The sequence below is a fragment of the Henckelia pumila genome, chromosome 4 (assembly GCF_033568475.1).
Source record: "Henckelia pumila isolate YLH828 chromosome 4, ASM3356847v2, whole genome shotgun sequence".
Taxonomy (NCBI): Eukaryota; Viridiplantae; Streptophyta; class Magnoliopsida; order Lamiales; family Gesneriaceae; genus Henckelia; species Henckelia pumila.
Window position 1 is genome coordinate 42,275,087 of NC_133123.1, and position 72,089 is coordinate 42,347,175.

General features: G+C 36.9%; 2 protein-coding genes across 4 annotated transcripts; both read right to left on the reverse strand.

Annotated features, from left to right (window-relative positions):
* Positions 1-5,866: 5,866 nt before the first annotated feature.
* On the reverse strand, positions 5,867-13,664 carry LOC140865138 (dolichyl-diphosphooligosaccharide--protein glycosyltransferase subunit 1B). 2 transcript variants are annotated; one of them, XM_073269661.1, is made up of 9 exons: positions 13,522-13,664; positions 13,300-13,344; positions 12,018-12,649; positions 11,529-11,676; positions 10,942-11,121; positions 10,756-10,824; positions 10,059-10,148; positions 6,444-6,604; positions 5,867-6,130 (listed from the first exon to the last, which is right to left on the reverse strand). In XM_073269661.1, exons 1-8 carry the CDS (start codon positions 13,624-13,626, stop codon positions 6,482-6,484), a joined length of 1,392 nt encoding a protein of 463 aa, XP_073125762.1. In that variant the 5' UTR covers positions 13,627-13,664; the 3' UTR covers positions 5,867-6,130; positions 6,444-6,481. The 2 variants fall into 2 exon arrangements, with proteins under 2 accessions (XP_073125762.1, XP_073125761.1); XM_073269660.1 differs by having other exon boundaries at positions 5,867-6,143.
* Positions 13,665-16,445: 2,781 nt separating this feature from the next.
* Positions 16,446-33,678, reverse strand: LOC140860293 (histone-lysine N-methyltransferase ASHH2). Of its 2 annotated transcripts, none has more exons than XM_073263236.1 (18): positions 33,459-33,678; positions 28,500-30,105; positions 28,006-28,213; positions 26,986-27,143; positions 26,800-26,879; positions 25,142-25,273; positions 24,940-25,056; positions 24,245-24,337; positions 23,118-23,195; positions 22,540-22,596; positions 21,344-22,244; positions 21,206-21,261; positions 20,816-20,895; positions 20,615-20,697; positions 20,444-20,523; positions 19,427-19,506; positions 18,306-18,351; positions 16,446-17,682 (listed from the first exon to the last, which is right to left on the reverse strand). In XM_073263236.1, the coding sequence occupies exons 2-18, from the start codon at positions 30,097-30,099 to the stop codon at positions 16,729-16,731; spliced, it is 4,803 nt and encodes a 1,600-aa protein (XP_073119337.1). In that variant the 5' UTR covers positions 30,100-30,105; positions 33,459-33,678; the 3' UTR covers positions 16,446-16,728. The 2 variants fall into 2 exon arrangements, with proteins under 2 accessions (XP_073119337.1, XP_073119336.1); XM_073263235.1 differs by having other exon boundaries at positions 28,006-28,216.
* Between the last annotated feature and the right edge of the window lie 38,411 nt (positions 33,679-72,089).

Consider the following 72,089-nt stretch of genomic DNA (forward strand, 5'->3'; position numbering starts at 1 on the left):
ACATACCACTTACCCACATACAGATCACTCACATATTTGATTTATGGATTATATAGAATATAATGGCCCTATTTGGTTTCAAAAGTCAGGCCAAAAAAGCATTTTTTTAAGTGCTTTTCAGTTAACAAGGTGTTTGATTGACCAAAAAAGTATTTTTTTAAGTCAAAATTAGAGCTTTTTCAAAAGCTAAAAATTGCAGCTTTTAAAAGCACTTATTTTAAAAAATCTCTATAAAATCCAAACGGGCTCAATATATATATATATGAGTTAATTGGTAACAAAAATCCCCATATCATATGTTTAATTAAGGTTCAGTCCAAGTCAGAATTTTTTCTTTTTTGCACTTCCTGATTTATGAAAAGTTTGTTTGTATCACTGGGAACTCATAAATCATTTTTGAAGTAAAATTAGGTATAAAAAATTAAAAATCAGGTACAAATATATGAAATTTCAGTAATGACTATTTCAAATCTGATATAAAAGGAGGTGTTTTTGGTATAAAATTTTTTGTGTTATATTTCATCTTTCTAAAACTGGAAATATAAATCATGATTATGTACTCAATTTGAGGCAATTGATGTCATAAATATATAAATCAATAGGTAAATTAAATTTATTTTGTACTCAAATTTCTTAAATCAAGGCACACAAATTGTTATTTTTCGTGATTCCCAAAATACTAATGTATGTACTGATTGGTAGGTTAGATCCTACCCCTTTACGCCATGGGATAGGTGGCAATCACTGGTTGGTTCAAATCATGTTGATCCCAGTTAATTATATGGGGCCCACATGATTTGAACAAATAAAATATATACATTTGTTCCATGGGGTAATACCCATGGGGTAGGTTGAAATTTTCCGTACTGATTAATAATGAACAGTGCTTCAATATAAATATTTTTTTAACATAAATATGTATGTACAATAAACTTTTGATATTAATAAATTTGTTCAAATGTTATACTCAAAATCTTAATTTTCGTACCAGATCTGAAACTGTTAGTATTCAAATATCATATATTAGTACCACATATTTAAATGTATCTCTTTTCATCCATGAAAAGAAACGTGATACCAGGGAATTCAAACAAAATTTTCTGACATATATATATAATTTATTGTAATCCACGGTTGCGAAAATTTCTATGCATAAATAATTTATGTTTTATCTAAAATTAAATTAATATTTTTATATTTTTAAATTAAAAGATGATAGTTATAAGTAATAAATAATAAAATGACTAAAATTGGTTATTTAAGGTCTTCATGCATGATTATATAAAACTATACAGGCGACTAGACTGCAACAACAACAATAATAACAACAATTAAATTTTTCCTTTTTTAATTTTTTATAAAAAGTTGATAGGATCGATCACATGTTCTTAATTAATTATGCAATCAGAAGAGAAGGAAACAAAAATTGTCTCCCTGCTAGCATTTCATTATCTAAAACTCGATATGAGACACAAAAGACAAAACTCAAAAGAGAAGTTTTCATGTGCAATGATTTGAGATGAATTTGGTTTATATTTACGGTGAACATTAATATTTTTTTATATAAAAAATAGTATTTTTTAATCAATCGGCATGTATTACACAATATTTCTTCATAATATAACTAATAAAAAACGATCATTTTGTGGTATAAAATAATAATTTGGGAATAAAATTTTCATAGGTCGAGTCGAAGATCTATCTCAAAAATTTGAATCGTTAAATGGTCTCTCGTGATTTTTTTTTTAAAGATAAAATAATGGTAGTTTAGGAGAAGTAAAAAATTTCTACAGACTCCTGCTTAAAGTCATACTCAACTTATAACTAGTTTTAACTCATTTGTGAACATTAAATTAAAAGTTGTAAATATATATAAATGATTGTAAAAAAAATTCTTTTAAGCTCTTTTAACATACTGACTTAGATAAACTATATTTATATATATATATATATATATATATATATATATATATATATACCTTTTTTTTAAAAAAAATATACTTGGATCATTGGATGGACTGGGAGAAGTCATTTTAAAATAGTAGTACAAATTATAGTACTTTTTTTTAAAAAAAAAAGAAGTTACAAATTATATTACTTTAATTTTTAAGAAATCATAAAACTAACTGACTTCTAAGCTTAGGATTAGTAAATAAATAATATTTTAAAGTTAGTGCCTTTTAAGCTATGATCACTAGAATAGAATTACTTATAGACAATTCAATATAATTAAAATTTTTATATATGTTAGGCCGTGAGCTAATTTAAATATAATATTTATTTGGTTGTCGCCCAAAATATAACTACAGATGACCTAATCTTTGACCGATTTTTATTTGTAGGCAATTGATGATATTGATTGAAGTATTAGTTATTCAATTATTATATAATATGGTAATTAATTATGTTCCAATAATCCCCAACAAAATTCTAACCTACCTACCCAAGAGTGTGCCCACCCCGGAAATTTCATAATTTGAGTTTGGGTGACATCTATTCCTAACAATCGAAGACTTTATTTAATATTTAATTATTGATACAAAATATTTTTATATTGTAAAAATAATTGAAAGAATTAATATGGTTCTTTAAATATTTAAATTTATAATTAAAAAATAATTAGTACTCCGAGTGTACGTATCTCATTAGTAGTCGCTTGTATTGAATCATTATTATTTGAATCTCATTCTTTCGACGAGAATTAACGACAGAATGATAAAATCAATGGGAAAATGATATTTTTAAAAATCATGCATAAAGCCCTTACAAATGGAGCAAATGTACCTGCATTTAAAAGACATAGGGTCATTTCTGAAACTCAAAACTCACAATTAACACTTCATCTCGATTATCAAGAATCTGTTTTAGGTTTAAACGTAATTTATAGAGATATGATAATTATAAAGTATATTGAAATGATATATTAATAATAAAATAAAAAATAAAAGCAAAAATTTTAATACAGTCGTTGATTTTCATAAACTGATGTTAAGATAAGCCAACCGGTTTAGCAAAAACCATACTTATGTCAAATTTCAAAATAGAAGTACCAAACATTTACATAGGTATGTTCCTCGACACAATCGACCTGCCATAAATAGTAGAACTAATTTAATCAAGTGCAAATGCTGTTTCACACTACACCAAACTCATAAGATATAGTTTCATGGGTCAATTTGTCAAACGAATATCTTATTAAACCCGACTCATTTAAAAAATATTATTTTTTATACCAAAAATATTACTTTTCATTATAAAGATGAATCAGATCGACCTGTTTTACAGATATAAACATGTGAAATCACAAACTAACACAAATTCCTCAATTTCTTCAACACTATATACATGGAATGTGTCATAATTAAGAGAGAAATAAAAGTAGACATGTACATCTCTTGTGAGACGGTTTCACGAATTTATATGCGAGACATATCAACTATGTCCATTTTTACAATAAACTTAATATTTTTTATAGGTGACCTATTAAAAAATCCGCTTCACAAAATTTGCTCGTAAAGTCGTCTCACGATAATTTTTTAGAAAACTGGATAAATAGAATAATATTTTTTTTAAGAATAGGAGATCCACGTTGTTGGTCGTTTTATATTTATACAATTAGATTTTTCATTAATTTGTGGATATGCTATTGCTTAGGATCTTCCATGCATTCGGTGTGTGATTAAAAAAACTAAAGACTTCGATTCATGGTCCATGGAAAAGGGGAAAAAAAACAAAAATTAAAAAGATGTACTAGTCTATTGCGCTTACTATATTCTAATTGAAAGATGCTTGCGTGTAAATATTTAATTTTGATATGTTGATTATTTCTCATTGAGTATCGCGCTATGTTTCCGCGAATATCACACAAAAGATTAAATTTGAAGTGAAGTTTCAAATATATATGTTTGCTTGATACTCTCACGGTGTTCGTGGTTATCTACCTAATGGTGTTTATGATAACAATATGCTAATCGATTTAGTAACATTTATAGCTTAATAGTAATAGTCAAACTAAAAAAAAACTAATAATAACGATAAATTTCAAATATTTTAACATCACATCACAATTAATCTCCAAAAATGCGCCATTGCATTATTGATTCTCAACAATATATATAATGTGTATATTCTAAAACAAGAGCATAAAGTTTCAAGACAAGTCATATAAATATATACTTTCCCCCAACTTTTGGCAATCATTGATGTTTGTCACCTTTTCCATGGACAATAACGAAAATCACGGAATCTATGAACCATATTATATGAGAGGATCAATTTAGTTATCATAAATTTTATAATATAAAATTATACATATATATTCGAAAATTTAGTTTGGTAAACGGTTTAAAATACTAAATAGGTTTTTCTAGGCACTAAAAAAATGATCATACATTAAAATAACAAATGTAACATGAAAAAGGGGACAAATGAAGTATTAATTAATAATTAGGTGGCCAATCTAATCTTCTTCTTCTTCTTCTTTCAAGGCAAAAGCATAAAAAAATATATGCAACTTATTTTGTCGATCTTAATTGTATACTAAAATATTGAATCACGGGTTAGTTTGGTAGTCAATTTTATTTTTATTTACAGTCTTCTTTAATTAAAAATACATGATCCCATCTTTGAAATTAAGTTAAGCCTATTTTGGCAGAAGATATGGTTTTTATTTATTTATTTATTATTATTTTAATAGAAAAAAGTTGTTTATAGTCATTGAGCCAATTCTTCTCGGACATATATTGCATGCATTTAGAATATATATATTTCTTATGCCAACATATATATATATATATATATATATATATATATATATGTATATATATATATATGTAGTTATTGTATATATAGTAAATATATTTAAGTGAAATAAATATATTTTGAATAAATTTTATTTATTTAAGGAGAAATTAAAAATTTTTGGTTATACGTTTTTCATTTTTGTCATACCAGTCAGTTCATGATCTTAGTCTGCTAAAAATACAATTTTTTTCTCCTAAATTTAGTCATTTTAATTTGAAGTGCTAGACATCAGCGGAGTTTGACGCTCGGACAAAAAATAATTAAAATTAAATTAAAAGTACAAATTAATAGACTAACACCACGAATTACCCGACAAATAACAAAAAATAAAAAGCATTCAAATTATACAACAAAAGTAATTTTCCTTTCATTTTATTTATTTATTTTTACTGTTTTATGATTCCTGCCTTGTATTTAGGGAGGATAATTTTGCACAAAAAAACATTGATCGAAACCTCCAAGGAACTCACGTCATGTTTAATATATAATTATTCTAATACTGGTAAATATGGAAAAAAAAAAAAAATTTATATAATTCAAATTATTTATTTGCATAAATAAATCCGACGAGCCAATTAAGAATATCGTAACTTGATTGTTCTATAAACAATCATTCTGAATTGATTATATATTTAACAAAATTACTAAAGAGTAGAGACGGTGGTGAATAAATTTATAAACAAATATTTAGTAGTGTACATAAAACGTGTACTGAAATTTGTAATTCCCACCAATTCTTCCAGCTCGTGGACGTATACTATGGTGTTTGTTCACTGAACTAACAGACAAACTCGCATACGTAAAACTTGGAAGATTAGGACACCAAGTAAGAAACGAAATCGAGACGATCGGACGCGAAACACTATATTTTGCAAGCAGAAAAGATCAAAACTCGTTAAGCTATTGACTTTCGAGTTGAAATGGGATCATTTGAAATCCATAAATTCAAACGACACCAGAAGGAAGGTAGATGCAATCACTATATCCGAACTCCGGAGAGGATATTTCCGAAAATCGAACGTTTAACAGGCATTCATGCAGGGCGGGATCTCATTTAAGCAAATTTAAGGCAAAATATAACTCTTTAAGAAGCAGCATCGGCATAGCAAATACAAATCCCACTGTGAGTCAAAAATTTGTATCCTGTTTATATTTATCTTCTAAGATACAGGACCAAGTAAAAATGTTTGCTTTCTTTAAATATTGAGTAGGATGTAAATTTTTGGTTATCACACTAGGAACTCGTTGCCTATATCTTTGAACTTCAAGATGCTGTCTTCTACATTTTCCCGGGTATTGAGTTTTGCTGTTCCAAACTTCCAAGTAACTGGAGAACAAAACTTGGCACAAAAGAAAGGCAGAAATCAGGAAGCTTGGCAGCAAATATTACAAGATAGGTAACATGAACTCGTGCGGCAGGAAAATTTCTAATGTATATAGTGCCTATCATTTAAACCGGACCAATTCGTCTAAAGTCCAGATTTTAAGCCACTTCATGGATTTTGTTATCAAGTAATGCATAGCTCGATCCAGATTAATTGATTTAGTAAAAAAGAAACATCATATATAGCATTAACAAGAATAAATTCAAAGAAGTTTCAGATAAATATTATATGATTCGGATGTTTCAGAAAAGGTACCTGACTAGAATACTAGATTACTTCAATTGTTAGGAACCTCATTTCCGAATGGAAAGATCTATGTGAAGGTACGCGATGCAAGTGACGAAGAAAAGGAAAAATGCAGAAACTAGCATCAGCGGTTCTGCGAGCATAAATACTGGGTTGAAATTGTAATGCACCTGCACAAGCAATTGAGACAGGCAGACAGCAAATGAATAATAAGAAAGGAAGTGTTAGAAACCAAATAGAAACATAGAGGAGAACAAACCAGCAAGAGAACAAGTGTTCTAGACCTCAACTCTCAGATAAAACATAAGCAAAAAAGTGAACTTCCCAACCTCGAGTCATCAAGTAGAAAAGAATAGAAAACACAGATAAATTCTAGTAATTTTGAAATCAATGAAAGGAAAAGTCCACTAAGAGTGACTTTTCCATACATCTCAACTCCAAATATACATATTACTGGTACTATGCACTCCATTTTAAGTTAGATAAAGTTCTCAAAATCCATGGACTGTTATGAACCCGATTTATATGAAGAAATTCAATACAAAATATATAAATCCCAGAGCAAGCTCTGTAAACCCTAGCCAAAATTGCTAGTAATTCCCTAGCCAAAGCTAGTTACAAAATCTAGAATGATAACTGAATTATTAACTTCTCCTTATGCTACTCTTTTATTCTCCTAATTTCTCCACTTACACGTGAATTATACTAACGGGCCCTGACGTGGACCTTGATCCTTTTTCTATTCAATATATAGGCCCAATAGTATTTGGGCCATAACAATACTGCCCTCCTTAAGATTAGCCTTGTCCTCAAGGCTAAAAGTTGAAAGTCGATTGTAAAGGTTTTCCCTCTGCTTGGCACCATGATTCTGATTTGACAACTTGAACTTCAACTACTTTGCATGATTTGTCAAACACACAGCTAGCTGGAAATAAGCAATTTCTGGGCAGAGTAAATTCCAAACTATGGGAAGAGATGTTCTGCCGTTCTCAATAGTATTCAATGCTCCCACTTTTTTTTTTTTTAAGTGCATCCTCAGTGTAATAGGTGACATCTCTCCCTCTGTCCCATTTCCTGTTTGCATCAACTACTTCATTAGTTATGATCATACGAAAATAATCCTTAGAAACGGTGATTTCTCTCCCTCTGTCCCATTTCTTGTTAGCATCAACTATTCCTCCAATCACGATAACTGGGAAAAAACCTTTTCCATCTTCCACGGAAAAATGTAAGAGCTGGACCTTAGATGTTATGGTAAGATTCAGAAATTTAACGGCAGGCCTCAAGATAGTTTGATCCCTTTTGTCATCACCGATGACCAAAACATCAACAAATGTCGTAATTACCTCGTATACGGGAACCTCCTCTATTCTTGTTACAAGGATCAGAATTACTTGCATCAACTTGCACCAAATATAACTGCAATCCGACCTCATCTTTGGGCCAAAAGGAGAAACACACGTACTTTTTACCTCCCTCACAACCCACTGCATAGTTACCCACTTCTTAGTCTCAGTTAGAAATACCTTGTTCGAGCCAAACCCAATTCTTCCATGGCTGTGATAATAAAACTCATCGGCTATAATTTTTTCCTCTATCTCATAGCGCAATTCCACTGGCTTCGCATTTGTAACTCCTTTAGCTGTTCTCTTGCCTGGTGTTGCGCCACCATGGCTGGCCGTGGACTCTTGGGCCTCAATCCAATCCATCAAAACCCAGAAGAAACGATAAAGCAGCCACAAAATCATCCTATATCGTCTGGACAAACCCTCCACAAGAGTTTTCCACTGAGCATGGAAGCTTGTAGGTGGGCTAAAGGCCCATTCTTCCTCCTTAATCTCTTTCTGTCTTTGATCAACGAGGTTCTTTTCAAGTTCTTGAAGCCCTGAACACTTGTCTTCCTTTTCTTCAATTCCCTTTTGCAAAACGGTTAGGCTGTCCCGATTCCTTGTTCCTAGGCTTCGGTTATTTTCCAGAGTGGCCAAGCCGCTGCTACGCTTCCATCCTCTGGTGAAACGAGGACTCCCTAGAGTGTTTCTTCCTTCCCCCTTAACGTGGCGTCTAGGGAATGGACTTGTCTCGCTCAAATTTAAAGCGGACAAGGATTGGGCCCAACCCATACTACAGTTCTTGGGCCAGTAGTATACAAGCATATTCTTATCTAACCCAATCTCAATATGGACAGAATAACACAACCCTCCTAGTTTTAGGGTTACTTCACCCTCAAAAGAATCAAAACACAATTTCTCAACCCTGATAACTTTAATCGGGCTTTGATTTCTCGTCTAGTTCAAAATTACTTTGGGCCCATCAATCACTTGACCCATGCATTGTTCTTGAGTCCACTCTTGCGCCGACGACTTCTCAGCCTTCACGATTTGCAGCCCTACTCTCGTGCGTCCCTTCATCAGAGTTGCGTATCCATCCTTCATGGCTTTTCGGCCGCTGTAACGTTTGATCAACTCCATCCTAAGTCGCTCGTCTGTCTTCTCCCTCGTTTGACCCCGTGGCATCGCAAGGAACCTCGGGCTCATCGTTTTAATGTTTGCCGTGAAGTTACGCTTCTGCTCCCTCTTCACTCTGATGCCAGCTTTCAACTCCACAGAGAGTGTGGAGCTATGCTCCTCCGATTTCAATCCAGGTACCGCCAACGTGTGCTTTGCTTCAATATTTGGTTTTCTGCCTTGTGAGAGCTCGCCTAGGGCATCTTTCCCCTCTTCCTCTTGCTTAATCTCATCAATTATGTCAGAATGCACTTCTTCGTAAGTTTCTCTTCCTTCCGAGTTTTGTTCTTGATAGAGCAACTCATGATTCACCTTCCCCTCTGGTTTGATTACACCTTGTTGGTTCGTTTCATCCCCCAAATTTCTATTTACCGATTTCTCCAACAGACCCTTGATATTATCTCGTTGGACTGCTGCAATCCTGAATTTACCCTGATCCTTGATCCACTGTACCATCAACACCCTCAGATCACTAAGGTCTCCGAGAGCTTGATCAATCCTATCTAGCCTACCCTGCACCTGCAACATACTCTTCTGCAACCCCCTCACCGAATGCTCCATAGCTTCAAACTTCGCATCTGCTCCTGTGCTGGCCATCGTCGTCCAGTGACTCTCGAATCCGGCAGGTCGGACCAATGTTATGAACCCGATTTATATGAAGAAATTCAATACAAAATATATAAATCCCAGAGCAAGCTCTGTAAACCCTAGCCAAAATTGCTAGTAATTCCCTAGCCAAAGCTAGTTACAAAATCTAGAATGATAACTCAATTATTAACTTCTCCTTATGCTACTCTTTTATTCTCCTAATTTCTCCACTTACACGTGAATTATACTAACGGGCCCTGATGTGGGCCTTGATCCTTTTTCTATTCAATATATAGGCCCAATAGTATTTGGGCCATAACATGGACCCACCACAAATAAATCTTATTGAACACACAGGCAATTAGACACTGGAAAATGTTTGTCCCGCATTTCTTATAGAAAAACCTTTCTTCTTAATTATAGAAGGGGAATAATTCAGAAGATAAGGATGAGCGAGCATGAGTAGGGATTGTAATTTAGAAAAAAGTTGATAATTTCCAAAAAATCAGGTTTAATACATTAACAGGTTTACCTGGAAAGGAATATTATGTTCAGGAACCACATTCTTCTTCTCCAGGACTACTACCGTCCGTCCAATCACATCAAGGTATGAATACTTAGTCTGCAGGGATAAAAATGTTAAACAAAAATGTAAAACATCTATCACCACCCGTGTGACAAAAATGCCAAACTAAATAGTGGTAGCAGCCGAACGTAATAATTGGATGAACACTCAAATTAAGTCATTTTTTTCCCAAACAAACATATACTTTTTTCAGAATGAAAGAATTATATGAGCAGAAACAAATTGAGTACCAGGTTGTCCCAAAACAGAGTTAAACCAGCGACAGTGATGCGCAAATATTCTTGGGCAAATAAGATGCATTAGACTACTGCGCATCAACAGATTTATCGTGAAAAATTGGAGATGTGAAACAGTTCTTATTAAGAAAAATACATTTATGCCGATGACTAATAGTTCATCTGGCACCAAGTTCTCAAGTTTCAGCCAAGGTCTCAGATTCGAGACCAGTTGTAGCAACCTCCCCCGGCTCAAAAAAGAAAATAAAAGAAAGTTGCTACTTATGATGAAACATAGAAACTTCTCTCAGTAGACGTCCCAAATCCTAATATAGAAGAATTATTCAATTATGATTGCAATGGTTTTAGGCTGAATATTGATCGGGCTTGTTCGCCAATATATTAAAAAAAAATTCAACAAGTATTACCTCCAAGCTCTGTTCAACTGTGAAAGGAACATTGACGGAAGGATCTTTTGAACCCTCTGGAAGGACAACCTTCAAATACAATAGACAGTCAACTTATTTTCCAAAACAATTTAGCAGATCCTGAAACAACAGTGGTTATGTAATTGTAACCGATATTGCCACAGTTGAGTTATTGATAGTTCTCACTTTGATTGTCAACTTGTCAACTACAGTATTAGCAAGAGGACAGCCAAAACTGAAGTTTAGGTAACGTGCACCAGCAGAGGACTCGAGAAGAAAGTCTTGCAGTGGCACACCATAGCCGATGATAAAAGTTGTCTTCCAGCCCCCAAATAAAGGATATCGTGGTTCTATTAACAGCTCCGACTGAAAAAAAAATTACAAAAAAATATAAATTCAAAAATTTGAGGTTTTTTATTTTCTAGTTTCTACATTTCTGTTTGTACTTTATACCAGTGACTAAGCATACCAAAAGGCTAGACGAAGTTTCTAGAGATGAACATCATCATTGTTTTCCTTTTTGCAGTTTGATAATTAAGGTGCAATATTCAAACCGTTCCCAGATATGATATAGATCTTATACATTCAATCCTTAGATGAGTGACATGGGAGAAATTGAAATACATTAAACCCAAAAATACAATTGTAAATCACAACTTAACAGGAAAAAGAGTAGTAAAACATATGTTATATCCTCAGCAGCAGCCAAAACAAGATCATCTTTCCCAGTCTTTGTTGTTGCACATGTGTGTACCAAGAGGATAGAATGTTACCTTTTTGGAATCCGTGCGTAATTTTGAGGAAGATATGTTCCCTATTTCATCTCTGTAATAGACAGAATGAACTCGGGGAGGTAGCTCTGCCAGAAGGTGCTTGAATGAAGAGACACCACTGGCAGTTGGTCTAGACTGATACTCAACCCTATCACAAGAAGTTTGGTTAGATTGAAGAAACCATGCCATTTCATTTTGTACAGAAAACTAGATGGCATAAACTGTCTAAACATCAATTATACAAGCGAAAGAGATTATTAGATGCAAAAACAAGTTAGTTTTTGTATTCTCAGTAAGTATCCCAACATTTTCTTCTACATGCTTTGTGAAAAGCCAGATTGCAAAGCTTGATGTGCAAATGATCAGTAGCTGCTTAAGTAGAAAATTCGTGGACTGCCATATTTAACTCAGACAACTAGCTGCAGTAAATTAATGTGCATAGATATAACTATTTAAAAGATTGGAAATTGCAGGTACTGGTGGCCTAACCTTGAGAAAACACCTTTGTGCCTAGCACCAGCATGAGCTAAACTGTAATGCTCAGTTACCTGAATGCTCCCCCAATGAGAAATTTCAATCTCACGCTCAAGCTCCTCCACAACAGCGAATGGATGATTATTTTCAAAATGAATTATAACAGGGGAGTATGAATAAGGAATATGGTCCTCATATGGCCCATATTTCAGTTCAGTGCCAGCTCTGTTAGTGGGTTCAACTGTAGTGAATGATTCGACCTTGTTACTTGGTGTCTTAACCAAGGTGGCTTGCTGTTTGATATGATACGGCGATAGTATAATTGCACTGTCATGGTAATATACTAGTTGAGACTCTGATTGGCTTATCTCTAATGGAAATGGCTCAAGAGAGTGTGTCAAAATGTAATATATTTCCAGGGTGGTGGCCTCTCCATTTAACAGTGGATTAAGCAATGATATAGCATAGTATTTGGCTCCATTTGGTCCACTGGGGAGCTTAGTTGGATTGACTTCAAGAGAAATATATGATTTCTTCCTCTTCTTGCCAACAACTACAGCAGCTTTAACAGATGCTAGATGATCAAACTGTGCCGGTGGAAACGAAAGAAGAACTTCTGAAGCTGAATTTTCCCCAATATTCTCAACCTACAATAAGAGAATCATTGTATGATGCACAATCCACAAATCTAAGCTTCATCATGGAAAAAGCAAAACTCATAATATCTCACACATGAAGCACTAAACAGTTCTCAGGAACTGATAAACTAGGATTCTCCTTTGTTACACTAGCTGTCTGTCGCGAAGAAAGTCACTACTTGTCAAAATCTCAATGCTAATGGGATAAAGTTTGAACCTTGGACAATGATTTTTAATTTCAGAAATTAAATTTACCTCAGCAAGTGTTTTTGGCCCGACAAATTGGAATTTTCCAGATCAAAATAGGACAAAGCTCGATTCTAGAAGGTAATCATTACAAAATAACACACAGGCACATTGAGTAAAGATCCTAAACCTGAACCGAATTGACAAGCATTTAAATGAACGTTTTTTTCATACAATTTTAAAGAGGCAAGAAAAAAAAACTATCATTTTGCATTTCACCGATTATTTTACGAAAATTAGGCAGCTTCAAGATAAAGCAAAATAAATTTTCACCAAAAAGATTTGCATATCAATAGAAACTGAAAAATAAGAGGAATGACTATACAAAAGGAAGATTGAAGATAATCCCTTCACAAGTTAGTCTATTCATCAAACAAAATAAAATGAAAGCATAGGTGAGAGACGATAAATACCTTTAACGTCAAATAAACCCTAACAATGTGCGAAGTCAAGTCAATCTGCACCAGACACGGAATCTCGTCACTTAAACTGTAGGAATAAACAAATCATTCTCCGGAAATTCAAAAAAAAAAAAAAAATGTTTCTGAGAAGAGCGCATCAATGCAATCCATGCATAATTAACAGAGGAAAATAAGAATTAAAAAATCGAAACAAGATGTCAATCGAGATTTTGCCTGGCGCTCCGCTTGGACGATCTGGAGATCCGGAGGCGCAGCCGACGACACTCCGACGAGCAACGTAGCTGAGAGTACTAAGAGAGCGTACATTGCAGCAGCCATTGTTGTACAGTTGAAGACTTGACTTCTCCACCGGTGATTTCTTTTATTATTATGTTTTTTTAAATAAATAAATTCGCTCAAAAAATAAATAATTATTATATTTTATCCGCTAAATTGTCATTAAATTTAAGGGCATGTTTGGTAGTGTTGACCAGAGGAGGATAATGAATTTAACTTAAGTATGATTGGTTTTGGGTTTGAATAAATGATAACGTAGACCTCGCCCTCCAAGAAAGTGTTCAAGTTGGTAGAGTAGGTGAACTCTTGGTCATAGATCAGGAATTTGATTTCCCCTGCCAACACCTTCTTGGACTAACGTGTCACACATAACTTGTCTAATGTGGTTTACCTGACTAGCGTAGTTTAATTTACCCAGAGCGCACCGTAATTGAGATTTTTCAATGGCTTTTAAATATCTAAACTAGGGGTGCAAACGAACCAAACCCAGAGCGACTTTTGCTTTCACCTCTTCTTCAAATTTCCAAAACGAGAGCTCAAAATCTGTAAGAAAATTGCCGATTTTGCCCCATCAATCTTATTTTCCCATGCATGACAGGCTCGTCCCGTACCACCAAATGGTGGTTATGACGGATTGCACGTCAATCCATCATATAGTTAGACTCATTGATACCGTTTGGTATCATGGATGAGATGTATGATAGATGAATAAAAACATGATAAGATGTGGATAAGCAAGACATAGATATGAATAATATGTTGTTTTGTATGTTTTTTATTTTGTAAGATTATTGTATTTATTCTCTTAATCACCATTGTCAATTTCACACAATTTCACTTATATGACATTCATCCTCCATTAATACCATGAGTTAAGAGGTATTTATCATCAAACCTACATCTAATGTTATATCGAGCCATGAGATATCATTGAGTTAACAAAAAAATGAGAAAAACATGGGATGAGTAAAAATTTGTGTCTCATTACACTACCATCTCATGTACCAAACGATACCATTGAGTTGTTTTGCCATACCAAATGTTTGGGTTGTGATGAGTTAACTTACAGGTTGGTCCGTTCCAACAATCCGTTTTAACAATTTTATTGGGAACATATCATGTTTAGTTTCACAATTTCATATTTATTATTTATCCTACATCAATCAAATCATTAATTATTTATTTCACATTCATCATATCGATGATATAAAATGACAATATTACCCCTCACATATATTTTTTTGTTTATATTATTAATCATTTAAAATGTTAAAAATGTAATTTATCATTTTATATCAAATTTAATAATTCAAATGAAACATGTTATTATTTATCAATTAATATTCCACATCCAACTCAAACAAATTAATAATCCAAATCAAACAAATTCGTGTCAAAATTTAATATTTATTCACGCATTGCATTCCAAATGATACTAAGTTAACTCTCTAAAATAAAAAATTTATCACGTTCATTTATTGCGATACATTAATTATATTAGATTCAAAAAAATTCTTAAAATTGTTGATGTGATTATATTATGTTATTTAAAATCTTAATATCACGCTATTTTAAGAAAATAGTTAAATATATTATAAAATTTTCTAACTATAAAATAAAATTATTGTAGTATCTAATATGCAAAAAAGAATTTTATGGCATGATTTGCAAATTAACGAAAGCTTATATATAGAGATGTGAAAATGGGGAATGTCGATCCTACAGATAGGGTAATACCCCCTCTGTATTTCCTTGGCCATGATTGACTAATTTTGATGTAGGCCCCACATCAAAATTGAAAATTGGCCAATCATGGCCAAGGAAAGTGCATAGGGGTAAGAATCCGTGAAAATGGGTGGGATGAGCGAATTGTTTGGCGGGATGAATGAGCTAGTGCGACCCACTAATATCCGAACCATTTCGGCGGCTGAACGAGCTAGTGCGACATGTACATTTTTTGTTATAATTGATGGGCTAGTTGATGGGCTAGTCGGTGGGTTGGACAAGCTAGTGCGACCCTATAATAACCGGCTCATTGTGACATGATGAACAAGCTATTGTGACTTGCTAATATTTAGTTATTTTTGATGGGCTAATAGCCCGCTACAACTAACCATTTGATGCGACGGATATCAAAGTTTTTTTGACCAATCCGTTCATTTGGTAGAGTAGGAAAGGATGGATCAATTCCACGAGCCAAACCTAGTTTGAGACGTTTTTGTTAAATTGAAAATTGCCGAACACCTTTAGAAATACCTAGGATGAACACTCCCCTAGCAAACAAAACGAGCGTGAAAGATCCTATTCGGGAGAGTGAAAAAAGACCCTAGGGAATCAAAACAAAGTGGGAATCTAATTTTCAACCAAGAATTCCACTTCAAAATCAAAGAAATTAAATTATAATAGATGAAAGTTACATCAAAGACAAAATGTATTCCCAGATATTTCAGGAATTAAATTAGTTCTGAAAAAATAATGAAATGTTTAAACAGTGATAGTTATTGTATCAAAAGATACGAATACACCAATAATTCCAAAGACATGGTAGGGGAGCTTCGTGTTTGCAGAATTTGAAAATAATGGAGATTAGAAAAAAAAAAATTAACAGAATGTCACCAAGAAGTTTTGAAATGTAAATAACACTCCCTCGAGCGAAAACACTACCGTGAAGATCATCTTGGGAAAAGAAAAAGAGACCACGGGAGATCAAGAACAACTATAAAGAAATCTAAGAACAATTTTCAACCGAGAATCCATCAACTAACTTAAATCAGACCCACTGAAGTTTCCATCAAAGACAGCAAAGTCTCAGAATTTTCTTCAAGTGGAGAGAGAATATAATAGGCAGATGAAGGCAACCATATCCACAAATTAAATTTATAACCAATGAAATTAACAAATATTTCAATATTGGTATAACTGTAACTTAAGAATGGTTATAGAAAAAAAGGAGCATCAGAAAATGCTGAAGCTCCGAATAAAAGACACCATCTTTTCATAAAAAAATTGTTGAACTGCTTGTTTTTTTATAATTCTCTTCTCCAGTTAACCCTCCAATGAAGCGCATGAATTCCTACACCAATTAGCTCCAATTCCTAAACCTACACTCTAAATTGCACACTTTCTTGTAAAGTTCCCTGTGTATCACCGGCCATTTCTCATTCGAATCCATGGTGGCATTACCTTGGAATTATTCCACTTTTGCTGCCGGAAGTACTTCCTTCCCATGCTATAAGAATTCCCTCCTTGCATGAAATCAGGTCGCCCGTTTGCACAGGTAACATTCATTTCTGGTGAGTCCATGTCGGGTGTCTTTGAATGTTTTTTATCAGAATGATGAGAGACATAATTCAGGCTATCTTGTTCTGTTTTTTCCTCGGGTTCATTCAATGAGGCAGATACAGCAGTACATGATGGCGGGTGTAAATTGCTACGGGGGTATGGGGGTAATGGAGGAAACGGACGGAAAGGCACACCTGGAGCTATAGTCCAACCGTCTGAAGTTTCTGCATGAATCCCATATTGCTGCATGACAGAAGAGGGAATTCCATAGGAGGTCGACATGCATGCATTATATCTCTGCTGAGAATCACCTAACAATGTGCCATACGGTTGCTTTATGGTTGCTTCTCTTTCTTGGCCAATAATGGGAGTTGAAGAAGGATCAGAAGGAAACATAGGACCATTACAGGGTTGAGAAAATCCGGGTGGGATATCATCATCAGTATTAAGCTTTCCATCACATTCCAAGTTGGTCCTAAGACTTGGATTTGGTCGCTCATCTGCAGGGTTGTCCCATCGGCTCTTGCGCTTGCGTGTTTTCGTCCCATCAGTTACACTGCTAACTGAAGCAGATATGGGTTCTGGGCCGGAGAGATCAATTGTACAGGATGCAGCAACTGGCTGCTCAATACGACAATTTGTTGCTTCTGACAGTTTTCCGCCTTGATTGCTCCAAAGATCATGCGACATAGCAAGCCTATCGTGGCATGAAAGCTGAGGATATTCCATCCTTGCATCATCTCGTTCTGTGCAGCTATTTTTTCTGAAAGATCTGGGAATCCATTTGTCCCTGAAACTTCGTGCACTTTGATGGACCTGAGAGCAGTAAAGATCAAACTTCAGCCAAAAAACCAAAAAAAAAAAAAAGCGCTAGCTCAAGTGCAATTTCTAAATATCTATTATGGCATGATATTTAAACACCACCCATCCAAACATCCAGAGAATTAGAAGGGCGTCCACTTGCTTGATGGATGCTCGGTAGTTCCTCGATGCAGACAGATGCAGTGTAGCAACCACAAAAAATGACACTAACAATCGAGGCAACTAATATGCAAGTAAGAAAAAAGCTTAGCCTTTCTGATTTTTTTTTAAAAAAAGAAGCAATAGCTTAAAGTCTGCCGCCAATTCACTCGTGGTACCGTCATGAGCCAAGCATGGGCACAACAATATGGTCAAGAATTTTCAGAGTCAGAAGCTATCAAATCTAGATAACCATTAGAATTATCACAAAATCACTGGTGGAAAAAAAGGATTGAAACTAAACAACGAAATATTATCTGATGGTTTCCCTCCTATAAGTTGTCCTTGGGCCATCACAATGTTACCAACTTCCGCCAATTGTAGACAGCATAAATTTAAGTACCAGACTTGCGAAAAAGATGACATCAGGCACGAGCAACTAAAGTGACAACAGAATGTTAAAAAAATTCACTAATTACCTGTTTGTCAGCATGTTCTGTCAATGTTAATATTGAATCTTTAAAGCTGCAAATGCAGAACAAAGGGCATGTTAGAGAATTATAACACAAAACCACAAAAGGACGAATACACACCAATTATTTTAGTAAATCAACTTTTTTTGCTTCCCACCGCAGAGCAAAAAATTCTAAACTTGAGTTATTTTCCAAGATGAGACAAATAAATTCGCAAAACTGTGTTAGTTCTCACTAAAGGTTTAACCATCACGGACAGAAAACTATGTAATTTACCAACAGCGAACATTAAATAACCAATGTAGGTCTAATTTCCACAAGCATCCTGAGTTTAAACCCCACCAATATAGTCTAAAAACAATCAACAAAAACAATAAGATGTTCGGACCCAAATACAAAGGCCAAAACAAGCCCATCACCATGAGTCACAAGTTTTAGATCTAGAAAGAGGGGAGGACATGAAAATGTGAATGATGAGAGTAGATTAGGCATTCTGTAATTTTTTGCTTTCCAGTGTTGATAGTCTTGAGACTAGCTTTGGACAGGGAAGGGAGTGATGTAAACAGAATTACCTCAATGAACATTCTTTCCCTTATATACCATCATATTTTCAGCATATTTCCTTCTTTATTTTGTTGATTTGTTAAGCAATGATCTTTGTGGTTGTTACCATTGGGCCGACCTGCTGGATCAAGAGGTCAAGGAGTATCGATGGCAACTGCAAAGTTCGAAGATAGGGTGGAGGCACTAAAGGAAAAGGTATTAGCTTGACAGCAGATCGCGGCATAAGTCAGCAAAGATAGTAAGGTAACTGATCAAAGGAAAAATGGGGGGAGCAGAAGACTCGATTAGTAGCCGGAAATGACATGTAACTGGCGTCGAGGGAGTTGAGTCCTTGGATCTGACGATGAAGAGGGAAATGACGAACAAAGACTGAGCATTAATTTATACTATAAACATGGTCTCGTCTCGTTCTCAATTACATGAACTGCTCGTTATCATTATTATTTTTTAAAAATCATTTATACCCAAATAATACATCAAGATCTTACATATCAAAACCACAGTCTGCAAGAAAATTATAAAATTTTAGTACATCGGTAAAATACATCAAAAAATATGCTGACCTCTCCACTCCGGGACGAGGTGGGCCTCCAGTTATGTGCTCCAATTTAAGAATCTCCCTTGTTGCCATATACTCAAGTATCTATCCAAATAAAATGTTGCAATCAAAATAACGATTTGGTACATATTAGAGTTGTAAAGACTTTATCAGCATTTTCCACATAAGCCATAAAAAATTGGCAGAATAATTTATAAGCTATGGTTCTGGACCAGTTTTTCATATTTTCAGTCGCTTAAGTCTTTTTCAAAGCTTTTTATCAGGTACTTGAGAAAGAATGTGTCCAGTTCTGTCAAGCGTTTGGCATGAGTAGACATAGTTAGCTGGCATCAGTAAATATTCATTACTTCAATCACGCATTGGAATCCAAATAATCTTCAATCTGTAAATAATATCATCAACTTGAAAAGCCATTTTATCAAAACACTTGCTAATGATTCAATTTTCCAATCCCCATGAGTTTACTGAATCAAATGGGAAGATTATTTATATACATATGGGCATATGGAAATCCAAGTCAGATCCCCACCTACTCTTGATGTAGTCAACACAACCAACACCAACTTGTGTCCCTTCAACTCTACAATATAGAGGCGGACTTTAAAGCCTAAAGACAAGAGACCTATAAATATATATATTTGCGTGACATTTTTTCAACAATCACGCATACAAATCAATTGTTGGAAATTTCATTTTAAAGGTCATGAACTTGAGAAATTTGTCATTTCAGTATAAGTTCAAATGCCGACTGATCATGCGTATGTCCAAGTTTCATGCCTGATCTAACGTGTAGAATATTATCATATATGCTTTGTTCTCTTGCATATTCATGACTAAACAAGATCTGACCCAACATAATAGGTCAAAAGGAGCAAATTCTCTGGATAATCGTGATCACAATCAAATGATTAACTATTTGAATAAATTGATATTAAACTGGTTACTTTAGCTCGTTTTCAAAGTTAAGTCACGTGATTCATGAGGTGAAGAAAAAGTTTTATTCAGTTCCACCAAATTTTACCTTAAGAAGCTTGCGCAGAATTGGAGTTTTGATGAATTCCCTCCTACACTGTTTCAATATGTTGTGTAGCATCTGCAAACCTATACACAACAGTCATTGCTCTGAAAAAAATTCAACGTGCTAATGAAAAGCATCAAGATATATACTAGGAACAACAAACAGAACAACTACCATTCTTGTTAATCACATCAACCAGAACAGTTCGAGATTTTGTCTTCAGAAGTGCATCCAATATCATTGAAAGATCTCGATTGCTGCAAAAATTAAAATAAGGGAAAAAATGAACTCCAGGACAATAAGTTTTTACCAGGTGAGAAAGTAAACAGGATCGCGAAGTGATGACTTTAGCGGCGGTAAACTTCCAAAAATTACCTCTGTATAGCTTCGCCATGGCCATTATTCCCTGATGCAGCAGTAAGGAAAAGAAGCTTCAAATAGCCTCTTGATGCATCCTATCAAATTATAAAAGAAATTGACATGAAAGAACCATCTACAGGCACAAAATTAATTTCAATGGCACAATATCAATCTAATCTATCAATCTAAATAATATATAACCAAACACTAAATGCATATATAAAATCAGGAAGTACACAAAATTTCTACAAATATTGAAAATTGACTGAAATAAAAAAAAATTAAAAAAACTTGGAATTAGTTGAACACTTTTATTGATGAGAAAATAACACATCAAAATGCTCTTACCAAAATCAAGAGATTACAAAAGAAAAAAGAATTTATAGCACTGGATGAAGAACTTACTTTACGCTTGCTTACTCCTCCTTCAGGATCAAGCAATTCATTCAGTTTCTCCTCAACTGCAAGTGTTTTGGGGAGTTAATGCGACAAACACTAACCATGACTACAAAGTAAAGAAGCATGAAGCAAATGATTGCCTACCTGTTTCAAAATGACTATTCAGGAAAAGTTCTGGTAAATTATCAGATTTATGGGGTGCAACATTTGACTTATCCACATTTGGAGTTCCTTTGTCACCCGCAACAATAGATTTAACTTTCCATTTTTTAGTTGAGGTTGAGGAATGATGAGTTTTGGTGGGAGGATGTGCCTTTCCTTGTTCTTTTCTTCCTCCCACAGCAGCATACTTCAGCTTGCTCTTAGATTTTACCGCATCTTGCAGTGATTTCCTATGCAATGCAGAAGTTGCCATCTCTGGTCCATGAGCAGAAGATGATGAATTTTCCAATCTGTTTTGCGCTGAAGAAAGCTCATTCTGGCCTGAAGACTTCATACTGCCATCCGATTTCAAAGAAATATTCATGAACTCGACAGAATAAGGCTTCTGGGAAACAATGCCCTCAGAGTCAAGTTCAAAAGCAGCTGAAGAAGATCTGTTCGATGACTCTCTGGTTTCTTTGTCCATGTCCAATGGCCTGACAGCATCAGTTAAGCACCCTTGAGAAGAATCATAGATATCACCACCAACACTTTGAATAAAAGCTTTGGAAGAGAGTGCTTCTTCAGTGCTTTCCGTTAAATCAGCCTCATATTCCAACTTATTCATTCTATATAACTTTTCTCGGGATTCATTTGCAATTTCGTTGTCTCTCTCATTTAAGGAATTCGACATTATATCGTTCCAATCATCATTCAGCTCTTTATCTTCACAGATCATAAGAGGTTCTGAAAATTCATCATCAGAATCACCTTGAACAATTACTTCAGAATTTGATGGATCACCACCTATATAGCCCCGACAATTACGTGAACCACAAACGCATTTTTTTGCAGCAGCCCCAAATACACGTACATAGTTGTAGTCAAATGTGACCTCTTCACCCTGGATTGCAAAATTGCAAAAAACTCAGCATGTTCACTAGGATTAACTGGCATAAAAAAGTACTCCACCAAGGATGAAAACAAAAAAAAAAGAAATTAACTACCTTTATATCAGATTATCAGGCACTTCATATATTACTCAAAAACAACACGATGGTAAAGAAGTAAACAAATCTTTTTAGTCACCTCCCAAAAACCCATAAAAAACCCCAACGTACCATAATAAGTCGTGTCCAAACGAAAGGTGAATTTGAACAGACATAGCAAAAAAATCATTTTACCACAACAGATATTACCTTCTTTATATCCTTCACAGCAAAGAGTCCAACACAGACTTCTCCATTCACCATCCACTATCAAGAATGCCAAGAGTATGAGTTAATAATAAAATGGATAATTCCACAGAAAAGGCAGGAGAATAAATCAAGGACAATGAAGTTGGCCAAGACTTGTATTGAGACCTAATTTTTAAACACAAATAAACATGAGTAACAAAATATATCTGTGAAGAAAACAACCGAAAAGTGAATAAGTGAACAAAATATAATGATGGGCCAAAGAGAAGTGAACCCAGAAACATCTGAAATCAGTTCGTAAATCAGCATCATAAACTAGAAATGCATTGCTAAGAACATCACAGAAAGAAAATATTACAAGCACTCAGTGTACTGACTTGAAAACAAGACAGCTTGCTAAAGAAAATGCAAAAATACAGAGGAAAGAGATTGTGGAAGGCAAATGGCACATGCCCAAGAAGGTAGAACATTAAATTCTCCACAGGTTATATAAAAGGTCCTGCAAAAACCCCCATGTTTCATTCTATCCCTCACATTCTAAAAATTACAATTCAAAAAAGGTAGCTCCCACAAAGTACCTTCTCAGTACGGCAGTTAGGATCACAGCTGTGGTTTATGAACCGGCCCAAGTTCCCTTTCGCACAAGCATCAATCACCTGGTAAAGAGGCATACACAGACAATATTATAAGTATGCATAATACATAAACTAACAAAAAAGTAACAGCCATAAAAAACAAGGGAAAAAAAAAAAGAGAACCGTTAAAGACACCTTAAAAAGAGGATATGGGATTGCAATGGAAAATTTCCCATAGTAATTTCAAACACGAAGAGATTTCAACTAGAGTTTATTTTGTTGTTACATAATAAAGTTGGCCACACGCATCTACACCAACTCAATGGGAAAGGTCCTTTTTACTGCAAGACAACATATGTAAAACCTAAAACCAGTAACTGAAATTAAACAAAAGAATTCAGTCTGTCTTGACAATTTTCTCTCTCCAACCTAGATTAGTAAAAGAGGTGCGCTGGTTCCTTTTATACCATTCCAACCATGCTGAAGACCTTAACCCATTTGACCTGTATAATCTATCGTCCAGAGACAATCCAACCAATTTGTGAGCCACCTTACAGACTTTTTCGATCCAAAACCAAATTTACAGACAATTCAAGGTGGATGCATAATTTCCACCCATGCTTACAGCCTAGTCAAAGGTGGGAGCTAAAAAATAAAGTTCATGATTTCATTGATTGTGGTTTATTTGTAATTGAAAACAACTGAACAAACTTCACCAGAAAAATAAGCTGCAGCCAAATTACATTCAGCTCATTTACATTCGCATTCTCGCTAAAATGATTTGATCAAGCCATTAAACGGTTTCATACACTTTCCCTAGAAGATCTATAAAATCCAATGCACATAGAATCACCGAACTTTCTGTTACAAAGCTTAAAATGAGGCCCTCTCATCCATAAATGAAGGAAACACACGAGCAAAGTGTCACTCATCAAGCCAAGTCAAACGGTCTCATAAAGTGAGGAAAAAAATAACTTAACTTGCTTCTCAAATAGTTAAATATCCACCAAAAGTTTAATGATGAATTTTCTGAAGATCCTAAAGTGGGCAGAAACCAAAATTATGCACTATAGAATTCGAATAGGCGCAAGAATTTCAACTTCACACAGAAACAAATGATGATGGCAAACCTCGCTGCCATTCAAAGTCATGAAGTAAAAATGTTTGTGGCCCTTCAAAGCATAATCTCTTTGCCTTGCTTGATAAGCATGCACATCTAGTACCTGCAAATATTAAAAACTGATACATTAGAATCACAAACAATGAAACATCAGTTTGGAATCATCATTTCTTACCATACCATCTCTTGGTTGGGTACATCAATTGTGACAACTTGATCCTCACACACACACACACACACATGCACAAGTATGCATGTGTGTGCACACTATTGCACCCGTGCACGCGTTGTGTGCTTATTCAGTTTTTTTACAAGTAATTTGAGTTATGTTCAAATAGGATTAATATCATAATCATAACTGTAAAAATTAATGAAGGGTCATCGTGCAATATGAAATGATTATAATTAAATAGCGGTCATACCATAATTGAAAAATTAATGAGGGGTTAAACTGCAATTCAAAATTATTGTGAATGGAAAAAAAAAAAGAAAAAAAAAAGCCCAGACTAAATCACCATTTTCTGTCTCTATCATAGAAATTAATAATAAAAATAGATAATGAATAATAGATATGCGTGTGTGTGTGTGTGTGTATACCAACTTGGCTACTTGCTCACTCTAATGAAGTGTCAACTCAGACTGTCTCAGAGTAACATTAAATACTGCATAAATAACAAGTAAACAGAGGTTCTAGTCAGTAGTAACCTCTCCAACATATTCGATAAGGAACTGTCCTTCGGGAATGCCGTCAAGTGCCTGAAGGCCATACCCCTTCTTTCCACACCTGAACCACTTCAGTTTCGCATATTTGCGTCTCTGAAACTGCAAGCAATTGCACATGGAGAATTCACTTTATGAATAACAACAAAAAATCCACACATAGGTGGACAAGCTGAAGTTGAAATACCTGTTGATTGGAACAAAGTTCACCGCATGGACAAGTTCCTTTAACACACTCAATGTTAAGCATTCTGTTTAAACATTTAGATCCACAACCCATTCTCCCGTCTGAAGGTGGTTTGCAATGGCAAACCATTACCTGATACGCACAAGCAGAACAAGCAAGAAAAAAATATTTAAGTGGAGTTACATATGTGTATGAATTGAAATATATTGTCAACATCTGGAGCCCAAAAACTGATAAGAACAAAGAGATTCATAGAGTTGAGATGTGACCAACACATTCATAGAGACCTTGTCATTTTATATTATATTATAAAATGAAAAAGTGCAGTGAAAATTATCATCGCTGCAACTGGCTATAGACATAGTTATCAACATCAGAGGGTGTGGCCATCGAAAGGTTGAGGAAAAACCACAGAACGATCATTTCACATATTAAGTACCATTATCTCCAGTAAAGATGTCAAAATTTTCAAAGAAGCAAGAATAGAAATCATAGCATGTTACTTGGAGAAAAGACAATGACGATAAAAACCATGGGATCAGGGAACACTAATAAATCACGAAAACACCATGGAAGTTAAACTCAATTTTCTGGCAGTGAAGGATATCTTCGTGGTTTGTTATGTGGAAAGGATGTCAGATGAATGAGATGTTGTTGTTGGTAAAGAAGATTTTATTGATATTTCAGGCAAAAACATTACGAATTGGAAAGTTAGCAAATATGTTGAGAGTAAAAGTATTCATTAGGGGTGTACATTATAGGCCGCAGAACCAATCCGAAACCAAATTACAGAAACAAAAGAAAACGAAAACAGATGGTTTCTCAACATTGAGTTTTGGTTTAAAGAAACCGAAAAATGCAATGCGGTGAGATTTCTATGGTTTAAACCGAAACCGAAATATATCCATATAACATGAGTAAAAACGGATTAAATTTATGTCGTTGTTTCATCATACATGTCACGTGTGCGTGTGTGCGGTTACTCCAGAGATAAAACATTGGAAATTATGTGTTTGCGCGCGCTAATAAATGATTGGTTATTGGTAATATAATATTGACAAAATTAAATTAAAATACATAAAGATTTGATATCGGCAGACATTGAAGTGCCATATATGTATCATATCTCATTATATTTTCAATTACATGCATTGTCTAATATCTTTTATTTACAATGAATAACCGAAAACCGTGGGTTTCAGTTTGGTTTGGTTTGGTTCAGCGTACCTATATGCTCTCGCCTGATCTATATTTGCAGAAATTCCGAAACCGAAATTGATGTTTCATTTTTTTTCCATATCCAAAAATGCTCATATTAAACATGTCTACCCCTGGTGATCATAAGTGTAAATGGAGATATTTTCAATGCATAATAGCAATTAAAACAGGTTTTAACATTGTTACCAAATGCTTATATAAAACAGTGCTTACATGAGGGTCAATAATTCAACATAAATCCAGGCAATAAGAAATATAAACTTTCAATCTAATAAAGTTCAAAAACAACAGACCACAATACACAAACAAATATAAACGGTTCTCGGAAAAAGGGATCATAACTAAGTTGACATGCAGTCGAATGAGTGAAAAGTGTAGGCATTAAGCATTAACTCAAGTTTTAAGCATAATAGTGAAATTGAACTAAGCTAAGGATTCACCTCGTCGACGGTTTGAGTTTTGCGGCTTCGGTGTAGAAACAAGTTTGACTTAACAAGCGACCAAGATGACTGTTGAGAAACTGTAAAACATACCAAACAAAAGCAAGCAAAGCATATCAATCAAGAAATACTTATGAAATTCAAGCCAGAATATAAATGTTGCAATATCATCAGGTGAAAGTAAACCATTTGTTAGGTTTTGATTAGAGTTAAGGGAGGTATCACAGCCATCTTCCTCACAAGAAGCATCGGATATTTCCAGCTCAACATTGATTTCTGTGTTTGATTTCTCTTGAGGAATAGAGCAATCAGCAAAATCTTCATCTGTGTTGTCTTTACAGGTCCTTTAGCAGGAAAAAGAAAAGACAAAATCTATTAGTTACCACCAAATTCAAAGGAGTGAATCAACATCTAAAGTCGTATAGTAGTACAGCATAGCAGGTCCTGTTACCCGATGCTTTGTTTCGTGATGATTAATGCTCAAGCCTGGTGGTCCTCGATTTTTTAAACTAACTATATTTAGTACCTTGAGTTACTTCTAATTTCTAAGCATTTGAATTTATTTTTAGCTTCTGACGAGTTTTGCAGAAGACAAATGTAGTTAATCTTTCAGTGAGATCAAACTTCTAAAAACATCATTCAAGCATCTAGCATCGACCGAACTTTTGATCTCAATCCTACTCAACAATTGAAAAAAAAATTGAATTATACATCAAAATCTAATAAAATTTGAACTTTAGTATTTGAGCCAGTTCTGAAGGCAATTTGGTTGGTTTTCAACCACCTCCAGCTTATAGTTATTTATAAAATTGTTTTATTTGTGAGGTGATAATTTTTATATGATGTGAGAAAAATTAAGAAAATTATTAATATATATGAGTAGCAAGATATCTTTAATTTGGTCAACATAATAAAATTAAATTAAATGTCTCGGAAACTTTAAGAACATGCAGTTTAGCAAAACACTTTTCCAAAAAAAATTTGGTCAAAAACAACTCTCAGCGAGTTAGATTTGAATGTAGCAAAAAAGAACCAAACACCATTTGAATTGGTATCATCTTCAACAACTGGTGAGTTAAATAATACGTGGGGAAAAGAATCAAATTCAACCAATGCATTTATTGTTCCTGCATGTGAACGGACAACAGAAAAATAAATTCTTGATATCATTCTTTGAAACCAACAGTAGCATTTATTATACTTTACCATTTACAGTTACTTTCTTCAATTTGATCTGCAAGTGTAGCTGGAATTCGCCGCCACTTTTCGCAATCATCACAAAGCACCCAAGCATTCCTCATTGGAACATATTGTTCCTTTACCTCACCCACTGAAAAAGGCAAGCTGTCTATCGGTCCACACGAACCTTTGTCTGTGTATCCAGTTTCTCCAAAATGAACAGATACTGGATTTCCTACTAGTTAAAATTTGACAAGGATAGAAAATCCGTCAATTTGCAGGCTTCAGAGAGAGAGATTGCATCAAAAATAAATGAGAAGGGGGACTGAAGGCAAGGCTAAATGTCCTAATATGTTTTTTATACACATGCATAAAAACATAAAAGGGAATATTCTTTCTCAGGGAACAGAGAGAGGAGATATGTACACAAATATACATCAAACTATGCAAACTTAAACAATTGCATGCATCCAGATGACTTTCCACTAGTATAAGAATGCAGCTACCATCAATTTTCTCACCAGGTTTATGCTTCTGCCTTGTCTTGTTTTGAATTCCCTTTTTTTTCGAGACTTTATCCCTTTTGCCAGGTAAATCCAGGATTCTGAATGTGCTCTTGCTCCTTCCATTTGCACTGGACAACTTGGGCAAACTTTTCCCATCAGTAGAAGGAAGCAATGTGTCGCAGAACTGTAAATTAGATCGCTCAACAAGCCTAGATGAAGAATCCATTTCGGTCAAGTAAGATTTTGAAAGTGAAACAATGGAAGCCTCATTACAAGAAGCGACATAACCCATTTCCTGTCCTAGTCCGGGTGCTGCCGGAACGTCAGCATCTAATTTTCCACCCTGAAGGAGCTCATCGTTCTTTTTTCCTTTCTTACCTTTGTTCTGCCATACCTTTAAACGCGCAACGTGTTCAACAGAAACACAATCATTTGACACAACTGAACTACCTTCCATAGTTGACGTAATTTTTTGAGGGAGTGGACAATCAGGTTCCGAGTTTATAACTTCTGAATCAGGTGAGGTTCCAGGATCTGAACTCCTGTTATCAATAGAAGCTTCCAACTGATGAACCTCCAATTGGTTAACAATCAGTTGGTGATCCTTTGAAGTACCTGTGCATGACTTTTCAACGGTGTCCCTGACATCAAATTTTGTGCTCAAAACAGAACCATCTGATGGCATAACGTCCTCTAATATTCGTGATGATGATACCACATCTTGGGACACTTCTTCCTCCAACTTCATTTCCGGTACAATAAAGCTTTTAGTACCATTCACCGAGCTGCAGATTTGATTGCCAATTTTAATTTTCAGAGAGATAGGACCAGATGGAGCACCAGGTTTTCCAATTGATTTTTTATCTTTCTGATTGCTCGTAGTTTTCCTAATCCCTAGGCCACCTCTTACTCTTCTCAGTTTTCTTTCTTTACTAATATTCAGCTCAAGACCACTGTTTTCTTTAAAATCTGGTAAGATATTCCCCATTAATCCCCAAACTGAAGATCTAGATCGTGTGGCCAACAAACTTCTTCTTCTTCTTGAAATTTGCAACGAAGTAAAATTCAATACAGTCTTTTTGTCGGATTTCCTCTTGTAATTTCTAGGTGGTTTAAGAATGTCATTGTTCTTATCTGATTTAGCATTGCGTGCACTCCTCCGAGATGATGTGTATACAATTAGAGGATGGTTTGGCTTGCAGGTCTCGTCACTTTGGACAGGTTCACAATCCCTTTCTGTAGATGGTTCAACAACACCTGCAGAATCAGAAGGATATAAATAACTATCAGAATTGCCCTTGTCAGGTCTCTGCCCAAGCAGGTCAGCTTTTCCAAGGGAATCAAAAGCATAGGTTTCAATGGTATCTCTTGCTGCATCAGCACTTTGCTCGGGACTCTCACAAAATCTGATGGCATCGAAAGCTGGGAGAAGAAGATCAGCACCTGAAGCATCTGGTGTAATCATGCTCACGGATGAATCATCAGTTCTCACATAGGAGGATTCATTATGTATCGGAGAAACAGATAATTCTGAAACAACAATATCAAGTTCGATCACAGATGATTTCTCCTTGATGCCACCAATACTTTTACCAGACAATGTCTCGGTAAACATATTACCCTGTATAACAATATTAATTAGATATGACATTATGACAGGAAACCTAGATGTGCATCCCAGTACAAAATCTTTACCAAAGATTGACAGCATAAATACTTTTAATCAATTATATTATATGAACAAATGATAGCTGAAAAAAAATGTTGGCATATTAGCCAAATGATTTCATGCGAACCGATTCAGAAATTTTAAGAGGGGGTTAATTACAGAAAATGGACAACTGGTCCGCAACCTAACTCGAGATCTGAACACATTAATAGCATATTAAACTCCAGTTCCTACATAAATCTGAAACCGAAAATAACATGGAGTCCATATGCTTTCCGATCCAACTAGGGGCCCAAAATTTTATCTTATAACAGCGCTCTTCCCGCGTGTCTTCTAAATTGTCAAAAATCCACTTACCACTTTCCAGGCACAATAACGAAGAAATACAATGAACAACGACTGTTCAAAAAATTCTATCCCTCCTACCCATGTCGCGAACAATATCTGCCTCAAATAAATCCTTCGTCGAGCTCGGATTCGCCCAAGCCAAACTCAATTCCTTCAAAGCTTTGAACCATAGATAGCTCATAAAAGGACAATGAATAAAAATGTGATCATGAGTCTCCACCTCTTGCCAACATAACATGCACCAGTTCGGAGATAAAGAACATGTGGGCCACTTTTTTTGCAAGGTCTCACAAGTTGGTAACTTCCCCCCTATAATTATCCCAGCTATAACTATCCAAGAACATTTGGACTTTGGATGGGATCAGCAATTACCAGATAACGTGATAAAAGAGGAAAGTGGGAAGACCCACTAACCGGGAAGAAAGACTCGTAGAAGAATTTAACATGTGTTGCACGTGAAACACGTTTCAAAATTTTCAAATGTTTGGTTTCATTATGAATTTTTAACAAAATTATTTAGAAAAATTCATTTTAACAAATGATATAGATGATTTAATAGTATAATGTTTTATAAATACAATAGCTATTAGAATATTAATTATTGGAAAGAAGAAACGAAACTATATGCACATATCTTATAAAATGAGTATTTTGTAGCTATTAGAATATTTGCTAAGGCTGGAAACAACGAAAACCAACATGCATAATCTTACAGAATGAATCTTTTGTGGCTACTAGAGTATTTATTATTGGTAGGGAGAAACAAACCAATATGCATAAACCTTATGGAATGCGTATTTTGTATCATTGGCACAATATTATTGAAATATAAACCAAATATATTTAACTACAGAAATTAAAATACGGGGAGACAAAGTTTTGAATAAATATTAAGATAGTGTTCGCTACCTAATTTAATTAATCTGCATAAACATTAAAATGAATACGATTGAAGTTAAAAAACTTTCTATAAGTATAAATGATACAAATAAAAATGGTAAGTACCCCCTAGAAATACAAAATAAATCTAAAACAAAGAAAATATATGCCAGTAGTGAAGAGGGACACAAATTAAGAAAGTAAAAAAATTAACCAAAGGGTAACGGAAGAATGTAACGTAAATCACAATCTTTTGGTATTACCTTAAAATTTATCAGAGTTCTTGTATGCATCAAACCACATCAGCATATTGATTAATTTATATAATAGAAGCTTATGTTCAAGCTATTACAGTTTTGTGTCTAATTAATAGGATGGCGTAAACTATTTTTAATAAAATAAAACTCAACAATGAAGGAAGAAAATACAAATTTGGAAGGTGAATGAAATTTTATTTAGTTTTAGGACAAATATTCATGATAGAAGGATAATGATATATCAAGAAGATCAATGGAAATAGTTAAGATGCGTTAAAACCTTTCACCAGTTGGTTCATTGTATTACTTGGTCGGTGTGGTTGGAGAGAAATGAAAGAATCTTCGAGGATAAAGAACAAACGGTGGAAGAGTGTTGGGAAAAGATTAAATTACGGATAGCTACGTGGAGCAGAGCGTTTAAAGATTTTCAGAACCTAGCAATTTCGGATTTATTAAGGGATTGGTCGTTTATTTTCTGTTGATGTTATAAGTTTTGTTAGGCTCTTTCACTATTCGCGGATGTCTTGTCCGCACTTTTCTTGTAACTTATTACATTATGATATATTATATTATATAAAGTTTCTTATCAAAAAAAAAACCTTTCACCAGTGAACACCCAGAAAAGATCAAGAATGGACATGCTCCCTCTACGGCAATACAAAGAAGCTTACCAACATAAAGGAATGAATTTCAAATAATTAGGATTGAACATAGAAACATAGCAGAATTACCATTAAAGAGACTGGACCGGATCAAGGCATGAATATAGTAGTAAGATCGACAAAAATAGATGGTGAATGAATTCAGAATACTAAAAAGTAACCACAAGCCAGAGACGCTAGACCAATTAGTGACAGTAAGGAAAACAAATCACATCAGAGGACAAAAATTGAAATAAAAGTACATCAATTCCACCAAATTATGCCTTAGCAACCTCAATGAATAAATTATTTTCCACCGTGTGGTTAGCAGATAAGTCAACGAAGCATTGAATACAGCAATTAAATTATAAGAGCTACAACAGAAAGAAAATAAGTTAAACCACCAAAATTACATAGAAGACTTCCTGAACCCTAAAAAAAGAAAGTGAAACAGCTTGAAATCACAGAAGACTGGTGGTTCTAACCTTTGAGTTTTCTCCTCTTCACTATCATAAAGGCCAAAATCTCAAAATAATTCAAGAAAAAAGCTAATTCTCGAAAAATTGCAGAAGAATTTACTTTAAAAAAAAATATGCCATAAAAAAAAGTCAAGATGTCACCCCACAACTTTCTCACAATCTCCATTGCTCTTTCTAATTTTTTACATGCTGTAACGATAATCTAATGCAGACTGAAATTAAAAAAAAAATCCTGGTAAGATAAATATGACAAATTAATCACTTGTTTAACTTGTTTTAGAGCAATTTAGAGGTAGAAAATTTGTTGATTTGCTTAACTATGGAATAAAAATCTATGAATAGATGGGTATGCAACAGCACTGCAAACGCTTTATTAATGCGATTGTCAAACAACTTCAACAGTCATCCCTTCTACTTTTCCATCTCCTGCATCCCAAAATAAACTAAAAATCAATGGAAAAAGAGCACAAACAGGGCCAGAGGCATGTTCCGAAGACGGAGAAAACACAAAATTTATCATTGACGAAGCAAATTAATCATCCGCTGCAAAACCCAGAAACTAAATTAACCACGGCCGAATCCAAATAATTCACCCCACCAAACCAAACACTCGGCCGCTAGTAAAAGTAAAAAAAATAAAACCCCAATGTTCGTTGAAATCAATACTCAAGGAGAAACAAATAAAAAATCGAAAAAATAACCTTTACGCTTCCATGGCCATTGTGTACGAAATCTCTGCTAACGATTTCTCCTTCAAATTTGTCAGTTTTCTCCTTCAAGACTGATTTGTACGCCAAAATTATCTCGACTGAAGCAAAATTGAAGCGGGATAAGGGGCAACGAAAGCAATGGGGATGAAGATTTCGAGGGAAAACGGGAGCGTGGCGAGAGGAGCCAAACTGCAAGTGCAACCCACGAAGAAGAAAGGGAGAAAGGGAAACTTATTTTACCCACGCTAAGATCCAGTCAAATAAGAAGTAGGGTTAATTTGCAATTTCAGCCTTGTCCAGGGTTATGATTGTAATTAAATCGGAATTATAAAAAAAATTTAGTAAGAAGCTTGAAAAAAATTATGAAAAAATATATTTAATCGAAGTTTTTTTCCCAATAATTACCATCGAGATAATTACATTTATATTCCTTCTTATTACGGTTTTGTCTTATATGTGATCAATTTTCGAGGTGACGTTGATGTGACTTCTATGCGAATGAGTGTTGACGTGATGCTAATATGTTCGTGTTTACTTGTTATGACAAGTACTATCAATCTCATGTTACTTTTTTTTTTTTTTTTTTTTGTAATTTGCAGTCACTCTCCCTATACTTTTTTTTTTTTGTCATTTACCTCAATTACATATGCTATCAGACGAGTCAATTCACGGCGGGGCGGGCCGACCTATCAAAAACTCATCGTTTGACGGGTCGATGGCGGATTGACCAGCCATCTCGGCGGGCTGAAATCCTCAACCCAACCCAACTCAACCCAAGGTGGATTGCGGTTAGGCGGACTGACACACGGATTGGCATACACAAATAAAAATAAATAAAAATCATTATAATTAATTATAAATTTCATTTCATTTCATAAATATTATAAAAACATATTAATAAAATTTTTAATTATTGATTTCATACGTGTAAATCTTATATTATGTAATTAATACAAAAAAATTCACAATTTCATTAAAAAATACATATATCACAATAAAAGTAAAAAAAATAATTATCCAAGCCTGCAGGTCAACTCAGGCCCACAGCGGGCTTACCCGCCTAGGCCCGCGACCTGCGCGGGTTGGCCCACCTTTAGTTGGGTTAAAAAAAATTCAACTCAACTCACTTAAATTGTGTGACGGGACGGGCCAACCTGGCAGGTCTAACCCAAATTGATGGCTCTATTTATATGTTATAATATAATTTTACACTTGATAAGGGAGGTAGATGTCAAATACATAAAGGTTGCGTTTACTTTATGAGATGTGATTACATGTGGATAAATCATACTAGGACTATTAAAATAATTTTGAATAATGATGGATACACAATAACGTGTTTACTTTGAGTTATTAATTTTGGGATTGAAATAATGATTGATGGACGAATTACAGTTTTACCCTCCACCTATGATAAATAATATTATGTTTTATTTTGTATTCATATAATTTGGATTGAATTATTGTTTAATATTTTAAATTATTAATGATTCAAATGTGAGTCATTTTCACTTATCGAAATTATTGGGTATAAAATTATGTATTTTTTAAAAATAGATAAAATTGATAAAATGGGTCATAAAAAATATGAGAAATTGGGAGGAAAACAAAAGAATTAAAGAAGGGTATATTAGAATTTCTATAGAATTTTTTCCATAAATATTATGAAGGATATGTTATACCTCATGTAATTAAGGACGAAAAATCTTATGAAATCAATGTATAATTACGAGCCTTGAGATTTGAAGAAAAATGATTTTTTGTAAATAAACAATAGATTAGATTGGATTAATAAACTTATCTTATGGTTATCAAGTCATGTAAACGCACCCAAAATGTAGGAAAAGTGAATGCAAATAACTCTTGTTTTTTTATGCTCATACTATAAGTCAATCCATACTTACCTAATTCACACTTCAAGACAAAACTTGATGATTTACAATAAATAAAAAATATGACAATTAATCATTTTTCAGCTAATACGCTTTCCAATCGAGAAAATTATATAAATATACTTTACTTCCAAAAAATATGAAAAGCTTATTTTTAAAAAATTATAAAACATTAATAAAAAAATCAAATAAGTAAAAATATTATTTAATATATATTTTCATTTTATCTTTATTCGTGGGAAAAAAATGTACACAGTTTTATGAATTTTAGTTATAACAAAATAAATAACATTTATACCCAACAATTTTAGTGAATTAAAATAACTTACATTTGGACTGATAATAATTTATTCTCAATAAAAATTATAATCTCAATTTTACAAATGTAAACTAAAAAAAATATGATATATCATAATCAGAGAAAAAAAATTTATCTATTCACTTAATCATGATTTCGATCACACATTTATCAATCAAAATAAGTATGTTATTGCTTATCCATATTTAATTCACATCCTATAATTTAGTTTAATAATCTCAATATAATTTATCTACATAAAATCACATCTCACTAAGTAAACATATAAATAATGTATTATCGTGTCTACACTCCAATAGAAAAATAATCATAATTATCAAAATCAAAATTCCAAAAAATATGAGACTGAAATTTGACAACACATGTGAAAGGATTGGATCCCCTACTGTGGCTTAGCCATAAGCCACAGTAGGGGATGCACCTCTCACATCCAAATTTCTTTTTTTTAGTTTTTTTTTAAAAAATTAATTATTTATTTTTATTTATATTTTTGGGTTTTTTTTGTTAAAATTTTTGGGTTTTTCTCTCTTTCTTTTTTTTTCTTTTGTTTAATTTTTAGGCCTTTTTTATTATACATTTTAATTTTTTTAAAAAAATATCTAATTTTTTATCTTATTATTTTATTGTATCATTTTTTTTTATAATGTATATTTCAATACTATATAATAATGCACCAAATAATTAATGTTAATATGGAAACACACATAAATAATTCAAATGTTTTGTTGTTTCATTTCAACTAACATCTTATACTTTCAAAAAGAAATACAGTTGATTAAGAATGTTTAATAGATATTGAAACATCTAATACTAATAAATGCGAAATTTTTTTTTTATTTAAAATACTAATTAAAATAGATGTACATACATGCCCATACATATATGAACAAAAATAAACAGATTTAAAAATAGCTCAAATAAAATGCAACATTTAATAAATTAAATGTCTGAGTCATGCATTAAATAAAAATGTTGTTCTAAAAAATTAAATAAAAGTTTGTATGCACTGAAAATATTTCAATAAAAATATGTACTAGTACCAACCACTGAAAACGATAATAAAAAAAAACAACATGTTTAATATTTCATAAAAACATAATCATAAAAACTCAGACGACGGCCGCGAGAGATCACTGCATGTCCGCTCATAGGTCCTCGCCTCCGGTGGGTACTACGTCCTCAACGTACTCACCTGCACCATACCAGTGTAGTGAGCCTAGAGGCCCAACATGCTAACATAACAAGGATTTAAAATAATTTAAATCACTTTAATACTAATACATAACATATACATGAATGAGCATGCTTAAAATAATATCATGACATAACATAACTTAAATTAACTTAAATATCATAATCATACATAATACATAAACATTATTGAGCAAAGTATTTTCTAACATCGCATGGTTGTATCCATAGTGTAACCTTAAATCATACATCAAATACTGATCAGCGTGGAAATCAACGTACGTGGCAGTGACGAATCACCTCTTAAATTGGCAGTAAACTGCCCTTCAATAGTTCACATATGGGGACGAATCCCCCTTAAATTGTCACACTACTTCAACTTCCAACATAAAATATTTTCTTTTGCTCAACCTTAAACATTAAATCATGCATAAAAATTATTTCATGAATGCATGCACTTAAATAAAATGTGTGTCCTTCATATATATTTAATTTAATTTCATACTAACATATAAATATAAAATTAACTTTCATGCATAAAAATAATTAAATATATATTCAGGACACATGCAATTTCTCATGGGTTGTACTGAACTGCTGGCCCTAAACTCTCAAGCCCATTACTTAAATCTGGCCCAATAACACTGAGACTGGCCCATTAACACTGAGACTGGCCCATTAACATACTTAAGCCCAATAACTTAAACTTTTAGCCCAAGTAATTATATGTAAGCCCAATTAATTAATTAAAACCCATTAAAACATTCTTGGCCCAATAACAACTTAATCTGGCCCAATGGGCCCAAAAGCCCAAAAACTGCCCAATAACTTCCATGGGCCCCCAAGGCCCATAAAAATTAGTGGACCCACTTAATTAATTTAATTAAGTCCAAAAATAATTAAATTTAACCCAAAATAATTAAATGGAACCCAAATAAATTTTGAGATTTAATTAGGCCCATTAAACACTTAATTAAACTTAAAACTTAAAAATAAAAATACCCGAGCCCGACTAACTTGACCCGGACCCGGACCCAACTAACATAACCCCGGACCCACTGACTTGACCCGGACCACCAACCCGACCCGGACCCACCTATAAACCCTAGACCCGACGCCCCCTCCCTTGCTTCCTCTCGGCCGCGAGCAGCAGCCCTTCTAGGGCTGCCGCCGCCCTGCTCCGGCCGTCCCAGGCCGGAGCCCCGCCGCCCAAATGTAGCCCACGTCTGAACGGTCCAAACCAGCCCATGGCCCCAGCCCCATGCAGCCTAGACCACCATCACCGAGCCCCCCTTCTCAGAACCCTAATCTGTGCAACCATCAAGACCCGAACTCCCTTAGCTTGTTTCTAGACTCGTTTGGCTCGAACTCGAGCCATTCGAGTCTAGACCATCTTAGCACACCCTACAGAACCTGACCAGCAGCTAGTCGCCCAAAGGAAATGAAGAAAACGTGAGTGATGATAAATCAAGAACATGAACGAGACACAAGCACAAAAACGATCCATTTTCTGAAATTCTTTGAAGAAATCGATGTATACACATACAGAAACAATTAATACTGATTTGATGCATAAAAAGAGAAGAAGAATCATGCCTTGCACCGAAGTTTGATCGAAAATATGATGCGTGATGCGTATACGATGTCCGGGACGAACAAATCTTTAAACCAAGCCAAAAACTTCAAGGTTTCGGGTATGGAGGCTGCTATAATCTGTTGGAACGTGAAGATGGTGATGGAGAAAGGTTGGAGGCGGCTAAGGGAGAAGGAGACGTGAGTTTAGGGTAGATAGGATAGATTTTTGGTTAATTAGAATTTAATTAGGATAATAACTTATTTAGGAAGATAATATACCATAAAACAAATATTTAAAAACCCCTAATAATAATAATAATCTGATGGGAAAAGCTAAATCCCGAAATATTAAAATAGGGAATTTTTAAAATTTAATAAAAGTCATTATGAAACGACCCTAACTCTATAATTAATAAATAAATATGCGGAATTTTTTTTTTTTTTTTATACTTACTAAATAAAATATGTACATATATGCCCATACATATATGCACAGAATAAAAAGATTTAAAAATAAATAAATAAATAAATACCTAAATAAAAATGCATTCTTTAAAAAAAAATAATACATATCCGAGTATACATTTAATTTAAAATACTGTCATGAGGAAATAATTAAAAACTGCATGCACTAAAAATATTTAAATAAAATATTTCAAACCCAACCACTGAAAAATACTTAAAAATGTAACATACTAAAAATATTCAACAATGCATAACGACTCAGACGTCTAACACGGTCACGGGGTCACTGCATGTCCGCTCATATGTCCTCGCCGCCGGTAGGAGCTACATCCTCCTCTACGTACTCACCTGCACCATACCAATGTAGTGAGCCTAGAGGCCCAACATGCTAACATAACAAGGGTTTAAAATAATTTAAATCAATTTAATACTAATACATAACATATACATGAAGGTGCATGCTTAAAAACATCATAACATATCATAACTTAAATTATCTTAAATAACATAACACATAAATATTGTTGAGCAAATTATTTTCTAACATCGCATGGTTGTATCCGTAGTGTAACCTTAAATCATACATTAAATACTGATCAGCGTGGAAACCAACGTACGTGGCGGTGACGAATCACCTCTTAAATTGGCAGTAAACTGCCCTGCAATAGTTCACATATGGGGACAAATCCCCCTCAAATCTTAAATTGTCACACTACTTCAATTTCCAACATAAAATATTTTCTTATTGCTCAACCTTAAACATTTAATCGTACATAAAATTAATTTCATGAATGCATGTACTTAATTAAAATGTGTGTCCTTCATATATATTTAATTTAATTTCATACTAACATATAAATATTAAAATAACTCCCATGCATAAAATAATTAAATATATATTCAGGACACATGCAAATTTCTCATGGATTGTACTGGACTGCTGGCCCTAAACTCTCAAGCCCATTTACTTAAATATGGCCCATTAACACTGAGACTGACCCAATAACATACCTAAGCCCAATAAAATTATTCTAAGCCCAATTAAATAATTCAAGCCCATTAACAACCCATTCTGGCCCAATGGGCCCAAAAACCCAAAGACTGACCCAATAACTTTCATGGGCCCCCAAGCCCATAAAAATTATTGGACTAACTTAAATTAATTTAATTAAGCCCAAAAATAATTAAATTTATCCCAAATAATTAAATGGAACCCAAAACATTTTATTTCTAATTAATTGGGCCAAAAACCCATTAAATCATAAAATACTTTAAAATTAAAAAGACTCAAGCCCGGCCCACCAACACGGACCCGGACCAAACTTAACCCGACCCACTACCCTACTGACCCGACCCGGACCACAGACCCGACCCGGACCCAACTGAAAACCCTAGGACCCGTCGCCCTATCCCCTTCTCGGCTGCGGCCGTGAGCAGCAGCCACGGCCTGCTCCGGCCGCCCCTGGTCAGAGCGCCGCCGCCCAGACGTAGCCCACGTCTGGGCGGACCTAACCTGCTCCAGCCCCCAGCCCCATGCAGCCTGGACCTCCTCACCGAGCCCCCCCTTCTCAAAACCCTAATCTGCGCACCAAGGGAGCCCGATCGAACCAGCTCCAATTCTTGGCACTTTTGGCTTGAACCAACCGAGCCAATTGAGCCTAGACTCACCTTATACCTCCTAGGGACCTTGACCAGCAGCCTAGACACAACCATGGCTAAGAAACATGAGCATGACAATCAAACTCACACTACAAGCCACAAATTTCATGAAAGCCGAAACTTTTCTGAAAATTCTTGAAAGTTTTTGATGCATACACAATACACACACTAAAATATCTGATAGACACAAAAAATAGGGAAAGAATCATGCCTTTCACCGAAATTGAAGAGAAAAACGTGCGTGAGATGATTCCGGGACGACGGGACGACCAACTTGAAGCTTGAACAACCGAGGCTATGGGGTTTTTCTGTGGGAAGCCGATGAAGATGATGAATGCAGGGGAGGGAGGCGGCTGAATGTGTGAGTGATCGGGTGGGTTTGGGTAGATTAGGTTTTGGGTTTTTAATTTAATTAAAATAGGTTTTAGGATAATTAAAAGTTTTAAATATAAAATATAAAATTTTAAAACTCCAATTAAAAGTTAAAATCTGATAACTTAAGTAAAAAAAAATATAAAAATCCCGAAATTACAAATTTATGGAATTTTAAAAATAATTAAAAGTCATTAAAATAGCTAAATTTGGATAAAAATGGACTCCTAAAATTATATAAAATTAAATACTAAAAATTTTGAGGAAATAAAACTCAAAATAATATTTTTGGGCTCTAAAAAGACTCATAAAATAATTTGGATAGAAAGTTGTCATCTCGTCCGTCCACGGTCCCGTCTACGCGATCAAAAACAATTAAATACTAAAAATCATAAAAATCACTAATTATGGGTTAAATGCTTAAAAATAAATTAAATCATGCACAAATAATTCACATAATTATTTAACCCATAAATCTAAAATTTAAATAATTAAATTCCCTAATTATGCATGCGGATTTACGTATTTAAAAATACCGGGTGTTACAATTCTCCCCCCCTTAAATTGAATTTCGTCCTCGAAATTAAAGTACTTACCCGAACAACTCCGGGTAGCGAGTCCTCATGTCTGCCTCGATCTCCCAAGTAGCTTCCTCATCTGAGTGATTCAGCCACTGGACTCTGACCATCGGTATGACCCGCGTCCTAAGCCTCCGCTCCTCCCTAGCCAAGATCCGCACTGGCCTCTCCTCATACACTAGATCTGGTGGCAACTGCAAGGGCTCGAAATCCAACACATGCGACGGGTTAGAGACATATCTCCGAAGCATGGATACATGGAAAACGTTGTGCACTGCCGCTAGCCCTGGTGGTAGAGCTAAACGGTAGGCCAACGTGCCAACTCTCTCCAAGATCTCGAATGGCCCTATATACCTCGGATTAAGCTTGCCTCTCCGGCCAAAACGCACTACTCCCTTCATAGGTGACACCTTCAGGAATACGTGATCACCTACAGCGAACTCCAAATCTCGTCGTCTGGCATCTGCATAACTCTTCTGCCGACTCTGAGCAGTCCTCATCCGATCTCGAATCTGAGTCACAATGTCAGCTGTCTGCTGCACAATCTCAGGACCCAGTAAAATCCGCTCACCAACCTCATCCCAATGCACAGGAGATCTGCATCTCCTCCCGTACAATGCTGCATAAGGAGCCATACCTATAGACGACTGAAAACTGTTGTTATAGGTAAACTCCACTAATGACATTCTAGTCTCCCAAGAGCCCCGAAAATCAATGACACAAGCTCTCAGAAGATCCTCGAGAACCTGGATCACTCTCTCAGACTGACCATCTGTCTGGGGATGGAATGTTGTGCTGAACAAAAGCCTAGTCCCCAATGCTGTGTGCAGACTCTTCCAAAACGCAGATGTGAATCTCGGATCTCTGTCTGACACAATCGACACTGGTATGCCATGCAGTCTAAAAATCTCCTTGATGTAAAGCTCTGCATACTGTGTCAATGAGTAGGTAGTCCTCACCGGTAAGAAATGAGCTGACTTGGTGAGTCTATCCACAATCACCCAAATCGCTGTGCAACCTCTGGCACTCCTCGGTAAGCCAACCACAAAGTCCATCGTAATATTCTCCCATTTCCATTCCGGAATAGGAAGAGGTCTAAGAAGTCCTGCTGGACGCCGATGCTCTGCCTTGACTTGCTGACAAGTCAAGCACTCTGACACCACTCTCCCAATGTCACTCTTCATCCCGGGCCACCAATACAATAGCTGCAAATCTTTGTACATCTTCGTACTTTCGGGGTGAATGGAGTACGAAGATGTGTGAGCCTCTGCTAAAATCTCAGCTCTCAACTGATCGACGTTCGGTACCCACATCCTACCACGATATTGAACGATACCATCCACTACTGTATACAAGAGGTTACCCCTAGCCTCATCTCTCAGTCTCCATCGCTGCAACTCCTCATCAGTAGACTGTCCATCCCTGATCCGATCTCGCAGAACTGACTGCACCATCAACACTGACAAGCTCGGTGCGCGACCACTCGGATAACACTCCAAGTCAAATCTCTGAATCTCTCTCTGCAGTGGTAACTGTACGGTCAAATATGAGACCACTAACGACTTCCGACTCAAAGCATCTGCTACTACATTAGCTTTACCCGGATGGTAGCTAATGTCACAGTCATAATCTTTCACCAACTCCAACCATCGGCGCTGTCTCATGTTCAACTCCTTCTGTGTGAAGAAGTACTGGAGACTTTTGTGGTCTGTGAAAATCTTGCACTTCTCGCCATACAGATAGTGCCTCCAGATTTCAAAGCGAAAACCACTGCTGCTAACTCCAAGTCATGCGTCGGGTAATTCTGCTCATGAACCTTCAGCTGCCTCGACGCATACGCAATAACCTTGCCACACTGCATAAGTACTGCGCCTAAACCCAGCTTAGACGCGTCGGTGTACACCACTAACTCCTCGTGTGGTACTGTCACCGCTAACACCGGTGCAGTATTGAGTGCTTTCTTCAGCTGATCAAAGCTCCTCTGACAGTCTGAACTCCAGATAAACTTCGCATTCTTCTTGGTTAAGGAAGTCAAGGGTAATGCAATAGAGGAAAAACCCTTGATGAACTTCCTATAATACCCTGCCAAACCCAATAAACTGTGAATCTCCGAAGCATTCTTCGGAATACCCTAATTCTGCACTGCCTCAACCTTCGACTGATCAACTGCAATCCCATCTCTCGAAATAATGTGGCCAAAAAATGCCACCTGCTCGAGCCAAAACTCGCACTTGCTGAACTTGACATACAAACGATGCTCCCTCAAAGTCTGCAAGGCTGTCTGTAGATGCTGTCTATGCTCCTCGATGCTCCTAGAGTAGATCAAGATATCATCAATGAAGACTATGATGAACTGATCTAGATACGGCTGAAAGACTCGGTTTATGAGATCCATGAAAACCTCTGGAGCATTGGTCATCCCAAATGGCATCACTAAGAACTCGTAATGCCCATAACGTGTCCGAAAAGCAGTCTTGGACACATCTGCCTCTCTAACCCGCAGCTGATGATAACCAGATCGCAGGTCGATCTTGGAGAACACTGAAGCTCCCTGCAACTGATCAAATAAATCCTCTATCCTCGGCAGTGGATACTTGTTCTTCACTGTGACCCTGTTGAGTTCTCGGTAATCGATGCACAATCTCATACTGCCATCCTTCTTCTTCACAAATAACACCGGAGCTCACCATGGAGAAAAGCTGGGACGAACAAAGCCTTTCTCTAATAGCTCCTGAATCTGCTCCTTCAACTCTTTCATCTCGGTAGGAGCAAGTCTGTACGGTGCCTTAGAGATAGGCACGGTGTCTGGCACCAAGTCGATGCTGAACTCCACATCTCTCACTGGTGGAATTCCTGCAACATCCTCCGGAAAGACATCCGGAAAGTCATGAACCACCTCTATCTCTGATAATGATCTGCTAGATGGCTCTGAGGTCGTGACGATACTCGCTAGAAACCCCTGGCAACCCCGTCTCAACAACTTCCTCGCCTGAATAAGAGATATCACCCGAGGAAAATCACTGCTCTGAGATGCATGAAAAGTGAACGGGTCGCCTACTGTAGGTCTCACTGACACTGATCTCCGACGAAAATCAATCGAAGCTCCATTAACTGTCAACCAGTCCATACCCAAAATCAAATCGAATCCACTCAATGGCAAAACCACCACATCTGCTCGAATGGAGTGTCCCTGCAGCTCCAACTCCAGTCCTCGAATAACCTTCGAGTAGAAATAATCTGCCCTGACGGCATAGTAACATCATACCCACTGTCAATAACCTCAGGTGTGATGCCTACCCGCCTGATAAACTCCAGGGAGATAAACGAATGCGTAGCCCCTGAATCTAGCAACGCAAACGTGGAGTTGCCTCCAACTAGAATTCTCCCTGCATGCAGAAAATTCCCAACAATTTCATACCACTACCAAATTTTTCCCAACGAGTCACTACTAACCCTTAATTCTAATCATAAGTAAAACATGCTTTTTATTCTAACATGCAGTTAAATAACCCAAATAACAACAATTCCAAAATAAAGACGAAATTTTAACCAAAGGAAAATTATTAAAATGTTAGGGGTAAGATATACCGGTGATCAAGGAGGTGTCTGGATCTACCTCCTCAGCCTGCATGACGAACACTCTACCAGCAGTGTTCTTCTTCCTCGGGCAGTTAGCTATCTGATGCCCTGGCTCCCTACAGTGATAGCAAACCCCTGCTCCCAACAAACACGGTCCCGAGTGCATCTTCTGACACTTCGGGCAAGTAGGAAAACCTATGGCATTAGGGGCCCCGCCCCTCTGCTGCTGCGGCCTCTGCTGCGGATTCGGGCCCTTAGCCGGCCCAGTAAACTGCTTCTTCGCAGGAGGCTGCGAAGATGGTCGCTAATACCCAGCCTGAAACTGCCTCTTCCCCTGCTGCTCTCGCTGCATCTCTCTCCTACTCTCCTCTGACCTCAGTGCTCTACTAACTGCCGCCTCATATGTAGCGACATCCATCATACGTACGTCGTGCTTAATATCCGCTCTCAGTCCCTCCACAAACTATCTCATCTTCTCCGGTGGACTGTCTGCAATTAGAGGCACAAAATGACAGCCCCGCTCGAACTGGATCACGTACTCCACAACAGACCTGTCCCCCTGTCGGAGACTCATAAACTCCCGGATCATGCGACTCCTCACATCCTCCGTGAAATACTTGGCGTAGAATACACGCCTGAACTCCGCCCAAGACAGTGTAGGAAGGTGAACTCCCCTGGCAGCACCCTCCCACCATAGAGCTACATCTCCTCTCAGCATGTAAGTCGCACAGTTCACCCTGTCGGCGTCTGTGATCCCCATATAAGCAAAGATGGACTCCAGAGAGCGAATCCACCCCTCAGCCACCAAAGGATCGGTGGTACCAAGGAACTCCTTCGGTCCCTTCTTCTGGAACCTCTCAGCAACGTCCTCCTCATGGGACAACCTAGGACGAGTAGCCTGCTGCTCTAACAGAGCATTAATCCCTGCCATCATATTCGCATTGGCATGCTCCAATGCTGCTAGAGGGTTCTGCGGAGGTGGAGGTGGAGGTGGAGGTGTAGGTGGAGATCCCCCACGTCTGTTCATCGGTCTGGGAGGCATTCTGCACCACCACATATTTTTTTACGTAAATCGCCATGCATAACTAAGTGGTTTAAAAGTAATGCTAACTTAAATCCAAAGAATTAAATCATGCTATAAACACTTAAAACTTACAGACCGGTAGCGTGGATTTCTGAGCTCGCATAGCAGTAATGACCCCTCCAAGAACCGTGCTTTGATACCAACTGAAACGACCCTAACTCTATAATTAATAAATAAATATGCGGAAATTTTTTTTTTTTATACTTACTAAATAAAATATGTACATATATGCTGTTGGGATCGGTTCAGAGGGTAGAGGGGGGGTGAATACACTCTGAAATTTATTTTCTTGCTTTTCAAAATGATCAAGTGAAGTTTAGTTCACTTAATCTGTTTTCTCAACTTCTAAAACGGTTTGAACAACTTAAATAGTGCGAAAATAGTTCAGAGGTTTTAGTGATGCAAAGGCAAGTTATAACACGATGTATGAGCAATATATAAGATAAATATGCAGTAAAGACTAAGGCACGATTTATGGAAGTTCGAAGGCTTAATCCTTCTACGTCTCCCCTTCTTCCACTTAGGAAGGAATTCACTAGAAGGCTTTGGTTATTACAACGTCTTGCAATACACCCACTTTAGACTTAGGACTTATCCAATGTCTAATCCGAAACTCCTAGATTTACACAGATAAGATTTTCAGTTCTTATCAGACTGGTGGAAGCTTTCAGAGTAGCTTCAAGTCTCTTCAATAATGAATACAGTCCGGTTGATCTTCTCAAACTGCAGAGCGGTCGAGAGGTTTGGAAACCCTAGGATGATCCTTGAAGATCAGATATGTAAACTGTAGGCGAGGGTTTATTTGAGCAATGATCTTGTAAGTGTGCTCAAGTATTGCCTCAGTATATCAGATGAGGACTTCTGATAGTATTCAAGTGATTGAGTTGATTGAGATTTTTCGTGTTGCTTGTCTTCTTGTCACTTCTTGAGCAATCTTCCCTTTATATAGGTCAATCATCAACGTCTTTATTTTGAACGTTCTGATGCTGCATTGAATGCACATTTAATGCTTCATAAATGCATTGATGATTCTGCATGAAGATCGTACACTTCTTTAAATGCAGACAACTTTCAGGGTCCAAAACTGGTATAAACGGTCGAATGCTTTATCTGTAGCCATTCTGCGTTTTTGCCATTTTAGTGCAACCTGTTGTCTCGATGCAAGAGTCAACAGATCTTCTGATACGCCGGTTCTTCTTTTGATAAAAGATCTTGCAATGAACGTCTTGTCTCAAGTATTTGTCTTGAGATATCTTGATAAGCAGTTGTCATTCTACCGGTAGATAGATTTATCCTCTGCTGGTTTGAATAACCAGTCGATAGGCTTGTGACTGCAACCGGTCGAGAGACAAAAGCGGTTGACAAGCTTCCGGTAGATAACTTGAAGGGTTTAGACGGTTGCGGTAGGAGTTGTAGTAGATTCCTGAAATACAAAAGATTGGCAGCACATTCCTATACAATGAGTTGTTGTTTGTTATCACCAAAATGTCGGATTCAACAATTTCCCCCTTTTTGGTAATGACAAAACTTAAGTGCTCCGAAAACAATATGAAAGCATTAAAATGAACTTCATTGAGAGAATGAATTTCATTAATTACAATAAGCATTCTAATTACACCTACTGAAGAAAAACAAAATGAGATACAGCTGCGATAAGTAAAGAAGAGACAAGTTGTTCATCTTTTGAACCAACTGGCTCCTCCTGACCTATCGCCTTCTCTTCTTCTTCTGTCGGCTTCTTCCTTTCTTCTGGATTCTTCTTCACGTCTTCTTGCCTCTGCTGCTCTTCGTTGCTCTTCTTCCCCCTTTTTGGCATCACCTTGGTTGAGTCGAAGGACGATCTCAGTGAGTTGAGTGCCAAGGCAGGCTTGCATAGTATCAATTTTTGCATCTAGTTGAGCAATTAGAGTAGCTTGCATAGTGTCCATCCGATCATTCAACTGCCTATGAAGGCGGTTTTCGGATCTGACAACTTGTTCGGAGACGGTAGAGAGCGTTTTGATTTGAGTGCGATGATGGGCAGTGATCTCTTTGGACAGATGAGCAAGGTCTCGAGACACGGTCTCAAAATGCCGAATCATCGTCTTGCGTGAATTGTCAACCCATGAGGATGTGTTTGTGATGTCTTGTGAAAAGGATTGAACTGTTTGCAGGAGCTCATGAAGCCTATTCATCAACGTGTGATCCAGAGCTGCTGCCATGGCTTCAATATATGAGTCATCAGTCTGAAGCATTTGACTCTGTGTGTCATTCCTTGGTGAAGCCGGGCCAGACTCAAGATGATGTGATGCTGGTGATCTGGCTGGTGAGCTAGCTGATGTACCTTCCAATAGTGGTACAGTTGGAGATGTAGGGGTCTCGACTGCAGCCAAGATGGTTGGTGGAGTAGCAGGATCAGCACTCGGTTCATCCATTAGGAGATCGTCCACAAACTTTTCAGTAGATGGAGACGGTTGAAGTGCTGGGTCAGCATCAGTCACTGGCTGTTCTGGAGGTGCAAGTGATACAATAGTGCTTGGTATCTCTGTTGGGGGCACTACTGCTTCACTGCTGCAAGGAGCCTCTGTCACAGAGGTGACAGGAATTTCTTGTTCAATCACGTCTAAAAAATCTTGTAGACGACTGGGAGAGGTGTGAGCGGTCGCCGCTGGAGATGAGTGAGCAGTCACAGCTGCTTCCGGTTGAATTACTTCTTGGACTACGGTTGAGGCGGGGTCGACCGATGAAGATGCTGCCACAATCGATCCTAGAGCGGATGACTGAAACAGGTCAGCAGTGATGAGACCGGTCAGAATCCCATCTGAAAGAGTAATAGCAGAGACGTCTTCTTCACCCTGATCTTGGGTAAGAAAAGTCTTCATCATCACCTGTGCTTCCAGTTCATAAGCCTGTATACAAGCTGCTGAAGCTGTTGTCTTTACGTTGTTAAGAGCTTGGAAGTGCTGAAGTAGTTGAGTGATTTGACGTAGACTATTCTGTAGTCCAGTCAAAATCACAAAGTCATCGGTGGCGGTAGGACTCTTGGATTTGAAGTTCTTGACACGCTCAGTAATCAACAGAGATATCAGGCTTCCTCGAAGCTTCAAGTCGATGAGCTGTCTTCTTTCCAGAGCCTCCACGATGTCTTCAGTGTCAGCAAAAAGAAGCATCTTCTGCTCAATAACGTTCAGAGCTTTCCACTTAGGAAATATTTGAGCAAGCGTTAGGTGAGTACGGGAATGATGCCATCTGTCAAAGCGCTGTAGGTGACGCTTGACAGTGCGGAGAACGTGAGAGATGATCAAGTTGAGCTCTACAGTAGCTGCTGGTTGAGCCTTAGGTGAGTAGATCATCACACCTTTCCCTTTGTCCTTGGGATCAGCGAGAGTGACCTTTGGAGTTGATGAGGCACCTTCCATGATTATCACACCCTTGGTAGGACGTGGAGCAGTGGTAGCAGTAGTGGTAGTAGTCTCGACCGTTGGCAGAATTGGTGTTGGAACGGTAGGAGCAAGTCCAGAAAGGGACTTTAACTTCTTGTGCTGCCTCTTTTTCTCGCCTGCAGGCGTGGATGGCACAGCTGCTTTGGAGACAGAAGGAGATGACTTGCTGAAGGCTTGAATCAGTGGAACGTTCTCACATGATTCTTCTTCAGAGTCAGACTCTATGATAAGTTGACGCTTGGCAGATTTCTTGGTATGGGCTGGTTTGGCCGCTACCGGGACTGTTGAAAGCGGTTGAGTGACAGCAACAACACTTGCGGTTGAAGGCAGAGTGTCGACCGCAACCTCTTTCTTGTTCAGAAACTTGAAGATTGTAGACTTGTTGAGCCATTTGGTGGGATGCAGAGGCTCAGTCTTGGAGAAGTCTACTCCAAGGACGCTCAAGGTGTGGCAAATTTGCAGAGCAAATCCCTCGGATTGCCCTTTTCCCCTGATCATTTCACATAAAGTAGTGAACAATACGTCTGACCAGTTGATGTTGATTTTGGAGGCGATACAAGCCATGTATTGGAATTTCTCCATCGTCACCTTGTCGTACGATCCAGCCTTGGCAAGAAGATTCTTGGCCACGATGTTGGTCAATAGCCTGAATGGAGCTTTAAGAGATGTCTTCTGAGCCGGCAGTTTGATCGGAGCATCAGTGGTTGAGAATTCCTTCAACCAGTATGAGCAGTTACCATTGGGAAGATCCGCGCATTTTTTCAAACCCCTGGAGGGCAGATCAAATGTGCTGGCGAAGAACTTTTGATTGAAGGAGTAGGACTCTGTCCGGATCAAGCATTTGACAGTCCCATGCTCGATTTGAGCGGTTGCAAAGAACTCCTTCAAGACAGGCAGATCGCAGATGGCGCTGCTTCCCAAAAACTTCTTCAGTCCAGAGGCTTCAAGCATGGTGAAGACCTCAGTGATTCCTGCATTGTTTGCCTCAATAACGGAATCAAAGTTGATTGCAAGGCAAGTCTTCTGGATCGACATGATAGCTGTAGATAAGAACTCGAGCAGAGAGTAAGCAAAAGCTTGATAGTAATACGATAGAACTTTTAATGCAATATGAAAGCTTTAGCAACGGTGAAGGGTTGATATACGAGTGTAAAGAAGTATATATAGGAACCTATGGGCCATATGGTGATGTCATGAAAAGTATTTTTGAAATTCAAAAAGTTTTGAAGAGTATAATCACCGCGCCCAGTCAATGTCATTTGGTTCAAAGCACAAAGCTGCTAGTACGGAGCCTGTCAGAGACTAGCTAAAGGCGGATGATATGCCAATATTTATGGCAATGTAACAGCTAAGCTATTAAAGTCATACTAGCAATCATTCCCCCTAAAAGCATGCATACTAACTTAGATCTACTAAGCCAAGAATATTTCGAAAATATGAAAATTTAGCGTCCGGTAAAGGCTTGGTGAATATGTCTGCTGCTTGCTAATCGGTAGAGATGTATTCCAGCCTGATTTCCTTCTTTAAGACATGATCTCGGATAAAGTGATGTCTGACATCAATGTGCTTTGTCCTAGAGTGCATCACTGGATTGTGAGTGATGGCTATGACACTTGTATTGTCACAGTAGATTGGAGCTTCACTCGACCGGATTCCATAATCATTAAGCTGCTGTTGAATCCAGAGTATTTGAGCACAACAGCTGCCAGCAGCAAGGTATTCTGCTTCGGCGGTCGAGGTAGCAATTGATGTCTGCTTCTTACTTGACCACGAAATTAGTCTATCTCCAAGGAATTGACATGTGCCACTTGTACTTTTGCGATCAATTCTACAACTTGCATAATCTGCATCTGAATAGCCAATAAGATTAAGATTTGAATCTTTGGGATACCAAAGACCCACATTAGTATTTCCTTTAATATATTTAATTATTCGTTTGGCGGCAATGAAATGAGTTTGCTTAGGTGCTGCTTGAAATCTAGCACATAAACAAACTGAATACATGATATCCGGTCGACTGGCAGTCAAATAAAGCAATGAGCCAATAAGGCCTCGATACATTGTTACCTCAACCGGGATTCCCCCTTCATCTTTATCAAGCTTGATTGATGCACTCATGGGGGTAGATACAGTTGAGCACTGTTCCATTCCAAACTTCTTTACCAATTCCTTGGCATACTTGGATTGATTGATAAATATTCCAGTTTCAAGTTGCTTCACTTGCAATCCAAGAAAGAAATTTAGCTCGCCTATCATGCTCATTTCAAATTTCTCCTGCATCATCTTAGAGAACTTTGAGCACAACTTGGGGTTAGTTGACCCAAATATAATGTCATCAACATAAATTTGTACTAGTAACACATGATCACCTTTTACAAATTTAAACAAGGTCTTATCGACCGTTCCAATTTGGAAATCATGTTCCAGTAAAAATTTTAGTAATGTATCATACCATGCACGCGGTGCTTATTTTAATCCATAGAGGGCTTTGTCAAGTTTATAGATATATTGAGGATGAGTAGGATTGACAAAACCTGGTGGTTGTTCAACGTACACCTCTTTTTGAAGTAGACCATTGAGGAATGCAGACTTGACATCCATTTGATAAACTTTAAAGTCCTTGAAAGCTGCATAGGCAAGAAAGATGCGGATTGCTTCTAGTCTTGCAACTGGCGCGAAGGATTCCTCAAAGTCTATGCCTTCTTCTTGTCTGAATCCTTGTGCAACAAGCCGAGCTTTGTTACGCACAACAGTGCCATGTTCATCGAGCTTGTTACGAAACACCCATCTAGTTCCAATCACATTTTGATTTTTCGGTCGAGGAACTAGATGCCAAACATTGTTGCGGGTGAATTGATTCAACTCTTCTTGCATAGCTTCAATCCAACTGCCATTTGATAGAGCTTCATCTATCTTCTTGGGCTCTACCTGAGATATGAAAGCTGCATGCAAGAATTCATTAATCATTTGACCACGTGTTTTTCGAGGAGCAGAAGGGTCACCTATGACCAACCCAGGTGGATGATCTTTGTTCCACCTAAAATAATTCCCTAAAGGGTTGTCATCAATTGGTTGATGAACGTCCTCGTTTACTGGATCATCATTGGCAGAAGGATCGTTATCAACCGGTGGATCCTCTTCTGGCCTTGTTTGATCACACACGGTAGAGGGAACTGGATCATCCTTCTTTGGAGGATGTGGATCACTGTCACTCTCTTCCTGTAGATCTGTGTTTTCCAGCCTATGACTCAGATCATTTATGCTCCCTTGAGTTTGTTCTGTACAAAGAGTAGATTCATCAAAAACAACATGAATGGTTTCCTCGACCGTTAGTGATCTTTGATTGAACACTCGATAAGCTCTGCTAACGGCTGAGTAACCAATAAAAGTTCCTTCGTCTGCTTTGGCATCGAAGGCTGTCAAATGATTTTTGCCATTGTTGTGGATAAAGCATTTGCACCCAAAAATTTTGAAGTATGAAATATCAGGTTTTGTGCCATTCCAGATCTCATATGGAGTTTTGTTAAATCGTTTATTAATCATAGATCTGTTTTGAGTATAGCAAGCTGTGTTAACTGCTTCTGCCCAAAGCCTTTGAGAAACATTTGAATCAGCAATCATAGTTCTGGCTGCTTCTTTTAAAGTACGGTTCCTTCTTTCAGCCACCCCATTTTGCTGTGGGGATCTAGCAGCTGACAACTCATGCTTGATTCCCTGATCATCTAGATAAGTCATAAGAGTGGTGTTTAAAAATTCAGTCCCTCTATCACTCCTGATTCTATCTATCACAGTAGATTGTTCATTTTGCAAGCGTTTAAAAAGCTTAATCAGGTGAGGTGCAGTTTGATCTTTTGAAGAGAGAAAGATGACCCAAGTAAATCGAGAAAAGTCATCTATAACAACAAGAGCATATCTCATTCCCCCTATGCTTCTTACTGGTATAGGACCAAATAGGTCCATGTGAAGTAAATCTAAGCATTTGGAAGAAGACATACACCCTTTATTTTTAAAGGTTGCTCTCACCTGCTTTCCTAGTTGACAAGCAGGACAAACTTTTTCTTTTATAAAATCTCCTTCAGGCAGACCAGAAACCAAATCATGCTTCCTCAAGTTAGAGATGGACTTAAAATTTAGATGATTTAACCGCTTATGCCACAACCAATGTTTATCATGATGAGCAGTAAGACAAGTAGGTGAAGAAATATGTGAGCAAGACCAGTTTACCTTGTAGGTGTTTAGGTCTCTTACACCGGTCATAAGAGTCTCACCTTTGTCATTTTTGATGATGCAAGTGTGTTTGTGAAACTCGACCGAATGATCATTGTCACATAGTTGACTAATACTTATCAAATTATAGCACAGTTTGTCAACAAGCAACACATCTTTAATAATGATGTTACCATGGATAATCTTACCATTACCCACGATTTTACCTTTGGAGTTGTCTCCAAAGCTGATCTTTGGTCCTTTGCACAGCACAACTTCTGTTAGAAGTTCTGGATTCCCTGTCATGTGCCGTGAGCAACCACTATCTAAGTACCAGGTAGTGTCCTTGATAGAAGTGGTCTTCTCGCCCGTTTGGACTTTTAGTACCTGCAAAAAGTGAAGAACTTTTGGTACCCATATCTAGTAGGGTCCAGGTCGGATTAGCCCTTTCGGGACCCACACCTGGAACACCCTTACAGGTTTGCCCGTGTGTGTGTCCAGAAATCTATGCGGTCGATAAGCAGTAAATGTGTGTGCTTGTGAGGTTGCTGTGTGCTGCTTGCCTTTTTGATCTTTATCAGTTAGCCTGTACCTCTTTTGAACTGGCCTGCAATTAAAGTACTGATAAGGCTTCTCCTTTGACCATCTTCTCTTAGAGTAGTTAGACTCATTCCATGGCCTTTTGAAATTAGATTGGTTTCCCTTTCTTCTTTCATTAGGTTTTGGTTTAATCCAAGTTCCTCTTTGATTAGAGATCTGGGGATCCACATATCCCAGCCCTCTATGCTTAGAGCTTCGTTCGTTAGATACTTTCTGATTTTTGTCAAAGCTGCACTCATCATGTTCATATATCGTGCTGGACCTGACAAATCTTATTTTGTTAAGATTGCCTTTGTCCAGGCTTGACTGAATACAAGATTCCATAGACTGTTCATTTGTTCCAAACCCTAGACCGGTTTTGTCATGTGCCGGTCTTTGGATTTCTTGAATCTTGTCAATGGTTACAGAAGATTTATTCCAAGCCTTAATTGTTTCAAGTAGTTTTTTGTTCTCAGTCAAGGTTGCTTGGAACACTCTTTTCAAGGTGTCATTCTCAGTAGCCAGCAGACTTAGCTTGACCTTAAGACCATCAAGCTCTTTTCGCTGCATGCAGCTTGATTCGCTTGACTTATCTTTTAGGTCAGCTCTTTCTGCCTTTACCTCCTCGAATTCCTTGGATAATGCTTTGTATTCATTAGCCATTTCGTGTAAAGCAGTAACTAGATCACTGTGAGTAAATTCAGGTGAACCAAAGTCAAATACCTCCTCAGCTTCTTCTTCGATGTTAGCCATAAGGCATTCCACCTTTTCATCATCGCTGTCATCTGAAGAGCTTCCGGTATTGGGGTTGTCAGAGTCAGACTCAGCCCACTTGCTTTTGCTTTCGTCTGCTACTAGAACCCTTTGGTCTCTTCCTTTTCTAAACGTCCTCTTGTCCTCCTTGCCCCTTCTTCTTTCGAAGAATTGCTTCTGATCATTGCTCTTAGGCTTGGTGCAATCTGCAATGAAGTGGCCTGGCTTGCCACAGTTAAAACAAGTAGGACCATCGTCTGTATGGTCCGATTTATGATAATTTTTAAATTTAGAATTGTTTTTACGCATAAATCTACCAAATTTCTTGACAAAGAGTGTCATGGATTCGTTGCTGATTTGCTCAGCTGATCTATTTGGAGCTTCCTTGACCGGTGGACGCATCACCGTTGAGGTTAAGGCCTTGGTTGGTTGAGAGGTAGATGGCTCATCTTCTGTCCTCATGTTGAGCTCGAACTCGTAGGCTTTGAGATCTGCAAAGAGATCATGCAGTTCAACCTTGATTAAGTCTTTTGACTCCCTCATGGCCACTGTCTTGATCTCCCATTCTTTGGGCAAAACTCTCATAACCTTCACAGCAATTTCACGGTTAGTATAAGTTTTTCCTAAAGCAATAAGATCACAAATGATACTACTGAACCGTTCATCAAATTCAGCCATGGTTTCCCCTGGCTTCATTTTGGCATTGTCATATTTTTGAATGGCCATGGTGAGCTTGTTTTCCTTGGTCTGGTCATTTCCTTCACACAGCTGAGTGAGCTTCTCCCAAATCTCCTTTGATGTGGAGCATGACTTGATTTTGCTGAACATGTTCTTGTCCAGTGTTTTGTATAGGATGTCCCGGGCCACATTGTCAAGATTGGCCTTCTTTTTGTCTTCAGTAGTCCACTTAGCTCTTGGTTTCTCAATCATTTGTCCTGCACCAACGGTTAGAGCTGGGTTGACTTTCATGATTTTGATAGGACCGTCTGTTATGACATATAGCATGTCATCGTCCTGTGCTGCAAGATGTGCCTGCATGCGAATTTTCCAGTCATCATAATCTTCTTTAGAAAACATAGGAATTTTGTTGAAAGAAGTCATGATTTTAAAACTTTAGATCAGCAGTTGAGAAAGGAACCCGCTTTGATACCACTTGTTGGGATCGGTTCAGAGGGTAGAGGGGGGGGGGGTGAATACACTCTGAAACTTATTTTCTTTCTTTTCAAAATGATTAAGTGAAGTTTAGTTCACTTAATCTGTTTTCTCAACTTCTAAAACGGTTTGAACAACTTAAATAGTGCGGAAATAGTTCAGAGGTTTTAGTGATGCAAAGGCAAGTTATAACACGATGTATGAGCAATATATAAGATAAATATGCAGTAAAGACTAAGGCACGATTTATGGAAGTTCGAAGGCTTAATCCTTCTACGTCTCCTCTTCTTCCACTTAGGAAGGAATTCACTAGAAGACTTTGGTTATTACAACGTCTTGTAATACACCCATTTCAGACTTAGGACTTATCCAATGCCTAATCTGAAACTCCTAGATTTACACAGATAAGATTTTCAGTTCTTATCAGACTGGTGGAAGCTTTCAGAGTAGCTTCAAGTCTCTTCAATAATGAATACAGTCCGGTTGAGCTTCTCAAAATGCAGAGCGGTCGAGAGGCTTGGAAACCCTAGGATGATCCTTGAAGATCAGATATGTAAACTGTAGGCGAGGGTTTATTTGAGCAGCAAGTGAATGATCTTGTAAGTGTGCTCAAGTATTGCCTCAGTATATCAGATGAGGACTTCTGATAGTATTCAAGTGATTGAGTTGATTGAGATTTTTCGTGTTGCTTGTCTTCTTGTCACTTCTTGAGCAATCTTCCCTTTATATAGGTCAATCATCAATGTCTTTATTTTGAACGTTCTGATGCTGCATTGAATGCACATTTAATGCTTCATAAATGCATTGATGATTCTGCATGAAGATCGTACACTTCTTTAAATGCAGACAACTTTCAGGGTCCAAAACTGGTATAAACGGTCGAATGCTTTATCTGTAGCCATTCTGCGTTTTTGCCATTTTAGTGCAACCTGTTGTCTCGATGCAAGAGTCAACAGATCTTCTGATACGCCGGTTCTTCTTTTGATAAAAGATCTTGCAATGAACGTCTTGTCTCAAGTATTTGTCTTGAGATATCTTGATAAGCAGTTGGCATTCTACCGGTAGATAGATTTATCCTCTGCTGGTTTGAATAACCAGTCGATAGGCTTGTGACTGCAACCGGTCGAGAGACAAAGGCGGTTGACAAGCTTCCGGTAGATAACTTGAAGGGTTTAGACGGTTGCGGTAGGAGTTGTAGTGGATTCCTGAAATACAAAAGATTGGCAGCACATTCCTATACAATGAGTTGTTGTTTCTTATCACCAAAATGTCGGATTCAACATATGCCCATACATATATGCACAGAATAAAAAGATTTAAAAATAAATAAATAAATAAATAAATAAATACCTAAATAAAAATGCATTCTTTAAAAAAAATAATACATATCTGAGTCTACATTTAATTTAAAATACTTTCATGAGGAAATAATTAAAAACTGCATGCACTAAAAATATTTAAATAAAATATTTCAAACCCAACCACTGAAAAATACTTAAAAATGTAACATACTAAAAATATTCAAAACATGCATAACGACTCAAACGTCTAACACGGTCACGGGGTCACTGCATGTCCGCTCATATGTCCTCGCCGCTGGTAGGAGCTACATCCTCCTCTACGTACTCACCTGCACCATACCAGTGTAGTGAGTCTAGATGCCCAACATGCTAACATAACAAGGGTTTAAAATAATTTAAATCAATTTAATACTAATACATAACATATACATGAAGGTGCATGCTTAAAAACATCATAACATATCATAACTTAAATTATCTTAAATAACATAACACATAAATATTGTTGAGCAAATTATTTTCTAACATCGCATGGTTGTATCCGTAGTGTAACCTTAAATCATACATTAAATACTGATCAGCGTGGAAACCAACGTACGTGGCGGTGACGAATCACCTCTTAAATTGGCAGTAAACTGCCCTTCAATAGTTCACATATGGGGACGAATCCCCTCAAATCTTAAATTGTCACACAACTTCAACTTCCAACATAAAATATTTTCTTATTGCTCAACCTTTAACATTTAATCGTACATAAAATTAATTTCATGAATGCATGTACTTAATTAAAATGTGTGTCCTTCATATATATTTAATTTAATTTCATACTAACATATAAATATTAAAATAACTCCCATGCATAAAATAATTAAATATATATTCAGGACACATGCAAATTTCTCATGGATTGTACTGGACTGCTGGCCCTAAACTCTCAAGCCAATTTACTTAAATCTGGCCCATTAACACTGAGACTGACCCAATAACATACCTAAGCCCAATAAAATTATTCTAAGCCCAATTAAATAATTCAAGCTCATTAACAACCCATTCTGGCCCAATGAGCCCAAAAGCCCAAAGACTGACCCAATAACGTCCATGGCCCCCCAAGCCCATAAAAATTATTGGACTAACTTAAATTAATTTAATTAAGCCCAAAAATAATTAAATTTATCCCAAATAATTAAATGGAACCCAAAACATTTTATTTCTAATTAATTGGCCCAAAAACCCATTAAATCATAAAATACTTTAAAATTAAAAAGACTCGAGCCCGGCCCACCAACCCGGACCCGGACCAAACTTAACCCGACCCACTACCCTACTGACCCGACCCGGACCACAGACCCGACCCGGACCCAACTGAAAACCCTAGGACCCGTCGCCCTATCCCCTTCTCGGTTGCGGCCATGAGCAGCAGCCACTCCGTGGCTGCTGTCGGCCTGCTCCGGCCGCCCCTGGCCGGAGCGCCGCCGCCCAGACGTAGCCCACGTCTGGGCGGACCTAACCTGCTCCAGCCCCCAGCCCCATGCAGCCCGGACCTCCTCACCGAGCCCCCCCCTTCTCAAAACCCTAATCTGCGCACCAAGGGAGCCCGATCAAACCAGCTCCAATTCTAGGCACTTTTGGCTTGAACCAACCAAGCCAATCGAGCCTAGACTCACCTTATACCTCCTAGGGACCTTGACCAGCAGCCTAGACACAACCATGGCTAAGAAACATGAGCATGACAATCAAACTCACACTACAAGCCACAAATTTCATGAAAGCCGAAACTTTTCTGAAAATTCTTGAAAGTTTTTTATGCATACACAATACACACACTAAAATATCTGATAGGCACGAAAAATAGGGAAAGAATCATGCCTTTCACCGAAATTGAAGAGAAAAACGTGCGTGAGATGATTCCGGGACGACGGGACGACCAACTTGAAGCTTGAACAACCGAGGCTATGGGGTTTTTCTGTGGGAAGCCGATGAAGATGATGAATGGAGGGGAGGGAGGCGGCTGAATGTGTGAGTGATCGGGTGGGTTTGGGTAGATTAGGTTTTGGGTTTTTAATTTAATTAAAATAGGTTTTAGGATAATTAAAAGTTTTAAATATAAAATATAAAATTTTAAAACTCCAATTAAAAGTTAAAATCTGATAACTTAAGTAAAAAAAATATAAAAATCCCGAAATTACAAATTTAGGGAATTTTAAAAATAATTAAAAGTCATTAAAATGGCTAAATTTGGATAAAAATGGACTCCTAAAATTATATAAAATTAAATACTAATTATTTTGTGGAAATAAAACTCAAAATAATATTTTTGGGCTCTAAAAAGACTCATAAAATAATTTGGATAGAAAGTTGTCATCTCGTCCGTCCACGGTCCCGTCTACGCGATCAAAAACAATTAAATACTAAAAATCATAAAAATCACTAATTATGGGTTAAATGCTTAAAAATAAATTAAATCATGCACAAATAATTCACATAATTATTTAACCCATAAATCTAAAATTTAAATAATTAAATTCCCTAATTATGCATGCAGATTTACGTATTTAAAAATACCGGGTGTTACACATTAAAATGACTTATTTTGGCTAAAAATAAACTCCTAAATAAATATATAATTAAATACTAAAATTTTCTTGACAAGATACCTTAAAATATTATTTTAAGGCTCATAAACTCGTAAAATATTTTTGGCTAAGAATTTTGGTATCTCGTCCGTCCACGGTCCCGTCTACGCGATCAAAACAATTAAATTTCCATAAATCATGAAAATCACTAATTATGGGTTAAATGCTTAAAATAACTTAAAACATGCACAAATAATTTCACATAATTATTTAACCCATAATCTAAAATTCTAAATAAATAAATTTCCTAATTATGCATGCGAATTTACGTATTTAAAATACCGGGTGTTACAATTCTCCCCCCCTTAAATTGGATTTCGTCCTTGAAATTAAAGTACTTACCCAAACAACTCCGGGTAGCGAGTCCTCATATCTGCCTCGGTCTCCCAAGTAGCTTCCTTCTCCGAGTGATTCAGCCACTGGACTCTGATCATCGGTATGACACGCGTCCTCAATCTGCGCTCCTCCCTAGCCAAGATCCGTATAGGCCTCTCCTCAAATGCCAACTCCGGTGTCAACTGAAGAGGCTCAAAATCCAACACATGCGACGGGTTGGAGACATATCTCCGAAGCATGGATACATGGAAAACTTTGTGCACTGCTGCAAGCCCTGGTGGTAGAGCTAAACGGTAGGCCAACGTGCCAACTCTCTCCAAGATTTCGAATGGCCCTATATACCTCGGATTAAGCTTGCCTCTCCGGCCAAACCGCACTACTCCCTTCATAGGTGACACCTTCAGGAATACGTGATCACCTACAGCGAACTCCAAATCTTGTCGTCGAGTATCTGCATAACTCTTTTGACGACTCTGAGCAGTCCTCATGCGATCCCGAATCTGTGTCACAATATCAGCTGTCTGCTGCACAATCTCAGGTCCAAGTAAAATCCTCTCACCGACCTCATCCCAATGCACAGGAGATCTGCACCTCCTCCCGTACAATGCTGCATAAGGAGCCATACCTATAGACGACTGAAAACTGTTGTTATAGGTAAACTCCACTAATGGCAGTCTAGTCTTCCACGAGCCCTGAAAGTCGATGACACAAGCTCTCAGTAGATCCTCGAGAACCTGGTCACTCTCTCAGACTGACCATCTATCTGGGGATGGAATGCTGTACTGAACAAAAGTCTAGTCCCCAATGCAGTGTGCAAACTCCTCCAAAACGCAGACGTAAATCTCGGATCTCTGTCTGATACTATCGACACTGGTATGCCATGCAGTCTAAAAATCTCCTTGATGTAAAGCTCTGCATACTGTGTCAACGAGTAAGTAGTCTTCACGGGTAAGAAATGAGCTGACTTGGTGAGTCTATCCACGATCACCCAAATAGCTGTGCAACCTCTGGCACTCCTCGGTAAGCCAACTACAAAGTCCATCGTAATATTCTCCCATTTCCATTCCGGAATAGGAAGAGGTCTAAGAAGTCCTGCTGGACGCTGATGCTCTGCCTTGACTCGCTGACAAGTCAAGCACTCTGACACCACTCTCCCGATGTCTCTCTTCATCCCGGGCCACCAATACAATAGCTGCAAATCTCTGTACATCTTCGTACTTCCGGGGTGAATGGAGTACGGAGATGTGTGAGCCTCTGCTAAAATCTCAGCTCTCAACTGATCGACGTTCGGTACCCACATCCTACCACGGTACTGAACAATGCCATCCACAACTGTATACAGAAGATTACCCTTGGCCTCATCTCTCTGTCTCCATCGCTGCAACTCCTCATCAGTAGACTGTCCATCCCTGATCCGATCTTGCAGAACTGGCTGCACCGTCAACACTGACAAGCTCGGTGCATGACCACTCGAGTAAAACTTCAAATCAAACCTCTGAATCTCACTCTGCAGTGGTAGCTGCACTGATAAACACGATACCACTGACGACTTTCGACTCAAAGCATCGGCCACTACATTAGCTTTACCTGGATGGTAGCTAATGTCACAGTCATAATCCTTCACTAACTCCAACCATCTCCATTGCCTCATGTTCAACTCCTTCTGAGTGAAGAAGTACTTGAGGCTCTTGTGATCCGTGAAAATCTTGCACTTCTCGCCATACAGATAGTGCCTCCAGATTTTCAAAGCGAAGACCACTGCTGCTAACTCCAAGTCATGTGTCGGGTAGTTCTGCTCGTGAATCTTCAACTGCCTCGACGCATAAGCAATAACCTTACCACACTGCATAAGTACTGCGCCTAAACCTAGCTTAGACCCGTCGATGTACACCACTAACTTCTCGTGTGGTACTGTCATCGCTAAAACCGATGCGGTAGTGAGTGCTTCCTTCAGCTGATCGAAGCTCCTCTGACAGTCTGGACTCCAAATAAACTTCGCATTCTTCTTGGTTAAGGAAGTCAAGGGTACTGCAATAGAGGAAAAACCCTTGATGAACTTCCTATAATATCCTGCCAAACCCAAGAAACTGCGAATCTCTGAAGCTTTGGAATCCCCCAATTCTGAACCGCCTCAACTTTCGACTGATCCACCGCAATCCCATATCTCGAAATAACGTGGCCAAGAAATGCCACCTGCTCGAGCAAAACTCGCACTTGCTGAACTTGGCATACAAACGATGCTCCCTCAAAGTCTGCAAAGCTGTCTGTATATGCTGCCTATGCTCCTCAACGCTCCTAGAGTAGATCAAGATATCATCAATGAAGACTATAATGAACTGATCAAGATACGGCTGAAATACCCGGTTCATGAGATCCATGAAAACCGCTGGAGCATTGGTCAACCTAAATGGCATCACCAAGAACTCGTAATGCCCATAACGTGTCCGAAAAGCAGTCTTGGACACATCTGCCTCTCTAACTCGCAGCTGATGGTAACCAGATCACAGGTCGATCTTGGAGAACACCGAAGCTCCCTGCAACTGATCAAATAAATCCTCTATCCTCGGCAGTGGGTACTTATTCTTCACTGTGACCCTGTTGAGCTCTCGATAATCGATGCACAATCTCATATTGCCATCCTTCTTCTTCACAAATAACACCGGAGCTCCCCATGGAGAAAAGCTAGGACAAACAAATCCTTTCTCTAATAACTCCTGAATCTGCTCCTTCAACTCTTTCATCTCGGTAGGAGCAAGTCTGTACGGTGCCTTAGAGATAGGCACGGTGTCTGGCACTAAGTCGATGCTGAACTCCACATCTCTCACTGGTGGAATTCCTGCAACATCCTCCGGAAAGACGTCCGGAAAGTCACGAACCACCTCTATCTCTGATAATGATCTGCTAGATGGTTCTGATGCCGTGACAATACTTGCTAGAAACCCCTGCCAACCCCGTCTCAACAACTTCCTTGCCTGAATAAGAGATATCACCTGAGGAAAATCACTGCTCTGAGATGCATGGAAAGTAAACGGGTCACCTTCTGATGGTTTCACTGACACTGATCTCCGACGAAAGTCAATCGAAGCTCCATTGACTGTCAACCAGTCCATACCCAAAATCAAATCAAAACCACTCAATGGCAAAACCACCACATCTGCTCGAATGGAGTGTCCCTGAAGCTCCAACTCCAGTTCTCGAATGACCTTCGAGGTAGAAATAATCTGCCCTGACAGCATAGTAACAGCATACCCACTGTCAATAATCTCAGGTGTGATGCCTATCCTCCTGATAAACTCCAAGGAGATAAACGAATGCGTAGCCCCAGAATCTAGCAACGCAAACGTGGAGTTGCCTCCAACTAGAATTCTCCCTGCACGCAGAAAATTCCCAACAACTTCATGCCACTACTAAACTTTCCCCCAACGAGACACTAATAACCCTTAATTCTAATCACAAGTAAAACATGCTTCTTATTCTAACATGCAGATAGGTAACCCAAATAACAAAAATTTCGCAAGAAAACAAGATTCTTAACCAAAGGAAAAATTGTAAAATACTAGGGATAAGATATACCGGTGATCAAGGAGGTGTCTGGGTCTGCCTCCTCTGCCTGCATGACGAACACTCTCCCAGCCGTGTTCTTCTTCCTCGGGCAGTTAGCTATCTGATGCCCTGGCTTCCTGCAGTGGTAACAAACTCCTGCTCCCAACAGACAAGGTCCCGAATGCATCTTCTGACACTTCGGGCAAGTAGAAAAACCTATAGCATTAGGGGCCCCGCCCCTCTGCTGCTGCGGCCTCTGCTGCGGATTCGGGCCCTTAGCCGGCCCAGTAAACTGCTTCTTCGCAGAAGGCTGCGAAGATGGTCGCTGATACCCTGACTGAATCTGTCTCTTTCCCTGCTGCTCTCGCTGCATCTCTCTCCTACCCTCCCCTGACCTCAGTGCTCTACTAACTGCCGCCTCATATGTAGCGACGTCCATCATACGTACGTCGTGCTTGATATCCGCTCTCAGTCCCTCCACAAACTGCCTCATCTTCTCCGGTGGACTGTCTGCAATCAGAGGCACAAAATGGCAGCCCCTCTCGAACTGGCTCACATACTCAACCACTGACCTGTCCCCCTGCCGGAGACTCATAAACTCCCGGATCATGCGACTCCTCACATCCTCCGTGAAATACTTGGCGTAGAAGACACGCCTGAACTCCGCCCAAGACAGTGTAGGGAGGTGTACTCCCCTGGCAGCACCCTCCCACCAAAGAGCTGCGTCTCCCCTCAACATATACGTCGCACAGTTCACCCTGTCCGCATCTGTGATCCCCATATATGCAAAGATGGACTCCAAAGAACGAATCCACCCCTCAGCCACCAAAGGATCGGTGGTACCAATGAACTCCTTCGGTCCCTTCTTCTGGAACCGCTCAGCTACATCCTCCTCATGGGACATTCTAGGACGTGAAGCCTGCTGCTCTAACAGAGCAGTAACCCCTGCCATCAAAGTAGCATTGGCCTGCTCCAATGCTGCAAGTGGGTTCTGCGGAGGTGGAGGTGGAGGTGTAGGTGTAGATTCCCCACGTCTGTTCATCGGTCTAGGAGGCATTCTGCACCACCACATATTTATTTACGTAAATCGCCATGCATAACTAAGTGTTTTAACATTAATGCTAACTTAAATTCTTAAAAGTAAATCATGCTATAAACACTTAAAACTTACAGACTAGTAGCGTGGATTTCTGAGCTCGCATAGCAGTGATGACTCCACCAAGAACGCGTCTCTGATACCAATTGAAACATCTAATACTAATAAATGCGAAATTTTTTTTTATTTAAAATACTAATTAAAATAGATGTACATACATGCCCATACATATATGCACAAAAATAAACAGATTTAAAAATAGCTCAAATAAAATGCAACATTTAATAAATTAAATGTCTGAGTCATGCATTAAATAAAAATGTTGTTCTAAACAATTAAATAAAAGTTTGCATGCACTGAAAATATTTCAATAAAAATATGTACTAGTACCAACCACTGAAAACGATAATAAAAAAAAACATGTTTAATATTTCATAAAAACATAATCATAAAAACTCAGACGATGGCCGCGGGGGATCACTGCATGTCCGCTCATAGGTCCTCGCCTCCGGTGGGTACTACGTCCTCAACGTACTCACCTGCACCATACCAGTGTAGTGAGCCTAGAGGCCCAACATGCTAACATAACAAGGATTTAAAATAATTTAAATCACTTTAATACTAATACATAACATATACATGAATGAGCATGCTTAAAATAATATCATGACATAACATAACTTAAATTAACTTAAATATCATAATCATACATAATACATAAACATTGTTGAGCAAAGTATTTTCTAACATCGCATGGTTGTATCCATAGTGTAACCTTAAATCATACATCAAATACTGATCAGCGTGGAAACCAACGTACGTGGCGGTGACGAATCACCTCTTAAATTGGCAGTAAACTGCCATTCAATAGTTCACATATGGGGACGAATCCCCTTAAATTGTCACACTACTTCAACTTCCAACATAAAATATTTTCTTTTGCTCAACCTTAAACATTAAATCATGCATAAAAATTATTTCATGAATGCATGTACTTAAATAAAATGTGTGTCCTTCATATATATTTAATTTAATTTCATACTAACATATAAATATAAAATTAACTTCCATGCATAAAAATAATTAAATATATATTCAGGACACATGCAATTTCTCATGGGTTGTACTGAACTGCTGGCCCTAAACTCTCAAGCCCATTACTTAAATCTGGCCCAATAACACTGAGACTGGCCCATTAACACTGAGACTGGTCCATTAACATACTTAAGCCCAATAACTTAAACTTTTAGCCCAAGTAATTATATGTAAGCCCAATTAATTAATTAAAACCCATTAAAACATTCTTGGCCCAATAACAACTTAATCTGACACAATGGGCCCAAAAGCCCAAAGACTGGCCCAATAACTTCCATGGGCCTCCAAGGCCCATAAAAATTAGTGGACCCACTTAATTAATTTAATTAAGTCCAAAAATAATTAAATTTAACCCAAAATAATTAAATGGAGCCCAAATAAATTTTGAGATTTAATTAGGCCCATTAAACACTTAATTAAACTTAAAACTTAAAAATAAAAATACCCGAGCCCGACTAACTTGACCCGGACCCGGACCCAACTAACATAACCCCGGACCCACTGACTTGACCCGGACCACCAACCCGACCCGGACCCACCTATAAACCCTAGACCCGACGCCCCCTCCCTTGCTTCCTCTCGGCCGCGAGCAGCAGCCCTTCTAGGGCTGCCGCCGCCCTGCTCCGGCCGTCCCAGGCCGGAGCCCCGTCGCCCAGATGTAGCCCACGTCTGGGCGGTCCAAACCAGCCCATGGCCCTAGCCCCATGCAGCCTAGACCACCATCACCGAGCCCCTTTCTCAGAAACCTAATCTGTGCAACCATCAAGACCCGAACTCCCTTAGCTTGTTTCTAGACTCGTTTGGCTCGAACCACTCGAGCCATTCGAGTCTAGACCATCTTAGCACACCCTACAGAACCTGACCAGCAGCTAGTCGCCCAAAGGAAATGAAGAAAACGTGAGTGATGATAAATCAAGAACATGAACGAGACACAATCACAAAAACGATCCATTTTCTGAAATTCTTTGAAGAAATCGATGTATACACATACAGAAACAATTAATACTGATTTGATGCATAAAAAGAGAAGAAGAATCATGCCTTGCACCGAAGTTTGATCGAAAATATGATGCGTGATGCGTATACGATGTCCGGGACGAACAAATCTTTAAACCAAGCCAAAAACTTCAAGGTTTCGGGTATGGAGGCTGCTATAATCTGTTGGAACGTGAAGATGGTGATGGAGAAAGGTTGGAGGCGGCTAAGGGAGAAGGAGACGTGAGTTTAGGGTAGATAGGATAGATTTTTGGTTAATTAGAATTTAATTAGGATAATAACTTATTTAGGAAGATAATATACCATAAAACAAATATTTAAAAACCCCTAATAATAATAATAATCTGATGGGAAAAGCTAAATCCCGAAATATTAAAATAGGGAATTTTTAAAATTTAATAAAAGTCATTAAAATGACTTATTTTGGCTAAAAATAAACTCCTAAATAAATATATAATTAAATACTAAAATTTTCTTGACAAGATACCTTAAAATATTATTTTAAGGCTCAGAAACTCGTAAAATATTTTTGGCTAAGAATTTTGGTATCTCGTCCGTCCACGGTCCCGTCTACGCGATCAAAACAATTAAATTTCCATAAATCATGAAAATCACTAATTATGAGTTAAATGCTTAAAATAACTTAAAACATGCACAAATAATTTCACATAATTATTTAACCCATAATCTAAAATTCTAAATAAATAAATTTCCTAATTATGCATGCGAATTTACGTATTTAAAATACCGGGTGTTACAGATATATTACTATTTAAATTAATGATTTAAAGATAATTATGGATGAGTATTGTATCGGTTAAACCGAATTAACCCACCGAATGAATTCAAAAATTGATTAGTTCGGTTAATTCAGAAATTTGATTTTAATTATAGAAAATTTCGATTAATTCAGCTCGGTTTTTAACCGAATTAATGGATTATAAATAATTATATTTTGATTTTTTTAGACTTTACATATACTTTATTATGTTTTAAAATATTTATATATTTAATATTTTTTTGATTTTTAATTTGTCCAACTATAATGTGTTTTATTATGATAAAAACCTAATATTCAATTATTAATTTTATAAATTTAATTTTTAATGTTTAGAAAAAAAATCGATTATTTGATTTTTTTTAGCTTTACATATAATTAATGATATTTTTAAATGTTTATATATTTAATATTGTACTTAATTTTTATTATTTTTTCCAAGCATAATGTGTTAAATGATATAAGAAAATAAAAATATACAAAAAATAATTTTTTTTTTACAAAAATTAAAATGTATAATAAAAAAAAGACAAAAGAGAGAAAAAAAAAATTGGAATCTAGTTTTTGCCCTTTAATTGATATTGGGCTAGATTTAAAAAAAAGTCAATATTTGGCTGCATCGGAAGCCCAACATACATTTGTTCATAAACTCCCTAAGTTTTTTTTTTTTTTTTTTTTCGAACTAAAATAACATAACCACCGAAAGAAAGAACAGTTACAAGAGAAACAAAGGAAAACGGACAATCCGCCTTTCACAATCAGACATAGAACCAAATGATCTAGCTAAACTATGATCCGTCCGGGAAAACTCCTTAAGTTTGAGAGCAGGAAATTGCTAAAAAAATTTAACATTTAGAAATGACATATATTAGGAAGAGTTGTATAGAAATAAAAATATACAGCTATTACTACTATTATATAAAAGAGATTTTTAGTTGGTGTCTTGGTATATCCACAAAAATATAAAATAAAAAATAAAACAAACACCATAAACCGCTTTCCTCTACTATCTCAATTTCTTTTCTTTTTTCATTTCACTATTTCTCTCATTTTTTCTCTCAATTTTTGTATTTAATATATAGTACATTAATCATTTTATTTGATAATTTTAATTAAAATATAAATTTATTATAAAAAATAGATTGTTTAAAACGCATTAATTGAAATATAATTTTATTATAAAAAAATGGATTATTGTGTGCAACAAGGCGCTAGTATTTAAAACACACACTATAAACCGATTCCCTCTACTATCTCAATTTCTTTTCTTTTTTTCATTTAACTATTTCTCTCATTTTCCCTCCCAATTTATGTATTTAATATATAGTACAATCATTTTATTTGACAATTTTAATTGAAATATAAATTTATTATAAAAAATTGATTGTTTAGCAAGCATTAATTGGAATATAATTTTATTATAAAAAATGGATTTTTTAGCACGCAATGCGTGCAACAAGACGCTAGTATTTAAAACACACACTATAAACCGCTTTCCTCTACTATCTCAATTCCTTTTCTTTTTTTCATTTAACTATTTCTCTCATTTTTTTCTCCCAATTTTTGTATTTAATATATAGTACAATCATTTTATTTGACAATTTTAATTGAAATATAACTTTATTACAAAAAACGAATTACTTAGCACGCAATAATTGGAATATAATTTTATTATAAAAAATAGATTATTTAGCACGCAATACATGCAACAAGACGCTAATATCTATAAATGATAATCTATTCGAAGAGATATGGAGTTAAAAAAAATTACTCTGGTTATTTGATAAACGTTTGGTACATTACGTGCTAATGTATATGAATTTTTATAACGATGAACGATAATTGCTTATAGAGTGTCTAAGCATATCCTACTTATCCTTAGAGGAAAAAATAGTATTTTGTTCTATTAACTTGTTTATTTTTTTGTTTTGATCAATTAATTTTTCAAAGTTTGGTTTTTGGTACATTGAATTTTAGTTTTCGGTTATTTTGGTCTAACAGCTGACGTGACACCGAAAAATGATGACGTATCAAGCTGTCACGTTATCAATTGGACCAAAATCACTGAAAAATTAAAAGTTAGTGTACAAAAACCAAACTTTGAGAAGTTAATTGACCAAAACCAAGAAATAAAAAAGTTAATGGACCAAAAAAACGTACATTTTTATATCTTTAGATTAGATATGTCAAACGAGCCAGTCTACCTCGCCCAACTTTGGCTGTAAAAAAAAACGGGGGGTTGGGCCGACCTGACCTGCCAACAGTTCGGGCTGAGAAAACCTCATTCTAACCCAAACCCGTCACGTATTAGGTGGCCATGCCACCGAAAATATAAAAAACAACCATTTTTAAAATCATACATAAATTATTATAAATATTATAAATCATTCAAAATTCATCAATTAATAATCATGCATAAATCATTATAAATTATATAAATATTTCAAAAAACTAATCAATTATACATAAGCAATATAAATATTATGGAGCATAAATATCAATTTCCTATTTTAATATAGCTATTGAAATGAACAAAAAGGTTACTACGTACGTCACCCTCTTAAGCTTGCATTAAAGATTGTATGGATTGAATAGATATTGGGCTATTATGAAGGATTCCATGGTTCAACTCACATAACTGTTAAAAACTTAGAATAGTGAAAGAAGAGGTTTCCACTTATATTATTATATTTTTAAATAATGGTTATCGTCTATTTCTCAAGTTAATCTGATCATAGTACATGAGTAATGTTCTAACACTTGATTTAACTGCAATAACAGAAGTCACGTCATTTTTATATGATGTAATATATTGTGTAACATAATTTTTTTTTTTTTAAAAAAAACACACCTGGCCTTTTTCAGACCATTTGATCAAGTTTAGTGTTACTATGAGAAAAATGAAGGTGGAATAAATCATATGCCACAACACAAATCACGTATTACCTTTTTATTTTAAAATGAATTGGTAGAGATAAGCTTAGCCTCTCTACTATGGGTGCAAATGAGCCGAGCTACTTGTGAGCAACTCGTGAGTAGCTCGGTTAAAGCTCGACAAATCGAACCCGAGCTCGAGCTTCAAATATATGTGTTCGAGTAGCTCGCGAGCTACTCGATAACACACACATATATAAAATATAATATATATATATAATGTGTTACGCCTTAAACACATACAAATCTCGTGTTATGAGATTAATATTTTTAATGCATTAACAAGTCTCATAATATTATGTTTTGATGATTACAAAACTCGGTTAATTGTTACTAACCATATAAAGTGAGATTTTACAGATTAGATTTATTGATGATTAAATTCTTGGAAGCTATTTTGAAGCTATACATGTATTTATAAAGTCTTGTATTGCTCATTGAATGGATGGAACATTGTTAAGAGATATGAAGAAAAAGACAAGAAGAAGCCAAAGTATGGAGCAGCAACTTCCGAAAATTACTGGTCATTTTCTAGGCATTGAAATCCAATCTTCACCAATCATAATATATAAACGGCTAGATATGGAGTTATGATTTTTCCACAAAAGTTGTGCAGTACCTATTTCTGCAGAACTTGAAGCGAAGGATGAAGAATCAACTTCTAAAAATTACTGGGCGTGCTTGAGACATCCGAATCAAATCTCCACAAATCAACATCAAGATCAGGATGTTTTCAAACTTATATCAAAATTTCATATCAATCCAACGGCTGGATATGGAGTTGTGATTTTTTTCCACAAAGGTTGCACAGTACCTATTTCTGCAGAACATGAAGCAAATGATGAAGAATCAAATTTAAAAAGTAACTGGGAATGATTAAGACATCCAAATAAAATCTCCACCAATCCAATTCAAATTTTGGATGTTTTACAACCTCTGTACAAATTTCAGATCAATCCAACGGATGGATTGGGAGATACGAATTTTTCAAATTTGTTGCACAGAACAAGTTCGAAAACATGATGAAGCGACTTTCGAAAACTACTGGGCATGATTGATTAGTGCAAACGAAATCTTCACCGTT

Excerpts from the sequence above, each read along its gene's own strand:
- LOC140865138 (XM_073269661.1), bottom strand. The coding sequence starts at position 13,626 with ATGGCTGCTGCAATGTACGCTCTCTTAGTACTCTCAGCTACGTTGCTC. Across the intron at positions 12,650-13,299 it reads GGGTTTATTTGACGTTAAAG|GTTGAGAATATTGGGGAAAA; the intron begins GTATTTATCGTC and ends CTCTTATTGTAG. Across the intron at positions 10,149-10,755 it reads CAGTTGAACAGAGCTTGGAG|ACTAAGTATTCATACCTTGA; the intron begins GTAATACTTGTT and ends TTATCCCTGCAG.
- LOC140860293 (XM_073263235.1), bottom strand. The coding sequence starts at position 30,099 with ATGTTTACCGAGACATTGTCTGGTAAAAGTATTGGTGGCATCAAGGAG. Across the intron at positions 23,196-24,244 it reads TGACTTTGAATGGCAGCGAG|GTGATTGATGCTTGTGCGAA; the intron begins GTTTGCCATCAT and ends CCTCTTTACCAG. Across the intron at positions 20,524-20,614 it reads TGATGTGATTAACAAGAATG|GTTTGCAGATGCTACACAAC; the intron begins GTAGTTGTTCTG and ends TGTTGTGTATAG.